Raw genomic sequence first — 72,089 nt, 5'->3', positions numbered from 1 at the left:
ATGTAAAATAAGTCAGAATATACACAGGCCTCAAAGAAAACAGGCATAAATTACAGTAGTATTAGGGAGGTAAGATTATGAAGGATTTTTTCAAAATGTCATTAATATTATCACATTATCTTTTAATTGATAATATAAAGTAACATAACATTGAAATAAAGTAAAACTATGAGATGAGTTTGATTAGGTTATCTGAGGGGTAAATGCACTATGACAGTTGAGAAGAAGACCAAGCAATAGCACTCCTAAGTCTCTGGTCTTGAATCAGATGCTCCTTCTGCCCAAACATACAAATTGCCATTTCTTTCCCCCCAGCAGTGTTAGGTGGCATCATTAACTTCACTGGGGGGTCAGGTAGCAGAGTGGTCAAGAGCTCAGGCTCTGGGGCTGTAGTGGACATTGTTATTGTTTCCCCAGAATTGATTTGTCCAAGCTAATCATCACAATTGGTTCAAGAATGGACAAGTGGCCAAATTCTGGTCAGTGAAACAGAAAGGAAAATCTTCTGGAGGTTTGTGAGAAAATTTTACTTTCTCCTCAAAGAGAAATGATTTCTACACTTTCTCTGAACACTGTTGTTCCAGATGTGACACCCAGAACAGCCAAGGATGACACAGTGGGGAAAAAAGAGAGCCTGGCTACTTGATGACACTGATCAGCCCTGAATCAACAAATCTTGAAGACTACCTGCCTCTGAACTTCCTGTTATGGGGGAAAATATATCTGCTTATTGGTTAAGTCAGTTTGAATAAGGTTTCTTTTACTACTGAAAGAATTCTTGCAGATAGAAGAGTCAAATAGACTTAAGTTCTAATTACTGCTCTAGAAGTTTTAGCCATGTGACTTAACCTCTCTGAACTTCAGTTTCCTCATCTGTAGCATGAAAATAATGAGTGCCTTGCATTCCTATTTTCTCTGTGACTAAAAGAAAATAATTGAAGGCAAAGGTTATGGTGAATCATAGGATAAGAATAAGGAAAAAAGTAAAGCTTATGAGAAATGAGCACTGGGTATCTCCTCCCTGAAAACCTATGGCTTCATCAATGGGGAAGAAGGGTTAATCAAAGTTATATATCTTAAAAACTAGGTTCATAGTAAATTTGGGTGCCAGTTGCAGTTATTCTAATTCTCTGATGTGAATCAGCTAATCTTTCTTCAACATCTCCCTTCTTTTACTGAAGGATCACTCATTTAATAAAGTTGCTGCACTAACTATTCTGAAGAACTAAAATTATGTCTAAGACAATGTCCCTTAATTTGAAGATATGAAGGTATGGAGTCAGGATTTCTGGTTCTATTTAGGTTATAGAAAGCTGCAAAGATCACCACTCTTTACAACAAGAAAAAGTTGAATCAACTACAAAATCATAACTTTCCTTGAGGCCACTGAAGAGGTGAGGTTGCAAGGCAACCAAGTAATCTGAATGACAAAATGTGAGAAGACTCTTCAAGGAGAAACAGGAAACACAAATTATTTCACCTGGGGCAGAGCATGGGAGAAACAGATTATCCCACAAATATTGAGTGCTGAAACAGCTGGTATTCAATTACAGAACACAGAAATACATCTATGTATTTTAATCAGAAAGGATTTAATAGAAAGAATTACATGTTAGAAGGGCTGGAGAATCTGATAATCAATTAAGCATCCAGAAATGTTGTTCAGAACACTACTGCAAACTGACCTGCCAAGGAATTCACCATCTCAATTATTAGAAATCTGGGGAATCAGGAACCCATTTATCCAACTGCTGGCTTAAGAAACACCCCACCACTGTCATGATCTGGGTGTCAGGAAGACACTACCACAACCATTGTCTCCAGGTCCACACACCTCAGTCACGATCCTGCCAGAGAAATGGAGGCCCTCTCACCCACAAAGATAAGGACAGTGGATTTCTGCTACTGCTGCTGCAGATCACACACACACACACACACACACACACAAATGTTTCTTGACCATACTTACCCACAACAGCAAATGCAGCAGAGGGATAGTCTCTACCTCAATTCTACCCTCCAAATATCAAATCAGTGTAACAGCACAACATATAAACAAGGTCATGTGGAGAGGCCAAGTCATAAGATAGTCTGGAAAGTGGTCTTTAGGTTTCCAGTCTCTAGCAGACAGTAAGGCATGAATTGAGGCATGTTACAAAGGCAGTGGCAGAGAGATAAATGAAAAATCTGCAATATCTGCCTCAGCCACCCCTTTGTCTTCCCAATATCCATACAAACACTTCTTCCCAAATGCAAACTATCAAACACCAGTGGCAACAACATCATGCTTTTGCCTAACAGAAATCCTCTTACCTCTCACAAAGTGCCCACCCTCTCCCAACGGGGTAAACTTAAAGTCTTATCAATTACCTCATCCATCTCTGGGTAATATTTATTTCTCTTCTAGTTGAGTCACAAACCATGAACATCATTATATAGCTACCGCTAACACACCCTACATAATACACATTAATAGAAATAAATATAAATATACCATTGCAAGGATGGAAGAAAATATGGCTAGCTACTACAATCATTGTTTCTGAAACTGGTCATGAGGTATGGTTGGTTTGTAGCTTCCTTCCTCAACTATGCATTTCATGTTTCTTTTGTTTCCAGCCAGCATCAGGATTGTTTTACCTGGTGGGGGTTACCCAAACGTTCATTGACAAGATGTTCAACTTCACTAGCTATTAGTGAAATGCAAATCAAAATCATAATGAGATTATCATCTCATACTTACTAGAATGACCATTACTTAAAAAAAAAAAACAACCACAGAAAACTACAAGTGTTGCAGGGGATGTAAAGAAACAGGTACACTTATTTACTGTTGGCAGAATGCAAAATGGTGTAACCACTCTGGAAGCAGTTTGGCATTTCCTCAAGAATCTAAGTATAGAATTGCCATAGGATCCAGCAATACCATTACTTGGTATATACTTGGAGGAACAGAAAGCTAGGACATGAATGGACATTTGTACACCAATGTGTATAGCATCATTATTTACAATTGCCAAGAGATGGAAACAGCTCAAATGTCCATCAATGGATGAATGGATAAACAAACTGTGGCATATACATATGATGAAATATTATGCAGCTGTAAGATAAAATAAATTCATGATGCATATAACAACATGGATGAACCTTGAGGACATTATGTTGTACAAAATTAGCCATAAACAAGAGGACAAATACTGTATGGTCTCACTAGTATGAACTAACTAAAATGAGCAAACTCTGAAAGTTCAAATTAAGAACACAGATTATCAGGAGGTAAAAAGAGGGTACAGATTGGGCATTTGGTGCTGAAGGAGTTGTGGCAAGCCCTGGCCTGAGCAAAACAGGCCTGTGGAACTTGTCATTGCACAGCAGTCTGCATGATCTGAGCAGCTAGTGTTTATCCTGTCATCTTTGTAAACCCATAGAGGAAAAAATGGTAAATTAACCTTAAAATGTAACTTTAAAATGGGAAGTAGGCAGGAGGTGAGAAACTCTTGGTCTCACAAAGGAGCAAGATGTAAATGGTCCTCAGACCCCCACCATCATGTGTTAATAGTTTACTTACTTTTTAACACTCTTGTGGTTATCTGATCACCACCACCCCCACACATCACAAGACCCTGTTCCAGGCTTGTGTCTTTAGGAATGTCTTTGTCTTAAACCCTTATAACTGGCTTGCCATCCTCTTCAATTGTGTGGTTTGCCTACCTGCCAAATGTTGCATCTGCCTGGCAAGAGAGAGCCATCATGATTGGCTTCATGACTTCTCACCCTGTAAGCAAGCCCTGAATAAAATTTCATGTATCAGAAAATGCCTGTTGTCTTCTTTAGCCTCTGGACTGGTAAAGCCCTCATGCGATGCAACAGGAGTACAGAATGTTCAACACAGTTGATTGTAAAGATCCAGAAATGGATAGCACAGTACTATGTGATAATACCTGTCACAGCCCAAGGAAGCTTTTGCAGCTGACAGGCCAAAGAAGATGCCAGGCATGGTCTGAGGCATGAGCTTTTGTTTGGGGCTTACTTACAGGGAAACAGATTAGGAAATCAGTCAAGCTGCTCTGAATAAAGTCAGGAGCTTCTCTGGCAGGCAGTTCAGAGTTCAGTGTGAAAATATATGGCACTTTGGGAAGTACTGGTCAAGCCAATTATAGGGGCTTGAGACAATGGTAGTCCAACGAGTATGAGAGCATAGTGTGAGAATGGGGGTCTTGTGACATAGGGGTGATCAATTATGTTGTGCGGGAAAGAGAGGAGAATTTATAGGAGCTCAGGTAGGAGGTAAGTATCGATCAACAACTGACGCAGGAGGTCTGGTTTCTATACACACATAGTGCAGCGGCACATCCCAGCTAGTTCACAAAGAGGGTAGATTAAACATTAGCTGACCTAGGTCACACAGGCTGCTTTGCACCAAGCTCCATTGGCCCTTTAGCCCAGGCCTGGGGCTCCTACAATAGCACAATACTGTTTGTATAATGAACAAAGCTGAGTGTGAGTGTGGTTGAAAGAGGAAGGCTAGGGGCACATATGACACCAGAAGGAAAGATATAAGATAAAAATGGGACTCCATAACTTAGCAAAACTAGAGTGTACAATGATGGTAATTAAATGTACAAATATAAGGATGTTTTTACATGAAGGAGAACAAATAAAAGTTAACAATGCAAGGAGTTGAAAATGGGATGGTATATGGAAAAAAAATACAATTAATGAAAATTAGAGCCTGGAGTTAACAATAACATTGTAATATTCTTCCACTAATTGTAGCAAAAGCAAAACAGCAAAGCTAATGTCAACTGACTGGGATATAAGGGAAAGGTATGGGATTCTTGCTGTTTTTCTTTTTATTTTATTTATTCTTTCTTCTTTTTCTTCCTCTTAATTTTGTGGAAGAAATGTAATTGTTCTCATATAGATTGTGGTGGTGAAAGCACAATTATGCGATTATGCTGGGAGCTATTGATTGATCACTCAGGATGGATTGCATCATGTATGAAAAAATCAATGAGTCTAAATTCTGTAGGCTGGAAATGCAGAAAAGAATGGAAAGCGTAAACATGAGGGAAAATTCCTTCTGACATTAGAACCCTCAATTTTGGGGATTAAGACCTCAAATGATGGATCGGCCCTACCTATATTATGAAGTATAATCTGCTTTATTTAAGGTCAAAACTGGTTGCAGATGCTAATCCCATCTATGAAATACATCCACAATAACAACTAGGCCATTGTTTGACTGAAAAACAGATACCATACTCTAGCCAAGTTGGCACATAAATTTAACCATCACAGTCCACTCCTTGTCAACTTATCACTCATATACTTCTCCTTAAACCATACTTAATCTCTAATTAATGACAAAAACAAAGTTATACTTCTGCCAATCTGATATATTTAACCTGCATACAACTTAAAACACACTAACCCTTTCCACAGAAAAGGATGTCAAGTTAACACAATTTATGTTATATAATGAGATGACAAAATGAAGAAAACAAAGATTGTGGAGATGTGTGTGTATATATCCAACAAAATAATGAAAGAAATCACATTACAATTGTAGTCTTCTTTTCTGCAAGTGGTTATAGCTTGTATTTATATCTACATTTCCCACTATCCATTCCATAATCCCTTTCTCCTCAGCAAGAACCTCAGCTTGAACCAAAGCACCTCATGGTTCTTTGACTGGTGAGGTGACCCAGTCCTGCCTGGATTGAGTTGTTGTCATTTTACATTTACTTTAATCACAGAGCATGGTAATACTAGGAAAAGTGTTATGGGGTCTCTTGTATTACAAACATTCTTCCTTATGTCCACTGTGTAGTAGCAGCCCAAGTTCCCTTAGGCAATCAGGATCAATCACCCAGACCAATACAGTAGCTCTCTGCTTTGCCTGTTGATTCAAAGGCATAAGGAAACCAAAATGACTGGGTAGCAGTCTTAACTTCCAAGTCAATGGAAATATTGTTCTGTTTCCTATTGGAAGCATCCCTCTCTTAGGATCTCTAGAATAGCATAGCAAAAGATCAGGGGACAGGAAACAAAAATTTTGCAACTGGATAACTTTGGGTAATAGTAAGTGGTTCCACTTCCCATTGTCACGTCTCAATTCCTGTAACTGTGAATTCTGGCTATTGGAGAAAAGGCACCATAAATTGGGTACAGATATAGTACATATACAGCTTCCTGGAAAACGTTGCACCAGTACTGCAGCATTGCCATCTAGCTGGCACCATAATTGAGTCTTCAAAATGTCATTTCACCATTCTATCAATCTGGGTGCTACAGAGTGATGGAGAACATGGTAAACCCAGGAAATCCCATGAAGATGGGCCCATTTGCTGTGAAGTGATTACCTTGATAAGAAGCAATGCTGTGTGGAATACCATGATGGTGAATAAGGCATCATGTAGTCCACAGATGAGAGTTTTGACAGAAGATCTGTGTGCAGGGGAAGCAAATTCATATCCAGAGTAAATGTCTATCCCAGTAAGAACAAACTACTGCCTCTTCCACCATGGGAGCTGTCCAATGTAATCAGCAGCAGGCTATTCAGCTAGGGAAATGGTGCCATACCAGGGACTGAGTATTAATCTTTGCTGCTGCCATATGAGACACTAAGCAATGGCTGTAGCCAGGCTTTAGTGGATGGATGGCCATGTTGCTGAATCAGGCATAACCTCCATCCCTGTCACCTTCACTAAGCTGTCCATGAGCTCATTGGACAATAGACAATGACATTGGACAATGACAGGTGTAGCTGTGGAAAGAGGCTGGCTGGTCTCCACAGAAAGGGTCCTCCTATTGACTTGATTTTAAAAAATCCTCAACTGCTGAGGTCACACTTTGGTGAGTGTTCACATGGGACATATAGATCTTTACTATTTTGTCCACTCAGAAAGGTCAGGTCTCTCCACATACCTCTCTCCTCGACCTCCTTGCCACCAATTTTCTAATCATAGTCCTTCAGCTCCCTGACCATCCGGCCAAACAGTTAGTACCCATGTATCACTAATCAATCACTTCTGATCATTATCCCTTAAAGAAAAATGAACAACTAAGTGTACTGCTTGAAGTTCCACAATCTAGGAGGTTGTCCTTTCACCACTGTCATTACTCTTTTGCATGCTGTACTTCTTTATTTGGTCATCTGTTCACAGTCCATAGTAACAAAAAATTTACTCATTTTAATAAAAAAGATAAAGAGAAAATGAAAAAATAATAATAGTAATAATAATAATAATAGTAGAAAAAACAGATATGAAAATAATCATTTTCCTGTCTGCATCAGTTGAATGCTTTCAATGCTTTTGTCTGTCTCTGAAGGCTGGGTACACACTGCTATTGTGTTAGGTATGATTTCTTTACCAAAAGCTCATTATACAAATTATTCATCAGTCATTTTCTAACCTGGGTCACCAAGGACCCTTTGGCTTATTACCTTGGTTGTGGATTTTTTTTTTTATTTTGAAATAAATTCAAAGTTATAGGAACAGTTGCAAAAACAATACTAACCCCATACAAAGAATTCCATCATACCCTGACCCCCCTCCCCCGATAGCTCAATCCACCAACTTTAACATACTGTCACATCGTTATTTCTTTCCCTCCCTATCATCCATCATCTATTGCTCCATCTTCTGAACATATGAGAGCTAGCTGCACACATCCTTGAACATACACTATAATTCACGTATACACTTCCCATGAACAAGAACATTCTTTTATGCAATCCCATTAAGCGCAGCTACAAAGTACAAGAGGTTCAACAATGATACAAAGCCTACATTCTATGTTTCCTTTACCTTATGTCTCAACTGTGTCCCTTTGAGCCACCTGTCCTCTATCCTCCAATCCCATCCAAGTTCATCCTTGGCATTCAATCGTCATCTATTTGGACTATTTTTTTTTTTTTTTCAGTTGTGGAAACATATATACAGCCTAAATCTTCCCATTCCACCCCCTCCCTAGCCTTCCATTAGTGGGATTAATCACATTTAGAATGTTGTAATGCTCTTTCCCACCATCCATTACTAGAAATTTCTCTTCACCTCAAACAGCAACTCCATACTCATTTCTTAACTCCCCATTGCCCCTTCCCCCATTTCTCTTAACCCAAACTCTACATTTCATCTCTATGGTTATATTCTCTGATAATCTCTTTGTGTTTGCTGTGGGGGTTAAAATTAACCACTTAAGTCCATATCAGTCTTGTTTTTTTTTTGATACCGCCTTCACTTCAATAGGACACATAAACTATGTTCCTATACTCCTCCATTCCCCCACCTTTATATAGCTATCTAAAATTATATATTTTACACTTGAGTTCAAAACCACTGATTTGTCATTAGAGTTTGTGTAATTTATATCATGTAGGAAGTAAATAGTGGAGTTACAGTTCAAAAATTATTGACTTCTATTTGTATTCCATTGTGGTTGGAGAATGTGCTTTGAGTATATTCAATTTTTTTTTTTTAATTTATTGAGGCTTGTTTTATGTCCCAGCTTATGGTCTCTTCTGGAGAAAGATCTGTGATCACTAGAGAAAAGTGAGTGTCCTGGTGCTTTGAGATGTAAGGTACTATATATGTCTGTTAAAATTCTCTCTATCTCTTTCTCCTTTCTTTGTTTCTCTGTTGGTAGGGCTCCCTTTAGAATTTGAAGTAGTGCAGGTATTTTATTAGCAAAGTTTCTCAGCATTTGTTTGTCTGTGAAAAATTTAAGCTCTCCCTCAAATTTGAAGGAGAGTTTTGCTGGATAAAGTATTCTTGGTTGGAAGTTTTTCTCTCTCAGAATATTAAATATGTCATGCCACTGCCTTCTCGCTTCCATGGTGGCCACTGAGTAGTCACAACTTAGACTTATGTTGTTTCCTTTGTATGTGGTGAATTGCTTTCCTCTTGCTGCTTTCAGAACTTGCTCCTTCTCCTCGGTATTTGACAGTCTGATCAGAATATGTCTCAGAGTGGGTTTATTTGGATTTATTCTATTTGGAGTTCACTGGGCATTTATGCTTTGTGTATTTATATTGTGTAGAAGGTTTGGGAAGTTTTCCCCAACAATTTCTTTGAATACTCTTTCTAGACCTTTACCCTTCTCTTCCCCTTCTGGGACACCAATGAGTCTTAAGTTTGGACATTTTATTTTATCTATCATATCCCTGAGATCCATTTTGATTTTTTCAATTTTTTTCTCCATTCTTTCTTTTGTCCTTTCATTTTCTGTTCTGTGGACTTCTAGGACACTGAGACATTGTTCAACTTCCTCTAATCTTGTATTGTGAATATCCAGAGTCTTTTTTAATTGGCCAACAGTTTCTTTTATTTCCATAAGATCTTCTATTTTTTTATTTACTCTTGCAATGTCTTCTTTATGCTCTTCTAGGGTCTTCTTTATGTCGCTTATATCCTGGGCCATGGTCTTCTTTATGTCCTTTAAATCCTTTGCCATGTTTTCATTCCTCGATCGTAGTTCTTTGATTAATTTTGCTAAGTACTGTGTTTCTTCTGATATTTTGATTTGGGAATTTGGAGTTGGATTCTCCATATCATCTGGTTTTATCATATGCATTAAGATTTTCTGTTGTTTTTGGCCTCTTGGCATTTGCTTTGCTTGATAGGGTTCTTTCAAGTTGTAAAAAAAAAAGATACCGATCTAATTTTTCAGAAACAGTTTGTTGGCATACACTTTCTCTAACCAGCAGATGGCATCTGCGAGTCACCTATATGCCTCCCGTCAGTTCTCCCCAACTCTGACTCTGTGGTGTGTAGGGAAATGATTCTTGTGGATTCAGTTGGAGAACTCAGTTTGGGTGTGTTGCTGGAGCCGTCCGCCCTGAATCTGGGGCATGTGTATGGGTGGCCAGGGAGGAAGGGCAGTTTTAATATTCAAATCCCCCAGGTTCCCGGAAATTCAAGGCTGCTGCAACAGTCTAAGCCTTCATTTCAGTTTTGCCCCAGATTTTCTGTCACTGACCCACATACCACTGGCATTGACATAGCGTCCCTGGGTTTTCCAAGTGGGCCTCCCTTCTCAGCTGTGATCTTCCAGGACCTCTGCTGAGGGAAGGCTGTGCATGTCATCCCTCAAGCTAAGCCCCAGGCTGCCGGCCATGCAGGGATGCTGTCTGCCTGATGCAAAGATTAGCCTATAATTGACTGGTGTAAGTTCTGAATGAAAGGCAGGCAGTAAAGCTGGGCCCCACCCCTTTCCTCTTTAGAGAAGATGGATGCCTTAGGGGGAGGTCATTAGCATTTCAATGGTCTCTCTCTGCCTGTGCCACACCCTTGTCTGGGTCACAGAACTGGGAATTCAAAATGGCCGAGGCTTTCTCCACTGAGCTGGAAAAGGAACAGAGCTAGTCTGAGGAGACCCTCTGGCTTTCCAAGGTTAGTCATCACCCAAAGCCTCTGTCTACTTGTTGGGGATTTGCACCCCATAGTGAGCAGTTCACACTCGTTAATTAAAACCCCAGTTGGAGCTCAGCTGAGCTATATTCACTTGCTGGGAGAAAGCTTCTCTCTGGCACCACGAGGCTTTGTAACTCGGGCTATGGGGGACGGGTCTCCTGATTTGGATCTGCAGTTCTTACTTACAGATTTTGTGCTGTGAGCTCGGGCATTCCTCCCAATTCAGGTTAGTGTATGATGATTGGACATTCATGTCTGTCCTCCTGCAGTTATTCTGGATTATTTACTAGTTGTTTCTGGTTTTCTTTTTAAGTTGTTCCAGGGGGGCTACTTAGCTTCCACTCCTCTCTATGCCGCCATCTTAGATGGCTGTGGATTTTACAAATAAAAAAAAAACCAAGCTTGAAACTGAAAAACCCTCTCTCTGAGCAAAGAGAGTTCAGAAAACCATGTCTTTAATGCCAGCAAGAGTTCCTTTTAAATTAATTTAGACAACTGATTGAAGATAGAAAATACAACTCATCCAAGGTTGCTGTAACTGTTAACATGGATTCAAACAGAGGGAACTAGAAATCTTCAAACAGAGAAACAAGTCTCTTTGCTTTGGTGAGAAGGTGAGTTTACTGAAGATGCATCAACAAGGAACAGGAAGTAAAAAAACTTTCAGAGACCAGTTCAGAGTGAGAAGCATCATTTGGGATTTTATAACCACAAACAGACAAAAGAATGTCTATGATTCAGAAGAAAGTAGAAGAAGAAAAAATAGAAAAGTAAAAGCTGTTTGATCAGTAAGTTCTCTCCTCATTCAGGTTTGTTTTTTCAAGATGGCACTGGTTACCAAACTATATGGTGCTATCCCTTGCATTCTTCTGTAGGCAATGCTGGGAAAGTTCTTAGGAACAGAGAGGAAGTATTTTTGTTGTTGAGATTAGAGCAACAGCAAGTTATTTTCACAAGGGCTTATGTTATAAATAACTTACAGCTGCTTGTGGAAGTGATCTTAATAAACAGTTTTGTTTTTTTGCTTTTTGTTTTCTTGCTACTGAAAACTATACTTAGAATTTTCCAGCTAAAGAATTATATTGAGTATTTTTTCTACTTATCCAGCTATCAATGTGATGAAGTTATGAATTATAAAATGAAGAGATAATCCTGGATTATGCAGGTAGACCCAATGTAATAAAAAAGAGTCTTACAAGAGGGAATCAAGAGGATCAAGTCAGCAGTAGAACATGTGATAAAGGAAGCAACAGTTTGAGATGATGCAAGGAAGGGACCATGAAAAAAGGAATGCAAGCAGTCTCTAGAAACTGAAAAAGGTAAGGACAGAGATTCTGTCCTGAAGCTTCCAAAAGGCACTCAGCCCAGCCTGCCAACCTCTTGATTTCAGACATCTGACTTCTAGAATTAAAGAGAAAAAAGTTGTACTGTTCAAGCTACTAAGTTTGTGGTAATTTTTGACTACAGTAATAGGAATTTAATACATTTGGAGAAAGAACCCTTTAACCAAAACAGATGTGCAAACATGGCCAGATTAAATTCAGCTATATTCCCCAATATAGATACCTAACTAACTATATTTCACAATGGAACCCCAACACACCACCTTCCATACAAGTGACTTTTTAAGAGACCATGCAATCATATCCCTGAGAAATTCTTTAAAGATTTAGAAAGGAACAATGTTATATGGTACACAAAAATGTCTTTGTCCTAGTAAAAGTCTGGCCACACAAAGGACTGAAATGGGCAAAGAGCTGTTCCTGCTGCAAAAGGATTCCCAGCAGAATGTTGACATATTCTAACAAGATTTGTGGGCATATTGTTCACACATTGACTATGGAAGAGTAGCTGACTTTGAAGTATGCCTTTAATTATTCCAGATTGATCCTGAACTAAATTTCCTTGAAAACCCTAATTAACTATCATGCTGATGGAAATCATTATTAACAGTTAATAATTGCAAATATTTAGCTTAGTGGTACAAGATATCATTTGTATGACATTGGTTGGTTCAAATTAGAATGCCCTCAACAATGCAATGATCTAATCTGTATTATTCATACATTCCTTCAAGTTTGATAATTAATCTGTTATCAATCCTCTATTTATTACAAACCTGAAAATTGTGATTACATTCTCCAGTCTATTGATCTCCATACTCACTGTTCCCTAAATAACAATTGAGAAAGTTAATATTAATTCTCCAAGAACAGATATTTAAATTTATTTTTGTATCCGAGATATGACCCAGACACCATCCAGTCTATTATCATGACTGCAGTGATAGATTTTAGAGGTTACACATACATCTTATCCATGTTGAAAGTCTGGGGAATTCCAGAAGTATACTTGGGCTGAATTTTTATCTGACTTTCTATGTTCAATTTTGGAATCTCCTTATTCATCATTAAGAAAAACATGATTGTCTCTTGAGGTTGGGAGGCATAAGATTTCAGATCAGATTTGAGGGAGAAGTCTGGACACCTTGGTTACTCAACTACAATTCCAGAAAATCCACATCTTAAAAGTAGGGCTAATACAACCCTAGAATATAATGATTATTCTAAACCCACCTAGAAAAGCTTAACAAGTCTCAGAAACATCTAGCAGATATACAAGTAAGTTATCTAACAGAAGAAAAAAAAATCAACCATCTCTACAGAAAAATGCACCCATAAATATCCAGCATATCATCAAAAACTACTCGGTATGCAAAGAAGCAAGACTTGCGACCCATATCCAGAGGATAAACAGTCAATAGTAAACAACACTGACATGATTCAGATAATGTTGTAATTAATATATGAGTAAAATAAAGCAGTTAGACAAATATGTTTTAAAATATAGTGTGAGCATCATCATAATGAATAAAGATTTGAGAAATAACAGCAAACTATGGAAACCATAAATAGAACCAAATGGAATTTCTAGTACAAAAAAATGAAATAACTGAAATAAAAATTCTGAGTAGACTTGAGATTGAAAGAAGAAAGTGTCAGTGTGCTTAAAAATAGAACATGAAAAGTTATCCTAATTTATAACAACATAAAAATATTGAAAAATATGCAGCATTCTGTGACCTGTGGGATTATATGAATTAGTCTAATAAATGTATATTTGCACTCTCAGAAGAAGAGGGGAATTGGAATAGAAAAGCATTTGAAGCAAAGATTGACAATATTCCAAATTTGGTAAAAAACTAAATTATAGCTAGAGTAAATATGAAGGAAAAAGTAAACAAATTAAGATTAGATATTGAACTTGGAGTATTTCTCCAGAGTTATTTTGGGTGAAAGAGAAATGGAAAAGTTTGTTTAATATTATCTTGCCTTTCACAAGTAAACCAGTGACCAAATAATAAATGTGTATAGGTATATCTGTGTGTGTGTGTGTGAAAAAATATATGCATATAAATGTCTGTGCATCTGTGTATGTACTTATGTAATAGAGAAACATTATTTATTTATTTTTATATAGTCAAAAAGCCTGCAGAATATTAAAGAAATCACATTTAATGCAGGATTACTAGGGCAGAAAATAAGCAATTCTAACAGAGATAAGAATGGGTAAAAAGAAGCAAGGGGAAAAAACAAAGACATAAACAAAAACAGCACCCCAATTCTATGATAGTCACACTGGGTTCAAGATTTGAAGACAATATAATAATGATATAAATTCTAAATTGGTCTATAGCTTACAGGCAATTTCTATTAAAAAAAAAAGGCTCAGCAAGGATTTTTGTATTCAAACACAAGCTTATTGTACAATTTATATGGCAAAGAAAAGGTGATGAAATAAGTTTGAAAAGAAGACTAAAGAGGGAAGAATCACTCTTCACTATGCTAAGGATATTATATACCTACAGAAATCAAGACTCTAGTAAGAAAATGAAAAGACTAGAGAGAAATATTGTAAACTGCATACCCAACAAAATATTTGTGTTAGAAGACATAAAGAACACTCAAAACTCATCATTAAAATAACAAAAAAACAAGAAATCCCAGTAGAAAATGGACTAATAACATGAACAGCCATTTCACCAAAGAGGATATGCAGATAGCAAATAAACTCATGAAAAGATATTCAACATGATTAGTCATTAGGGAAATGCAAATCTCACCATAATACATTCACTACACATCTATCAGAATGGGTAAAATAAAATATAGTGACAACACAAAAGGCTGGAGAGCAAGACTGCAGAGAACAGTATCATTCACACATACCTGCTAGTGATGGAAAAGGATACAGTTACCCAAGAAAATAGTTTAGCAGTTCCTTTTAGAACTAAAATGGATTTACCTCTCAACCCAGCAATTGCATTCTTGGGCATAGAACAGATTCTCCTTCAGAGCCTCCGAAAGCAAATAACCCTGAAGACATCTTGAATCAGGTTTCTGGCCTGCAGTACTGTGAGAGTTCTGTTGTTTAAGCAGCAAGCTTGTAGTAATTTGTTACAGCAAGTATAGGAAACTACTACATTGTGCATGGATAAAAAGGCTGAAGTTTCTTCCCTTTGGTGTAACTGGTTGGGATTGCTAAAGAAAAACCATGTAAATTCCAAGGGGCTGGATAAGCCAGGTTACTCAATGATTTACAAAAGTAATGTCTGTGAACACATGCACAATGGTATCTGGGATATGGTTATGTCCACAACCACATGGAATCCTAAATTATCGAATAATGCTCTGTAGCCACAATCTGAGTCACTGAGTATCTTAATCTGCTTCACTGAGTATCTGTGTACATACAAAAAAAAATCATTTTGTTTGGAGAGAAGAAATGGAGAATAATACTGTAATTTTAACTGATATACAATGTGATGAACATTACTTTGATCTGTCTACTATAGTTATGTGGTATATCAAAAACAAAGTTTGTAAATATATTGATTGAATTAAACATAAAGCTCTTTTTCAGACAATAAGGCACAGAATCAGAAAATATTTTGTAAGGTTAATTTGAAAACTCCAAATGATGTTTTCCAGAAAAGGAAATAATATCTACCTTCAAAAAGTAGAAATTCCATTAAATGATTATAAACAAAGGATGAAGGAAGAAGAAGAGTATTTTAACTTAAAGGGAATATGAAGAATCACATGGGGGAAATGTCAGGATTAACATCCCTTATGCAGGGAATTCCTATTCCACTGTGGGCAATTCAAGTCTGGGAATCTCAGTATGTCAGAAGGCTTCTTGACTTTATATAAAACATTGTAGAAGTTGATGGAAGACAAATAATGGAAGCTACCTATGAAATATGGCCTAAATACATCCTTCAGTATAAATGACACAAACACAGCCAGAACTTAAAGTCCCACATATTTTCTTGAACAATGAGCATGCTGATGTGTAAGAATAAAACTTGAAGAGCTCTGCTGTAGGTTTCAGAACTCTTTCTGGTTCTCCTCTGCTTCAGAAATACTTATATTCTTGAAATTATTAGTATACAAGGAAATGGCATGAAATTTCTGATTCATGCAATTGACATTTCAGTCCTTCTCTTATCTCACATATTAACAAGAGGAAATATTACTTGAGAATATAAATAGATGTAGAAAATGCCTCTGAACATTTCAAAGCCTTTATGATAAATCTCTTAGCAGACAAGGAATAGAAGGAAATTTTCTTAATCTGAAAAAGAAATTCTGCAAAACTACAACCAGCACTCCACTTAATGATGTAAAAGTGAATGTGGGGCCTGAGTTAAAAAAAGGATCGATGTTCTCGCCACTATTAAGAGTCAGGAAAAGAAATAAAATATATGTAAATACCGCTAAGGAAAAATTAAGATCATGATTGTTTAACATAAAGATAGCATCAATAAACATTTCAAAAACAATCAATGTAATTCACCATATTGTGAGATTACAGCGTGCCCTAATCCAATATGACTAACATCCTTGTAAGAAGAGAAAATTGGACACAGCAGAGAAACTGAGAGAGAGAAGATGGCCATGTGGCAGAGGAAGAAAATGGCATGGATTGCAGGTAAGCCATTGCCAGAACCCTACAGACCTCAGAGGGAGCATGGAAATGCCTACACCTTTATTTCAGATGACTAGATTCCAGAACTGTGAGACAATAAATTTCTGTTGTTTCAAGCTACCCAGATTGTGGAACTGCTTATGGTAGCCCTAGAAAGCTGACAGACATCTACAAAAACCTACAACTAACATCATATTTAATGTAGTGATATAGTGAATGCTTCACCCCTAAGATCAGGAATAAGGCAAGGATGTCTCACATGCCACTTGTATTCAACATTCTACTAAGGTTATGGCCAAGCAGTTAAGTCAAAAAAGGAATACAAGCTTAGATCTACTGGATGGATGGAGACAGTTGTTTCTATTTGCTTTCAGTAAGATCTTCCATGTAGAAAACCACGTATCTTCTACAAAAAAAAAATCACTAGAAGTAACAAGTGACTTTTTAAGTGTTGCAGGAAAAAGATTCACCTACAAAATTCAAATGTGTTGGTATATTAACAAGAAAACCTACAGTAATTGAAAATTCAAAACTGCACCTAAAATATGAAATATTTAAGCCTAAATCTGACAAAAGATGTGAAAGACCTGTACCCTGAAAACTACAAATTTTTCGGAGAAAAATTTAAAAAGAGGCATACAAATGGAGGTATATACCACTTTCATGGATGAAAAGACTAAATATTGTTCACTTCAATTCTATCCAAATCAATCTCTAGTTCAGTGCAATCCCAATCAAAATCCAAGCATAATTTATGTATTAATTGACAAGCTGATTATAACATAAATGGAAATGCAATAGACCTGGAATAACCAAATCAACTCTCAAAAAGAACAAAGTTGTAGCACCTACACTATCTTATTTTAACTGGTACTATAGAGGTACAGTAATTAAGAGAGTGTGATATTTGCATTAAGAGAGACCCAAGATCAAATGGAAAAGAACTGAGACTCCTGAAGTAATTCCTTATAGACTCAAACTGATTTTTGATAGAGGCAAAAATAATTCATTAGAGAACAAAAGTCTTTTCAACAAATGTTCCAGAAAAATTGGATATCCATATTAGATAATATGAACTATCTATACCTTGCACGATTTACAAAAACTAATACAAAATGAAGGTTGACATTGGGTTAGGCCACAATTTCATAGCAAAAACATGAAAAGCATGATCCATTAAAAACAATGAAAAGAAAGTCATCAAAATTGAGAATATTTTCTGTTAAAAAGACACTGTTAAGAGAACGAGATGACATAACCACAAAATGGGAAGATATTTGTGAATCGTATATCTGACAAAAGACGTGTATCAAGACAGTGTAAAGAACTATCAAAACTCATTAATATGAAAAAAAAATTAAAATAGGCAATAATTTAAACAGACACTTCACCAAGGAAGATATATGACAAGCACACCAAAAGGTCATCAATCTCATTAGCTGTTAGGTATATGCAAATTAAAATCCCTATGTGATACTGCTACACACCTACTAACACCCTAAGAGTACAAAGACTGATCATTCCAAGATGTGGACAAATTACACACTCCTACAGTGCTTGTGGGAATGTAAAATCCTATAACCACTTTGAAAAACCATTTGGCAGTTTTTTAAACGTTTGAACATATACCTTCCGAGACCTAGCCATTCCACACCTAAATACTTATTGAATAGAGATGAAAGCACATGCTATCTCAGACACTTTGGCATGAATGTTCATAGAAATTTTATTTATAATTTTATTAATAATTGCCTACAAAATTGAAATGACAAACATCACACATTGGAATTTTTCTCAGAAATGAAAAGGAATAAACTGTAAATACAGGCAATAGCATGGATGAATCTCAAAAAAGTATTCTGAGTGAAATAAGCCAGATGAAAATAACTACATTTGTATAAAAATCTAGAGAAAGAAAACTAATCTATACTGACAGAAAAGAGATTTGTGCTTAGCTGTGAATGGCAAAATTGGGTGATGGGAAGAGAGAAGAGATTAGAAAGAGCACAAAGAAACTTTTGCAAATGTTTGGTATGTTCATTATCTTGATTATGTGGTATCTGTAGGGATTAATACATATGTCAAATCTTATCAAAATGTGGACTTTAGCTTTATGCAGTTTACTGTATATCATTTTGTGCCGGTTTGAATGTATTGTGTCCCCCAAATGCCATTATCATTGTGGTCTTGTGGGACAGACGTTTTGGTGCTGGTTAGATTTCCTTGGAATGTGCCCCACCCAGCTGTGGGTGGTGACTTTGGTGGGATACTCCTATGGAGGTGTGACCCCACCCATTCAGGGTGGGCCTTGATCAGTGGAGACATATAAAACATGCTGACTCAAAGAGACGGAACGGAGTGCAGCTGTGAGTGACGTTTTGAGGAAGAGCAAGCTTGCTAGAGAGGAACGTCCTGGGAGAAAGCCATTTTGAAACCAGAACTTTGGAGCAGACGCCAGCCACGTGCCTTCCCAGCTAACAGAGGTTTTCCGGACGCCATTTGCCATCCTCCAGTGAAGGTACCTGATTACTGATGTGTTACCTTGGACACTTTATGGCCTTAAGACTGTAACTGTATAGCCAAATAAACCCCCTTTTTATAAAAGCCAGTCCATCTCTGGTGTTTTGCATTCTGCAGCATTAGCAAACTAGGACAGATTTTGGTACCAGAGAAGTGGGGTGCTTTTGCTGCTGAGTTTGCAGATACCAAACATGATGGAATGGCTTTTTAAATGGATAATGGGGAGTTTCTGGAAGAATTGGGAGGAGCTTGATAGAAAAGGCCAAAACTGCTTTAAAGCGACTGTTTGTGGAAATATGGATACTTCTGATGAGGTCTTGAACACAAATGATGAATGTGTTGTTGCAAACTGGAAGAAAGGCGAACCTTGTTTTAAAGTGGCAGAGAATTTGGCAAAATTGAGTCCTGGTGTCAGATGGAAGGAAGAATTTAAAAGTGACAAACTGGAATACTTAGCTGAGGAGATCTCCAGACTACCTGTGGAGGATATACCCTGGCTTCTCCTTGCAGCTTATAGTAAAATGCGAGCGGAGAGAGATAAACTTAGAACTGAACTCTTGGGTTCCAAGAAACCAGAAGCTGATGGCTTCGAAAATTACGAGCTTCCAGGGGGTGGAATCCCAGAAGCTACAGCCCAACATGAGGATGTAACCAAACATGGAACCCAGCCGCCATTTCAGTACGAGCCAAGATTGGAGATGGAATTATCCAGAAAGGATTTGTGGAAAGTCCTATTGTCTGATGGCTTTGACCCCTGCATGCTTCATGCAAAGCCAACAGAATTTTTGCAAGATCTTTACAGACAGAGCTGCTGCCAGTCGGGACTGGAGGAGAAAGACAAGGAACAAATTGAAGGAAAAATTTCTTCAAAGACAGAGCCATGGAGGTTGAGGTCTGGAGTCAAGAGGCCTTGGGCTGGGAGAGTGGAGCAGCCCACACACATGGAAAGGGTGAGTTTGCCCCGGAGGTTGAGGGTGGGCCTTCCACCTCGATGCTCTGGAAGAGTTTTGCCACCTCAGGTCCCAAAGAGGGTGGAGCACATTCCCAGGGAATTGGGGAGAGCCTGGCTGCCACCACACTGTTCTGAAGGGGTTGAGCATGTGCCCCGGAGATGGAAGGGAATCCGGGAGCAGCCCCAATGTTTGAGGAAGGTGGGGCCGAGAAAGTGGTCTCCCCAATGTGTGGGTATGTTGGAGCACTCACCTAAGCATTTGGAGAGGAAAGGGCTGCCACAAAGGCCCTTAGGAAGGGTTAGACTCCCGCTGTCTCAAGCCCCAAGGATGCAACGTCATTCTGTTAATGACTCTCAGACTTTGAAATCTAATGGAGTTTGTCCTGCAGGTTTTAGGAACTGTTTTGGTCCTGTTAACCCTGTTTTCCTTACTCTTTCTCCTTATGGCAATGGAAATGTTTATCCTATGAATGTCCTTCCTTTGTATATTGGAAGCATATAACTTGTTCTAAGTCCATAGATCCAAGCTAAAGGAAAAGTATGCCTTAGGACTGACCATGCCTATATTTGATTTTGATGGGATTTTGTACTTAACTTTTGTTACTGAAATGGTTTAAGTTTTTGTGATATTGTGATGAAATGAATGTATTTTGTATTTGGAAAGATAATGTCATTTTGGGGTCCAGGGGGTGGAATGTGCTGGTTTGAATGTATTGTGTCCCCCAAATGCCATTATCATTGTGGTCTTGTGGGACAGACGTTTTGGTGCTGGTTAGATTTCCTTGGAATGTGCCCCACCCAGCTGTGGGTAGTGACTTTGGTGGGATACTCCTATGGAGGTGTGACCCCACCCATTCAGGGTGGGCCTTGATCAGTGGAGCCATATAAAACATGCTGACTCAAAGAGACGGAACGGAGTGCAGCTGTGAGTGACGTTTTGAAGAAGAGCAAGCTTGCTAGAGAGGAACGTCCTGGGAGAAAGCCATTTTGAAACCAGAACTTTGGAGCAGACGCCAGCCACGTGCCTTCCCAGCTAACAGAGGTTTTCCGGACGCCATTTGCCATCCTCCAGTGAAGGTACCTGTGCCAGTTTGAATGTATTGTGTCCCCCAAATGCCATTATCTTTGTGGTCTTGTGTGGGGCAGACGTTTTTGGTGCTGGTTGGATTTGCTTGGAATGTGCCCCACCCAGCTGTGGGAGATGATTTTGATGAGATGTTCCCATGGAGGCATGGCCCCGCCCATTCAGGGTGGGCCTTGATAAGTGGGGCTATATAAATGAGCTGACTCAAAGAGAGGGAAGTGAGTGCAGCTGTGAGTGGCATTTTGAGGAGGAGCAAGCTTGCTAGAGAGGAGCGTCCTGGGAGAAAGCCGTTTTGAGGCCGGAGCTTTGGAGCAGACGCCGGTTGCCTTCCCAGCTAGTAGAGGTTTTCCGGATGCCATTGGCCATCCTCCGGTGAAGGTGCCTGGTTGCTGATGTGTTACCTTGGACGCTTTGTGGCCTTAAGACTGTAACTGTGTAGTGAAATAAATCCCCGTTTTATAAAAGCCAGTCCATCTCTGGTGTTTTGCATTCTGCAGCATTAGCAAACTAGGACACAATTATACCTCAATAACATTAAAAATGAAAAGCAGAAAAAATAATCGCTAGAACTGTATGTATTAAACCATAAACCACATGCCAAAAATAGGCACAGACACTTTTAAAGACATTGTAATCTTAAATCAAATGTTGAACATATAAGAACAAAGTATACATGGAATTAAAAGTAAAAATAATGTTCTATAATGACAATTACAGTAGCAAATTTTTGAAATAAACTAATCTTAAGTACATAATTACTAAATATAAATTAACATTTTAATCTACAAAATATACTTTTAATCTACAATTTTCACTTTTAGAAACTATTCTCAAGCATCTGGAAAAATAAAGCTATGAAGATGCTTTTGATAGAATTATTAATAACAGCAAAATGACAAACATTATACATTGAATTCTGGCACTGGTAAAATAAATGCCAATATCTTCACACAGCTAACTTTATGCATAGTGTTAAACTGGAAAGAAGAGAAATTTATAGTATGTGATAAATTAAGATGTGTTTAAAAATATAAAAGCATATTTTTCCCATCCAATTATAACATACTGTTGCAAATTTTTATTCATTTGTGAATAATACCTATAATATAGTGAGAGTATTTAGAGAAGAAAAATCTGGAATGATAAGGTCTTCAGTGTAAGCAAAAGCCTCATATAATCATATAAACCTTTTCTTCTGCTTATCTGAGTGAAAATGCTCAATGATAAAAATTTATATAATATGTTAATGGATTATATTCATATAATAAGGGATTTTGGTCTGACAAACACCTTATTAGACATGAAAGCTTTAGAAATATGAGCTACATAATTTAATTATATAGTTGTTCCCCTGACCTGTGTCTAATGCTGATACATCATCCCCTGTCTTCAAGGGCATAGTCCCCACTGCACCCTGTTACTTATTTTTTTTTTTGCCAAATTTCATCACTCAGAAAATTCATTAATGATTTTTGAATGTGTGTCACCAAGGAATATAGTCAGCAGTTTAAAGATAGTCATTCTCTAAACTGTAAAGCAGTTTGTTCTTTACTGGTTTTAAAATATCTCTTCTACCAGTGAGTAGATAAAGTTCCTGAGATTCCAGTAATTTCTTTTTAATCATGGATACAGTAGGACTATATTGCGGGCTCATAATAGCACTAATCCCATTAACAAGTAGTGTGTCAGATTTATTGAGGACTGAAATCTCAGGAAGCACTAGGCATTCCAAGACATGCCAGTAAAGGTGAAGATATAAATGTATTTCATTAAAATATTACTTTCAACATTACATTATTAATATTGCCATGTTTAAACAACCAAAAGAAACTAATAGAAGAGTTACTAAAAGAAGAGTAAGTGTGATTGTTTTTCTCTTTGATTGTAATTCCCTTTACAGGATTTGTTCATATTTTGCTCCTGAGGAGAAAATGGATTTCAGCAATAATTTTTATGTTTTGCAATGCATCCAACATATATTTATGAAATGTCATTTTTTAGAATTTCTCTTGTCTAGATAACCATCAGTATCTGAGAAGCTTTTATGCATAAGAGACATAAATAAATCAACAACTAACTTATCCTCACCCCCCAAAATGGATTATATACTGAATGAAGTGGCAGCATCTCATCAAAGAACTCTGTTCATTTATCATTTGATTGAAAGTGAGAATACACAAATATCTGTAAGTTTCACTTTCCTGTTTTGTTAGCTTGTATTGTAAAGTTAGGTGTTACATCTTGGGGAAAAGAGAAGAGACATATTTTGAGGACTGAATAATGCTCTAACTTTAAAGTTTGAGTAAGGTTTCACTGAGATGTGTGCATTAACTGAGATATTAGGGAGAAAGATGGAAGGAAGGTAGGTGGGCTGCACAAAAACAAAACAAAACTATTCTACATCTTGATTTGCTATAAATAGTTGATAGTTGTTGAATGAGAAACTGAATTCCCTAGGAGAGTTCTAACTTGCAGGTAAACCATGTGCCTCAGTCAGTGCTTCTTCCTCTTTTGGTAACTCAGTGAAATAGAAAAACTATCACAGCCAAATCAGCCCACACTCAATAAGAAGAAACCACAGTAAGTTAAACAAGAAAGTGAAATTATTCATAACTCAAATAAACTGGGTACACAGGAGAAAGTTTTCTATACATTGATGTCAGAAAATCTCATGCATTGAGATAATGATTGTGTATTGGAAACATTGGAATCCCTTCTGGTATAATTAATGGTTGACCTGAGAAATACCCATGGGGCAGTCTAAACACAAATCAAAAAGTTCTTGACTTCTGAAATAAATCTGTTATTAGGCAAAAAGTTAGGAATAAAAAGTAAATCATTTTACTGGAAATTCAAAGAAAAGAGAAGGCAGTAAACTATTTTGTCAGAAGTAAATATTGCAGGCATATTCAAAAAGGATATACATATTTAGAAAAAAACGATGGATTATGGTGGAGCACAGTGCTTATGGTGGATTATGGGAATTAAACACATATCTAAAAATCAATGAACAAGCAAAATTATTGTTTTGGATCAGAGACTTCAAATTCTGCTTAGAGTTTGTATAGTGAGCCCAATCTATCTGCTATTTTTTAGCATTATTTTTTAAAAATGCAAAGCATTGAAAAGACATGAAATCAAAGGCTAAATATTATAATTTAATTTTTGAATAGGAAATGATTCTTGAGAGCCAAAGTGCACTATTGCTATCCCAAATTGCACCTAACCACAGATGAATTTTAATCAAAAGGTAAAACCCTAAGCAGAAAATGAATGAAAATGTAAACTTTTAAAATGTAATGGAAAATAAAATACTGAATATGTTGAATTTTAGAAAAGTTAGAATAATCTATAAGGAAATCTTTCCAAATATCAGATGCAGATTGGACAGAAGTCAGCAGTCAGTGATGAGAAACAAAAAAATAACAACATTCATCCTTCCGGGACTGACTGATGACCCTCACCTCCAGGTTCTGATTTTTATATTTCTATTTCTCACCTACATATTGAGTGTAACTGGGAACCTGAGCATCATCACACTCACCTTTATGGATTCCCATCTTAAAACATCCATGTACTTTTTCTTACAAAATTTCTCCTTCTTAGAGGTCTCCTTCACATCTGCATGTATTCCTAGACACTTGTGTAACATAGCAACAGGGGACAAGGTCATTACCTATAATGCTTGTGTCATCCAAGTATTTTTTAGACCTCTTTGCAGTAACAGAATTTTTTCTCCTTGCTGCCATGTCCTATGACTACTATGTGGCCATCTGCAGACCCCTGCATTACATGACCATCATGAGCAAAAGAGTCTGCAGGAGTCTCATCATCTGTTGTTGGTCAGCTGGTTTGTGTATCATAATCCCACCACTTATCCTGCTTTTAAAACTAGAATTTTGTGACTCTAACATCATGGATCATTTTTTCTGTGATGCATTTCCCCTAGTGAAGATTGCAGGCTCAGACATGTGGTTTATGGAACAGACAGTTATAATCTGTGCTGTACTAACCCTGAATATGACCCTTAGCTGTGTAGTTCTCTCCTATGCCTACATCATCAGGACAATTTTTAGATTCCCATCTGTCCAGCAAAGGAAGAAGGCCATTTTGACCTGTTCTTCCCACATGATTGTGGTTTCCATCACTGATGGCACTTGCATTTTCATCTACATGAATCCCACAGCAAAGGAAGAATTGACAATTAACAAAGTGGTTTCTCTGCTCATTTCTGCTATTTCTCCTATGTTGAACCCCTTTATTTATACCCTTAGGAACAATCAAGAAAAGAAAGCCTTCAAGTATTCAATTGAAAGAATAGAATTGCTCTCAACCAAGTAAAGGAAATAGTATGTAAATAAAAATTTCAGATGAAAAGATTTATTTTTATCATTTATGGTTCTAGACATTTTCACTTGTTTAAAAACTTGTGTTTTTATGATCAAAACTAGAATATCATTAATTTTCTCAACACTTCTTTAAAACAGCTTTCTTTGAACAGTTCTCAAGCCAATCCTGCATATTCATTTTTCATATAAATAGCTGATAATACTTTGCATTTCATTTAGAAAAAAATTAAATATAATTCTTAAAAAATAACTTTTGGAATGAAATTAATTTCATAATGTTATATTTTAAAATGCAATAAAAGTCATTGTTATCAAGAAAATATAGGGTAAAACCCTTTGTAGCATGACTGATATATGTATCACAAAGATGTCTAAATACATGCAATAAGAGTGATTTTATGTAAAACTTCTATAAAGGATGAATTATGGCTAATGTAAAAACAAAAACAATGATTTAGAAAGAGAATAATAGCACTTAAAATATTGAGAAAATGGAGCATCAATGTAACTTTGAAATAATAATACTATAAACACATAGAAATGCTGGATAAATTTTAATAGTGATTCTTTTGAATATGAAAGCATTGCAAAGTTGTTAATAAGTAATCAGAAATAAAGATGCAACCTAAAGCAGAGCAAAGAACTATAAATGAGCAGAGCAATGAACTATATGAGCAATGAATTATAAAATGACTTGATGCTCAGGAGTATGGGAGCAGAGGGTTGCATTATGGATCCCAGGAATTAGGTGCAAAATCTCAGGATCAATGTGGTGACAGCACTTGGAATGACACAATAGATTAAAGTCAGAACTGTCCAATCATTGCACACAATGAAAGTTTGAATTAGAAAATCATGTGCATTTCCATAGATACACTTTTCTGGAAAATACTGTCTGCCATGCATTAGGTATCTTTGATACCTTGGGCCTACATTTAACACAAATTTAGCCTTTACAGTCCTAGTTCTGTCATAATAATCTAAATAATAATGCATAAAAAATTTAGAAACCAACACCAATATAATTCCTTGGAAATTAAGTTATTCACATATATTAAAATAATTACTGTCCTAAGAGTAATGAAAAAAGTCACTTCATTGTAAATTATTTGAAGCACTGAAAAAGCTACTTAAAAGGAATTCTTTTATTTGAAATGTAATTATAATTTACCAAATTGTCAACTATACCAAAAAGAGAACCTTTTGTTTATCTTAATAAATGTGAAAAAATTAATAACAATAAATTCAAAACATTAAATGTAGAAAACAAAATCAATTAAATAATTTAAAGAAATCAAAATCCAGGTTTTGGAAAAGTCAAATAGCATCTAAAAATCACACTCCAATAAATGTGAATGAGTAAAAAGGAAAGAAATATTCAATATTTCATTGGAAGATCTGGGAAATGCAATAAGAAGAAAACATTCAGAATAAATAATAGAAAGAACAGGAGAAACTATTGCATATTTGTGATCACAAATTTTTATTTTATTCACACCTTACTTTTCTGAGATTCTAGCATACCATGGATGACATTGAGCATTGCTGATAGTTTGACAGCATTTCTTTTAATGAGTGAAGGTTTTACAATTGACGGTGTCTTAAAATTGATGAAATGTGGCACATCCTTTTCCCCACCTAAGTATATTTTTACATAACCTCAAAACTCAAGAAATTCTTATGGGAAATAAGCAGAATTAATAAGAGAATCTGGTTCTCTCACTGAACAAATGGAAAATGTTTGAAAATCAATAAGCTATCTGTAATTGTATAATCACCAGAAATCAATGAGCATATATTATTTCAGTCAAAATAGTTACAAAACTTTAACTGTCAAGATAATAAATTTCAAATGAAATGCACAGGGTAACTATAAAGATATAAAACTGTAGAAACTTTCAAAGGAATATCAGATATCATTTGAGCGAAAGAAAGAAAATCAGTATTCCTGGATGAGAATTTTTAATTTCAGCATTTGTATATAGAGATGTATTTATGCATTGTGAAAATATTCATTACTTATTCATTTATTAATAGTGTGTTATTTGTATATAGTCAACAAGCATGTCAAATATTAAGGAAAAGCTGTTTTTAAAGCAGGCTATAAAGGACAGAAAATAAGTGATTCAATCAGAGATAAAACGGGTAGAAAGAGATTTTTTAAAAATAAGACCTTGATCAGATGATTATATTTTTATGTATGGATTTGTACAAATACATGTATTTAGTGGAAAATAAACACTTTTTTCAGGATTTCGATATATTGCATAAGAGGACAACCAAATATCTGTTGCCAGGTAAAAAAAGTTTAGTTTCAAGATATTCTATTAATTATGACATTATCACAATAAAAATAAACTAGAAATGCAAAAAGGGAAATATCTATTAATGTACAAATGTTTGTATAGCAGGGACACTGGTATGATAACATTCACACCAATCGGTTAAAATCAACTACATCACTGGAAGAATATTTGAAGAAAGATGACCACCTTTATATCGGTTTCACACATTGTAACCAGAATGAATTTGTATGTTTTTGAAAAGCATGAGGAATTTATTTTAGGAATTATTGTAATACCAAAAAAAGACACTACTTCAAAGTTTTAATCAATAGGAAAATTTATACACAATATACTCATTTAATGAGATACTTGTTGCATTTAAAAGAAACAAACAAGAATTTTAGTTTTCAAAAGCTCATTGTTTTTTGTAAATATAGCAAAATTATGTCTCATATATGCCATTCTACTTAATAACTCATGTTAAAATATGTAAAATCAATAAATGAATGAACTATCTTTCAAAATAAGTACAATATAAAAATCAACATTATAAGTCAGTTCCCTATATAACTCTAATAGTGAACAATGTTTCCTAAATTACCTTTATCAATTCATGCATACACACATATTTGATACATTTCATCCATGCATTATTATTTGTATTGGGGCTCAAATTGTCTTATTGGAACAGTGAGCCATTTAAAGTCCTTTTGACAAAATGTTAGTCTTTCATATCTCCCTGGCTATAGTGTGTAGACAGAATAAAGCCATCCAAAGATATCCAAGTCTCTATCTCCAGAATATGTAAATATGTGATTTTAAAACACAAAAGGAACTTTACAAATGTGCATAAATTAAGGATCTTGAGATGATTATCCTGGATTTTCTAGGTGGGCCAATGTAATTACAAAGATACTTTTAAGGGAAAGATGGAATAGGAGTATAAGAAAAGATGTAATGACATACTCCAAGGCCAGAGTAAAGCAGGACACCTAGCCAAGGAATGCCTGAGCCCCTTTAAGCTGCAAAAAAGCAGGGAAACATATTCTCCCTTCTGGGAAAGTCACAGATACATGCTCAGCAGCTGTTTCACAGCCCTCTCTTACACCCTGCTTTCTTTTCTATTGTGAGCAGGTGTCTCAGTCTATTCCATTTCACAGCCCTGGGGGATGTTAGTTCTAATGAAAAGGCTTGACCATACCTTGAACCAGAGTGAGAAACAGACAGCTACAGATGCTTATCAGGGTGAGAACTCTCAGTGGCAGGGCTGCCTCTCACTGGAGTGTATCAACAATCAACCCTCAAACAGTATGTGGGGTGTGCGGAGCTGCCATCCACTGACCCTCACCCAAGCATTTTGTCTCCCAAGAAGACTAGCTACAATGGAATCTCTTCCCTGACTTTTTTGGACCCTCAGTGCTGTGTACATAATAAAATGGGTCATTTTGCTGAAAGCTTCAGTTCTGCCTAAAAACCTGTTGTCCAACAAAACACTGTAGCAACTAACTCCACACTGCCTCTAGAGCCTCTAGAGAAATGCAGCACTGCCAATCCTTCCAGCCTTCTCCTGGAGCTTCTCCCTGAAAATAAATTTGTTTGTGGTAATTTGTTACAGCACTGGGAAACAAATATTTTCCCTAGCACAATCCTAGGAACATCCATTCCTTCATGTGACCTTGTTATTTTAGTTTGTACATATAATTTGGACAACAAAAAATGGAAGCCTAGATGTACCTCTTGCTTTGGGTGATCATTATTTCTAGGCCATTTCAGTGGGTTAAACTAAGAAATGTAACTTTTATTAAGTTAAAATAGGAATTCATGGTGTTGCTTCCAATTCAAACTCAAGACTTCAGGAATTTAGCTTAACTTGTTTTAGTTCAATATTTAATTAATAGCAAATTAATACTTAGTTTATCTATGTACTTCTGGGAATTAATGATCAAAGGCAACTTGCTAGTTATATGTACCACTAAATGGAAGAAATTATTTGAATTGAAAATTGATAACTAAGGCTCTCATGTGGCATTATTAACAACCTGCTGCAATGTATAAAGGCAGGGATTTGGCAAATTTACCTGGGAAGGGAACTCTCTCCCTTTCTCTGACCTACAAATGGATATTCTTTCCAAAGCATTAGGAATGTTAAGGGCTTCAGAGAAACAGGCTGACATTTTGGTGAACACTAAGACACATCTTGCTCTTGGGAGGCCAAGACATATGAATGGGCACTAAGGGAACTGTTGGCATTGTGTAGCATAATGGAGAAAATATTTCAACAGAGAGAGGGGAGGAGAAAAACAATAAATGGGTCAAGAGGGCAAAGTGTTTAGATGGCTTTTGGAAAATGACATGATAAAAGTAAATCGGTGAATATTTTTACTGTTAATACATAATCAACATTTCAGAAACAGGGCAGTTTTTGTAAAATATCCTGGCAAATCCACAATCCTTAAAAGGACGTAGCAATTTATTTTGGCCTGGAGGAACTCAACCCAGTTATTAACAGCATGAGGTGAAATGGAAAATACTTGTAAGAGTGGTGAAATCACCCCCTCATTTACGCTGTAACAGATATGCAATCTTGAAACAGAATTGTTTGGATAGTGAAGTCTCAATTTAGCCTACCCAGGAATATTTCTTCTGGCACAAGTCTGTTTTCACTGCCAGTGACATACACAGTGGGGCAAGAACACATAATATCAGATGGGCCAACCACATCACCCACATATAAGTGGTTTCATTGAAAATTTGAATGGACAGTCAAAAATCTCACTCAAAATATGACATGTAGAAAGTGTTAACAGAAAGCTTAGTTATTTAAATGACTGTATGTTCAAAATGAATATGAGTGGAGGTAGAGGGTGGGGGAAAACTCCACTGAAAATGATTCTAAATTCAAAAAATAGGAGTGGAGAAGTGGGGAAGAGTACAAGTACACATTCATATAACTTGTAACACCACAATTTTTTCCCAATCTTAGCATGGATTTAATGCACAGTGAGGCAAATCTTCAGTTATACAGCCAAGCTACAGATACTCATGAATGGGACCCCAATACCAGGTGGCAGAGTTGGTATTGTTGTTCCCAGCATGTCAAATCCTATTATATCTTCATGGAACTAGAGCCAAGGAAAAGCATAAACGAGGCTGTTGTAAATGTCAAAGCTGTGTATTTGTTTCCCTATAGCAAATACCACTCAGTGGGTTACCTACAACAAAAAGAATTTATTAGCTCACAATTTTATAGGAGAAGTCTCAAGTCAAGGCATAGACAAGATCTCAATTTCCTCACAAAGTTTGTGGCATTCTGGTGTTGGCTTGCCACAATACTCAGGGATCCTTGAATTGCATCTCTGCCTCCTGTCACATGCAGTGTCCTAGATCTCCTCCTTGCATTTGCTTCTCTGTATACCACTGACTTCTGGGCTCTGGCTCTTTCCTGTGGATTCTCTGATTTCTTTCTTTTTATAAGTTCTCCAGGAATACTTTTAAGACAGTTCTAATTCAGTTTTAGCCATATAAGATCCTATTCACAAATGACTTCACACAATAACTGATAATACATTTTTAAAGGGTCTGACTTACAAATGGGTTGACACCCATAAGAAGGCAAATTAAGATTAAGATGTCATCTGAGAGAGTACATATTTAAATCTGTCACATGTTAGACACAAAGCCAAACCAAGGTATGTCTAGTCAAGATACTCCAGATATCAGAACCAACAATCAATATGATATGTATTTATATATCTATCTAGAGATAGATAGATATAGAGAGAATAGATTAAATGGTACATAGATAGATTGATTGATTGATTGATTAGATAGACAGATATAGAGGTTATAATAAGGAACTGGTTAATGTGATTATGGGGATGGGGAAATTCAAATTTGTAGGGAAAGCAGGAAGCTTAAAATGCTGTTTTCTGATTTCCTTGGTGCGAAATGTAGGAAAGAATAGATGGAGCAACCTTGAGGAAAAATTCTTTCTGACATTGGTACCCTCAGTTCTGGAGATTAAGATTCCCAACTGATAGGTGAAGCATACCTATATTATGAAGTATAATCTGCTTTATTTAAGGTCAAAACTGGTTGCACAGCCTAATCCTATCTATGAAATACATGTACAATAACAACTAGGCCATTGTTTGACCAAAAAATAGACACCATACTCTAGCCAAGTTGACACATACACTTAACCATCACAGTTCACTCCTTGTCAACTTGTCACCCGTACACATCTCCTTAAACTATTTTTAATCTCCAAATATTGACAACATCAAAGACATACTTCTGCCAACATGATATAACTAACCTGCATACAACTTAAAACACACAAGGCTTTTCCCAGAAGTAGATGCAGTCCTTGGATAATGTCCACACCACTCCAGATATCCTGGATATAATGCAAGTTAAATTTTATGATGTGAAGTTAATGGAACTTATGTTATACAATAAGACAATGAGAGAAGGACTAAAACAAGATTTGGAGATGTGTGTGTGTATATACCCCCCCACACACACTAACATATAACAAAATACAAAAGAAATTGCATTACACTATGGTCCTCTTTTCTGCAAGTGGTTATAGCTTGTATTTATAAGTATATTTTCCACTTTCCATTCTTCATTCCATTTGTCCTCAGCAAGCACCTCAGCTGGTCTTGGTTCTTTAACTGAAAGGTCTGGCCCATTATTAGTCCTTCCTGAATTGCATTGTTGTTGTTTTTCATTTACTTCCATCATAGGGCATTGTATTCCGAAGAGATGTATTATGGGATCTTTTGTATTACAGACATATTCTTCCTTCTGTCCATTGTGTAGTAGCAGTCCAAGTTCCCCTAGGCAACCAAGATCAATAACCCCAGCCAGAACAGTGACTGTCTATTTTGCCTGTTCATTCAAGGGCATAAGGAACCCAGAGTGACTAGATGGGAGTCTTGACTTCCAAGTCAATGGAAATATTGTGTTTCCTTTGGAAGCATTCCTCCCTCAGGATGCATTCATCCCTTAGGACCTCTAGAAGCACAGCAAAAGTTTGGGAGACAGAAAGCAAAAATTTTGCTACTGAATAGCCTTGGATAACAGTGAGTGGTTCCACTCCCATTTCCACCTATCAATAGGAGAATGAGCACCATATGTTGGATGCTGATTTACAACATATACAGCTTCCTGGAAAATGTTACACCAGCCTGCAAGATATTTCCACCCAGCTGGCACTGTAATTAAGTCTTCAATAGGCCATTCTACTCTTCTATAAGCCCAGAAGCTACAGGGTGATGGAGACCATGATAAACCAGGGAATCCCATGAAGATGGGTCCATTGCTGTACTTCATTTGCTGTGAAGTGAGTACTTTGATCAGAAGCAATGCTGTGTGGAATGCCATGATGGTGGATAAGGCATCTTGAAGTCCACAGATGATAGTTTAGGCAGAAGGTTTGTGTAAAAAAAAAAAAAAAAAGTTTGTGTACAAAAGAAGCAAATTCATACACAGAGTTGTGGCAGTCCATGGCCCAGGGCCCAGAACACTCCTAAATGGCCCATAACAGGCCTGCTTTAGCTGAGGACAAAGTTCAAGAATTTAAAGAATCTCCCTGAAGGGGTAAGAATGTAATCATGGAGGTAAAAAATAGCATTCATTGTATCTTAGTCTTAAAGACTAATCATAGTAAAACATCAGGTCTTATCCCCCTTAATGATTATACTAGAGACCCAATGTCCTCATAGTATATGGAATGTCTTAGTTCTAAAAGCACATCTTCCTCCTTGCACCCCCTGTCCATTGAGGAGTGCTAAACCTCCAGATCGGCTGCCACCAGAGAATCTCTCCTGTTCATAAATCCCAATAAATCTATGTCTACTTCTGTACCTGGTGTGCTTTTTGGTCTTGCAGCAGCACCAGCCCATGCTTTGCATGAACTCAATCTCACCCCAAACAATTGGCAAGCAAGCCAGGGGACCAAGACATAACAGGCAGCAGTAAGTCCAGAGAAGGAAGTCTCGACAGGGGTGTTCCCGTTTGTTAGAACTGCCATTATGCAAAACACCAGAAATGCATTGGCTATTATAAAGGGAGGTTATTTAATTACAAATTTACAATTCTGAGGCCATAAAAGTGTCTAAACTAAGGCAACAATAAGGGCTATACCTTCACTGGAGAATGGCTGGTGGCATCCAGAAACCTCTGCTAGCTGGGAAGGCATGTGGCTGGCATCTGCTGTTCCTTTGCTCCTGGGTTGCACTGCTTTCAGCTTCTGATTCCAATGGCTTTCTAAGTGTCTGGGCATCGTCTCTTAGCTTCTATGGGGCAGACTTTGGACTTCATCTCTCAGCACAGCATCTCCAAATTCCTTCTCTCTGCATCTCCAAGCATCTCTAAGCATCTCTGTCAGCTCTCAAGTGTCTCTTAAAGTACTCCAGTGATCTAATTAAGATGCACCTTGAATGGGAAGGGCAGAATTCTCTGTAAATATCTAATTGAAATTTCTCACCTACAGTTGGGTGAGTCACATCTCCATGGAAACAACCTAATCAATGATTAATAAGTCTTCCCCCAAAAGATTGCACTAAAGATCATGTTTTTCCTGGGGGGCATAATAGATCCAAACTGGTACAAGGGGAAATTACTAGATTGACCTACATCATCCATGTGGGGAGGGGTGGCTACTCTCCTAGATGAATGGGGACCACTGCAAGGATATTGCGATGCCCTAAAAACTCTGGCAGGTTGCTGTTTTGCAACAGATAGTAGGACAACTAAATCTTAGTAAAGAGAAAAGAAAACAGCAAGTTGTGGTGGCCATAGCCTGGCCCCTTTTAGGAGCCTTAGCTATGGCTACAGAAGCAGAACAGGTGGCAAAAATAACAGTCCACCATCTAGAGGAAGAATTAAAATTAGAAAGTAATACACAGCTCACTCAAGTGGACATGAAAGACACTTTAACCCAGCATTTGCACTGTGTAGATGATCAATTAGAAAGATTAGCTTATAGGTATACTCATGCCCATGGTTGGAAATTACCCCAGGTCTGAATCTGGAGAATATTAACTAATCCAAGAGGGAACCAAAAGCTTGAGACACCATAGATATTTCATTTGATTATGAAGAGAAGGCAAGGGAAGAATTATGCAAAGTAGAGGAAGAAGAGAACCTGGCAAGTACACCCAGTGCTACAGCAAAAAAACACAGCACAGGAGTGATATGCCAGGGTGGATCATCAAAATTTACAACATCCTGAACAGAAACTCCATATTACTGAGGGAGATTATACTACTGCTGCTGAATTAGGTGACCTTGGGCAGCATTATAAGCAGAAAGCCAGGAAGTCATTACATGATTGGCTTTTATGATTATGGGACATAGGAGCTAAGGGCATAATATTAACTGGGATGCAAAAGATTAAGCTAGCATATACCACAACACACCCATATGCCAGTGCCTGTATACCACCCTAAGTCATGTAGAAATGGTATCTTTGTTAGCCTGGCTAATAGTTGCATGCAAGAATTCCTAACCCAATGAGGGAGATACTCCACACACTACTTCCCATTCGCAATCTGTGGAAGAACTGCAAGATGTGTTTCAGGGTCTTGGGATGAAACATACAATATATTCCAGAACTCTGCAGGCCCCAACAATGAAACTTTCACAGCAAAGATGAAAGACATCATCTAGCACACAGCTCCTAATCATTTTTATGGACCTCTCATGTACATTTTGAGTCCTCTAGTGGGATATCACATTTTGAGAGATGCTCAACCCATAGCAGATCTTAGGGAATCAGAGCAGCTCTGGAAAGAGGAGTGAGGACCATGGAAAAAACTCCCCAAGAACATGACAGTCCTAATCAGCTCTTATATAAGCAAATGTGGGCTGATCTAATTGCCACAGGGACAGAACTAGAAACCATAGATAAACAACCATATGCTGTTTTAGTTAAATTATGGAGCAAATTACTCAAAGACAAAATATTTACTAAAATAAATCCCTAGACAGCTGGAGGAGAAGATAAACCAACTACAAACCCCCTTTTAAAACACAAGAACCCTCCTCACTCCCATAGGAGACTGGGAAAGCTCCTGTTCCCCTACCATAGAGGAGGGGTCAAGACTCCTGGGTATGAGCAATAACCAGGGACTCTTGGGATCCGAGGTCATACATAGAATTAACTATTTAACAGTCCCCTACTAATAAACAGAGAGTGTTGGCACTAGTAGATACTGGCGCTGAAGGTACTTTAATTTTTGGAAATGTAGCCCAATTTAACAGACCTGTGCTGGCCACAGACAGCTATCAGGAAAAAAAATCAAAGTCAAATAGCATAATTTCTTCTTGCAATTTTGGAGATTGCTCCCCCCAGGAATACACTGTACACATTTCTCCTACACATGAATATATACTAGGAATTGATCTTCTCTTAAATTCCACATTACAAACTACCATAGGAGAATTCAACCTCTGGTGTAGAGCAGTGAAAGGAGTCTTAAAGTGTCAGTAAACTGATCCCCTATAAAAGTACCACAGCCTTGGAGGATTATAGCCACTGAAAAATATCAGCTTCCATGGAGATTTCAAGGGATTAAGGAACTGGAAAGAGTGGGAATATTAATACCAACCCATATCCCCTTCAATAACCCTGTGCAGCCTGTAAAGAATCCTGATGGAATCTAGCACATGACACTGGATTAGAGTGAATTAAATAAAGTAATACCCACTATGAATGCAGTGGTTCAAAATATTGCCTCTTTACTACAAGAAATTGCATTCATTTATGTCATTACCATTTTGTTTTAGATTTAGCTAATGTTTCTTCAGTATTTCCCTAAATAAAGCAAGTCAACCTGCTTTTGCCTTCAATAGGGAAAGATGATGAAGGACTTTCACCATGCTCTCACAAAGCTATTTTATGTAGTGGCAAAATACTTGGCCAATTGGAGAACCCCAAATTCATGACTTTCATTATATCGATGATGTTAAGTTAACTGGCAATTCTGTTCCAGAACTGATACAGTTGTCATAAATGTTCATATCCCATCTCAAGATCTGAAGATGGGCAGTCAATCATGACAAGCTACAAGGCCCTGGCTGCTCTGTCAAATTCTTGGGTGCTGTATGGTCAGGTAAGACAAAAAGTTTTCTTTCTGCAGTAATTGATAAGATACAATATTTTCCTGTGCTGCATATACCTAAGCAATTAATGGCCTTTCTAGGACTACTAGGGTGTTGGAGACCTTTCATTACCTATTTACCTCAACATTAAAACCACCATATATGCTAATTAGAAAAGTCATACTTGGGAATTGGATGGCCTCCAGCAGGCTGCTTTTGAAAAGGCAAAAAGGGTATTAGCACAGGCACAAGCACTGAGGGGGGGTAGATCCTGATTTCCCCTGTGAATTTGGATATGATAGTACCAACATTAGCTTTAAGTGGGGTTTGCGGCAAACGCCACATTCTAAATGAGTACCCTAGGATTCTGGTCACAGTTATAGAAAGGGTTAAAATTAAAATATATTCCCTTAGAAAAGCAACTCTGTGCTCCATATAATGCTCTATTACAATTGGAAGATATGAAGCAGAAATGTCCTGTCACCTTGAGGACCACCCTCCCTATGCAGAGCTGGATTATGGACACAGCCAATAAGCCACACTCTGGGAATGCACAATTAAGTACCTCAACAAAGTGGAAAGCTTACTTGTTGCAACACAGTGTTTTCAATACCAGCCCTCTTAGTGCTGAGATACACAAAATTTTAGGACCATTGTTATATGTAGAAGATTTAACAGCTAAAATTGCTGCACCTGAAACAGCTGTTAAAATACCCACTACAGAGGGCACAGGAACATTTCCCAAGTCTCCATAGTATACTGATGGATCCACTAGTGGGTGGTCTCCCATGTGAAGAGCTGTGGCAGTTTAGCCTAGTACTGACTCTATATGGTGGGAGATTGGTGCTATGCAAAGCAGTCAATGGGATGAATTACGAGCTGTCTGGATGGTTATAATGCATGAACAAAGAGACATGCTAACTGTCTGTACCACAGCTGGGATGTTCACAAGGTCTCATGACCTGAATGGTAACCTGGAAACAAGAAAAAAGAGCAGTCATAGGTCATCCCTATGGGGAAAAGAGCTGAGGAAAGACATCTGGGATGCCTGCCAGTGATGAATGGTAACAGCCAAACATGTCCCTGTGCACACTCTGAACAGGCTACCTGGGAATCTTGAGGCAGACACCCTCACCTGAGTCTGGAGCCACACTTCTGAAACCCAAGAAGCAATCAACTGCCTTCAATGAAAGAGTGGAAACCAAGGGTATCAAACCATACAGCATTTAGCCCAGCAGTTCCAGCTACCCATCATGTGCCAGAAACTTACAGACATCACAAGGGAGTGCCCATTGTGCTCCCTGTGATGACCATGCCAACTGCTCCACCAGATGCAATGCATTGGCCAGTCACAGGCTCCAGTGACCCAGTGGCATGTGGGCTAGATCAGCCTTTCTGCTCTTGGAAGGGGCAAGGTATGCATTCACCACAGTAGACACTACCAAGGGACTTCTATTAGCTTTTCAGGTGGGGAAATACAATCAGCAAACCACCATAAGCTGCCTAGAAAGGAGAAGCACCCTCTACAGGATACCTACATAAATAGACAGTGATCAGGGAACCTCTTTCACTTGACAAATGACACAAGCATGTCCCACAGGTGCAGACCTGATAGAAAGAATCAATGGTTTCTTAAAGGAACAGTTGAGAGATGATAAGAAATCCCTACAACAATGGGGTAAAAGGTTATATTAGGCCCTAACCCACCAAAACTCTACACCATGGGCTGCAGCCCCAGCTCCTATTGAAATGGTAATGTCAGGGCTAAAGCAAGCACTAAGGTTACAAATTAAAGGGCCTGCTGTTTTGCAACCTAACAGGGAATCATAATAATTTGTTGCCTATGCCTCAAACCATACACACAGGGGAAAAGGAGGTCCTCTGGCCTTGGTTCTGGCCTGTGCAGCTGTGCTGGTTAGAAATCTTAGCCCACGGGAAACAGGAGTCACCCAAAACATTGTAATGCAGCCAAAATTTTTGCAAAAAGTGCCTGTTAAAATATTTATCACCAATCCAGGGCCTCCCATTCCCAGGGGATCCTTATGTATAACTATGTGGATCCTCCTTATGCCTAATGATTGATATCACAATGAATAACTCTCAAGACATACAAGGAGAGAATATCTGGTATTTAAAACCTCCCCACAATGTCTTTCTGTCAGGTACCTTACTATCTACCAATGGAACTGTTCCATGTGTATTATTAAATTGACAAGATTTACCCTTTATTGTTCCCCATAAACATCTTTCTTTATGTCCATAGCACCGGAGCAAACACCTTTCTACAGTTGGCTTAAGCAGTAACTCATGTTCACAATCAAACCAAATGTTGGGTTTGCACAGACTTGCCATCTTCAGTTGCTACTGGCTTTCCCTGAACCATAGCTCCTGCTAACTGGACTATGTGGAACACCCTGTTGATGTGGCAGAATTCAACATTCCTAAAAATCTGGAGTGACACCTTCTCTTTTAAGACTGTAATCCAATTACCATCTTATAATGAAACCCAAGCTTATATTTTTCCCTTGTGAGGGAACAATTATATAAGCCCTGGCCTATATTAAGGTATGCTGTACATGACAGAATAGGGTGGGTGACAGTGGAAGCAGACATCTTAGATTTTATTGCCCCTGTCTGCATGGAACATCTTAATGGAGTGTGTAAATTTACCATTAAGCTACAAAATGATAGCCTTTCCAAATTGCAAAATACCTCCAACAGACATGGAGCATATGCTTCCCCAGTGCATGGTCATGCACCTGTGGACAACATGGATGGCCCTATTTACCTTATAATTGGAAAGGATGCTGTATACGAGAGCAGCCGTATGTCCCCGCCATATTATATTATTCTTTACCACACTCCGCTAGCAAATGGGAAATCGTTAACTCTAGACATAAAGTGAAGCATACACTATGGTGGTTTTATACTTTAGCTATTCTTGCCCAGGGGGAGCTCCGATGGCGACTGAAAAGCATTTAAAAGCCTTAGCCAGTGATACAGCTCATGTGCTTAATGAATCTAAATTAGCAATATCATTGCTAAATGATGAAGTCACCCAGTAATGGAAATTAGTTTACAAAATAGAATGGCTTTAGATATTTTACTATGACACAAGGGGGAACCTGTGCCCTTATAAACATACAATATTGTGTATATATTCCTTATCACTCACATAATATTTCACAAGTTTTAAATCATATGCAAGAGAACATACACAGTATTGATCAATTACCTGCTGACTCCTTTCTCCTTGCTTTAATGCTCTTAGCCTGGCTAGCATTTCTTCATAGAATTATCTGCTCTATGTGTATGATTATTACTATTCTGTTGTCTTTTATATTGTTGTGGTGTTATATGGATGTCTGTCCTTTGGTCAATGCAGCTTCTTTTGGGGGTGTGGACTCTGGTGGCCCAGGGCCCAGGCTCCCTCCTAAATGGCCTGCAACAGACCTCCATTAGTCAAGGACAAAGGTCAAGAACGTAAAAATCTCTCCAGATGAGGAAGAACGGAACCACCAATTTAAAAATGGTACTGACTTTATCTTAGTTTTAAACACAAATCTTAGTAAAACATCAGGTTTTGGGACCCTTTAATGATTATACTAGAGAACCATTGTCTTCATAGTATATGAAATGTCTTTGTTCTAGAATCACATCTTGCTCCTTGCACAATCCCACCCCCCATCCCTTACAGGCACTAACCCTCCAGACCAGCTGCCACAGGGGAATCTTTCCTGTTTGTATGTCTAAGAAAATCTGTGCCTACTTTTTTGCCTGGAATGTTTTTCAGTCTCATGGTAGCATGGCCTGTGCTCTGCACAAGCTCAGTCTGGGCCCAAATGAGAGTGAATATCTATTCCAGTAAGAACAAACTGCTGCCTCTTCCATCATCAGAGCAGTCTAATGTAATCACCCTGCCACAAAGTATTCACCTAGAGTTATGGTTCCATACCAGGGACTGATTATTAGTCTTTGCTGCTAGCATATGGGACACTAAGCAATGGCTGCAGCCAGGACTGCCTTCATGGATGGATGGCCATATTGCTTAACCCATGTATAACCTCATTGCCTACCTCTTTCACTAATTTGTCCATGAGCTCATTGGACAATAACAGGTGTGGCTGTGGAGGGCTGGCTGGTCTCCACAGAAAGGGTCATCTTATTCACTTGATTATAAAAATCCTCACCTGCTGAGGTCACGCTTTAATGAGCATTTACATGGGATGTATATATCTTTACTTTTTTGCACATTCAGAAAGGTCAGTCTATCCACATATCTCTCACACAGACCTCCTTGTCACCAATTTTCTAATCATGTTCCTTCCAAGTCCCTGACCATTCAAACAGTTGACTACAACCCACATATCACTATTCAATCACATCTGATCACTTCTCCTTCAAACCAAATTTAATAGCCAGGTGCACTACTTGAAGTTCTGCCATGTGGGAGGATTTTCTCTCACCACTGTTCTTCAGAGACATCCAAGAATGTTGTCAACTTTTCATTTCATGCATGCATATTGCACACAACCTCTTGTAAACCATGTTGAATTTTCTCTTCCTCAGCAAAATGATCATAGAGAATTACCCAAGACCATTGCAATGGGCTGTTTGATGGAAGATAATGTTGAAAAGAGTAGGGCCATTGCCATGTGGGACAGTTCTTTGTGTAACTGACATTTGACTTCAGTGCCTGCATAAATCCATTCTTTTATATATCACTTCCCTTTGATAATGGAAGGCTTCTGTGCATTCTTAGCTTTATGGTTTGCAGAGTCAGACAACACATAGTTCGTGATGGGAAGCTCAGTTCTCAGGGAAACTTGGTGGCCCATTATTAAGTGTTCAGTCTCAGTACGCTAAGACCTGGTAGCAAGACAAAACCTTTTTCTCAAAAGGAGAATAGATATCTACAGAGAATTCAGGGCTTTGCTGCTAAAAATCCTTATGCTCTGCACTGGGATTTACTTATGGGGGTCTGCAAATTTTCCAAGAAGCATATATCTCTGGCAATTAATCTGACAATATGTAAAAATGTTTGTACAAGGATTCTTCTTGAATTTTAAAAATAATTGTGAAAAATGAAAAAGGAACTACAATGATTTGTTGGGGATAAGTAAATTATTTGATAACCATACAGCTATATTTTAAAATGGTAAAACATTGAAAGAGAATAAATCTACAGTGAATTTTCATTTAAACACTGATGCTAATATAATACAGTGGACCAAGTTTAAATGGGATTAAATTGAAGTATATCAATAATTATTGAGAAAAAATAGATTTACAAATATCTAAGGTTAAAATATCACCTGACAAGCTATATATCTGAATATACAAGTATGTTTTTCTAGTTTAATATTCATGCATTTATAAATATTACACATGACAGATACGAGTATATTTTCAGGAAGAAAGTATGAAACCATATGCTTGAAAAAATAGTATTTATTGTCACTTTAAAACATTATTTTCCTTATTCTTTTACCTTGCATACCTTTACATTTGTTAATTTGATCAACTGTCATAGAAATATATGTATTTCATTTTATTAAAAATTGATAATGGAGAGAAGGGAGAAGTATGATATTTAATTACCTTACAAGGTAGAAATTATAAAATTAAGTGGTCTAGGGTTTTTTAAATTAGATTCACATTTTTTTCCTACTGGTAACTAATAAATGCTTTCATTTCTTTTTCATGTCTCTGAGGGCCTTGTCCCCACTGTTAGTGTGCTAGGTTTTTTTTTCCCTCAAAGTTCAATTCATTAGTAATTGTTGATCCTGGATCTCCAAGGACTCTTTTGTTTATTAACTTGGTTGCAGATTTGGCAAATAAAAGTCATACCAAGTTTGATATTAAAAAAGCCCTCTCTCAGAGCAAGGAGGGGTCAGAAACAACTCTTCCAAAGCTAGAAGTTCCTTCACAAACACTTTATGAAATTGATTGAATATAGAAAATACAATTCACCCAAGGCTGCTGTAGATGTTGACATGGATTCAAACAGAAGGGATCAGAAATGTTCATGAATGCTTTCAACATAAGTTTAAGGATTGTTCCCATTAAACAACTCCTAGAAGGAGGCTATGATTTACTGACACAAGTGTAAGTATGATAATTTCTTCTGTTTGGGTAATATTCCCTTATGAAAGATTAGAGGATATTTGTGTCTGATAAATGTATTTTTTCTGACTGTATAAAACTGAGATGTGAATGATAATATGGCTATTAATGAAATGTCAGTTTTTATTGTGCACTATTCTTAGATAGTCTGTATTGTTTGCTGTGATAATTTTTATCCAATAATAAGTAGGAGGTGTTGTGAAGGTGGTATTACTTGAGGGATATTAAGAAACAATGGGACCCTACAATAAAAACATTAAACAGACACTTTGGTTCATGTCACATCATCTCATTAGAAATCAAAATTTTAAAATCTTCATATTATACTATAAACAGTAATCAATAACTCACATCAATTCATTACTCAGTACTTGATTTTTAATGTCAGATTTCTCATATAGATACATTTTCAATGACTGCAAAAAATGTGAATTTTTAGAACTAAATACTAATAGAAGTCAACAAGTCTGTATTGGTTACATCAGAGAAGTTCTGGTGCCTGTATTTTAAGAAAAAGCAAATTCAGGGAGGAAGGTGGGCTTCAGAAATTGTCCTTTACGCATCTCCAGAAGGTCTATGTGGAAAATTTTATTTGATTTTCTGCCAGTAAATTTTTCTTTAGTATTGTATACATGTCTGTAACGGTATAAGCTATGGATGCTATTCCATTAACCATAAGAGAGGAATAAGAATTGCTTCCTATGACATTTTTCCACCCCATATACCAGAGGTTCATCAAGTTCCCAGAAGAATATATTAAAATAAAAAAGCAATGACTGAGTTTTTGCATCCCAAATGGAACTTGGCTTTGGGGAGCAAAGTTAAGTAATAAAACAGAGGGTATCAGAGGAAAGATTATTCTAGAGAGATAATCCACTGGCAATGATTAGTTCAATAAATGGACAAACCTATTAATTCAATTATTTTTTGAAAGCATGCAAAGGAAAAGAATGCAGCTGTAGAATTTTCATGTTTGAGGTATATTTGATTATATTCCCGATTTTCTGAAAAGCAACAATTTTTGAAGCTTAAGCAAATAGGATTTCAAGAAAATAGTCATGAAAGTATATTTATTGAATTAAAGGGATCTGCAAGAGAAGGATGTGAAAAGTAAACATAACAAAGACCAGCAAGAAAAAGAACTTGGGAATTAGAAATAAAAGAGATGAGAAGTAAAATGTGTGAGTGTTAACATGAAAGTTTTTTGACATAGTTTTTGGTCAAAAGTGCATATTCCCCAAAGATGTCTTCTAAAATTTTGGAGCAAAAATCTATAAACTTTATCAAAAACTGTTTCATTATAATGGTAGAAAAAATGTGTTTAAAGTTAGGTTAAGAATGAATGGTGACCAACAAAAGGAAAATCATAGTACATCAGATCAATAAAAGAGCTTAACTTACAATTACTAGTTATTATGAGAAGGTACTTTTTCCTAAGTTCTATGCAAACTAACTAGCTCAATCTTTACCATAGTATATGAAGGATACTATTATTATTTCCATATTAGAGATGGATGGTATAAGGAAATCATGGTGAAAGCAAGCAGAGCTTGGGGAATAGTTTAGTATTGTAAACCTGTTTTTCTGCACTTAGTGACATTAATACCAGTTTGTTGGAGTGTGTTTCAATGTTATTTAACAGACTGAAAATACAAAAAAAATTGTGATTATCCATACAGCCTGTATATACTTCATTCAATGTACCTTACATTCTATCAAATTTCTCATTAAAACTCTATGTTCTGCATAACATTGGTACTGGCATAACTTTCAACAGAATTAAAGGATGAAGAGATGGGAGGGAGTAGAAAGTTGCTAAAGGGAAAAAAGCAAATTTTAAAACCTGTAATAACGTTAAAACACAAAAGCAAAGGTATGAAGAAATTGTACAGTGAGGCCCAAACTATTTGTCATATATTTGTACTTTCTTACTAATCAAACTACAAGAAAAGACATTAAAGTGTTGAAGAAGTTCAAGATTTGGCTTTAAGATTCAGTTGCAGTTAGCAGTACAAGATAACTATATGCATAAATCCAATCTGATATGCAGATATACAAAATATAAACTGGGGATAAAAGTGGTAGATGGGAGAATTCCTAAAATGTTGGAGTATGATATGGATAAAGTAATCTGATTTGTTAAAAAATATTCCATGATATTTCCAAAACACACAACTATGGAAACTATGCTTCTGGTGTAAAGACACTGCTTATAACTAAAATTTTTAAAACTTGCATATGAGATGGTTGGCTTAGTTTGTTGAGCCATTAATTATTGCCAAGTGATGTTAACACCTCTGTCCTCATATCAAATACCTCTGAATTATAAATGCAGATTCAGTAGAAGTCAGGATTCCTTGATGACTAACCACACAATAACAACATTTATCCTGCTGGGACTGACTGATAACCCACAGCTGAAGGTTCTGATTTTCATCTTTCTATTTCTCACCTACACATTGAGTGTAACTGGGAACCTGACAATCATCTTCCTCACCTTCATGGACTCAAACCTTAAAACTGCCATGTACATTTTCCTACAAAATTTCTCCTTCTTAGAAATCTTATTTATATCTGCTTGTATGCCCAGATACTTGTACAACATATCAACAGGTGACAAGACAATTACATATGACAATTGTGTCATTCAAATTTTTTTTACAGACCTCTTTGGTGTTACAGAATTTTTTCTCCTTGCCACCATGTCCTATGATCGATATGTAGCCATCTGCAAACCCCTACATTATGTGACCATCGTGAACAACAGGGTCTGTAGAAGACTTGTCCTTTGTTCCTGGACAGCTGGCTTGTTGATTATACTCCCACCACTTGGCATGTTTCTAAATCTGGAATTCTGTGACTCTAATGTCATTGACCATTTTGCTTGTGATGTAAACCCTCTCCTAAAGATCTCATGCTCGGATACATGGCTCACAGAGCAGATGGTCATAATCTGTGCTGTATTGACCTTTATCATGACTCTTGTATGTGTACTTCTCTCCTACATGCACATTGTCAAGACCATTCTAGGATTCTCTTCTGCCCAGCAAAGGAAAAAGGCATTTTCTACCTGCTCTTCCCACATGATTGTGGTCTTCATCACCTATGGCAGCTGTATTTTCATCTATGTCAAACCTTCAGCAAAGGAGTCAGTGGCTGTTAACAAGGGTGTGACAGTGTTAACTACTTCCATTGCTCCCATGCTGAACCCTTTCATTTACACCCTGAGGAACAAGCAAGTAAGACAAGCCTTCAATGACTCAATAAAAAAAATCGTATTTTTCTCAAATAGTGGGATCTGTTGATTTTGAGGAATCAAATTTTCAGAAAAATCATTAGTCCCTAAGATATACCTTTAACTTTTATTCCTTTCCTTCCTAGCAAGGAAGCTTTATGAGGATTACCTTTCTCAGTAAGATAATATAATACATTTTCAGGGAACAAAAATGACTTCATGTCTAGTTAAGCATGAAAAAAACTCAAAATAAAACAATAAAAAAAATCAGTGAGTTCATGTTAATAAATTTTATGAATTGAGCAATTTTGTATATTGCCTAATCCAATTCCAGGTTTTGAGAACCATTTGGAATCCTAGCACTTTTTCATGTCTGCTTATTTTCTACTTTTACAAAACAACAAGGAAGAAGAATTTTCTTTGAACAATGGATTTAATATTTAAAATGAGATTTCAATCATGAAGCAATAATATTGTTAATGGGGCTCCTCTTGCCATTGTAATGTGATTATAGCAGCTGCCACTTAGAAAATCACTAGACACCTAGAATTTCTCATATGTGTTAAACAATTTTTTTAGTGTTTTATCTAATCTTTACAAATAACTAAATTGAAGTTCAGGGGAATTAAAAAATGCTAGCAAGAGATAAAATCAGGGTGCAATTCCACTTTTATCAGACTCCATAGCCCAAGTTTTTACAGCATCTGATGCTCCATGACACACATTTTAGCATCCATAAAATGTGTGATTATTTAATTGCCAGTTATAATTAAACGTTATAGTTTAATTCATGGAAACAGAAAAATTATGTCATTTCTAAGAGAAAAATTTAGTATAACATTTCAATATAAGCCTTCATATGTACAGAAACTAGAAATATGTTTCTTTTATTAGAAAATACTTGGTATTTAATACTATATTCACAGAAACAAAACTTGTACTTTAACATGGAGCAAAGAAGAGCATAAAAGTTTGTTCAAAAAAGCAATGTCAAAAGCATAGGTACCCACTCCTGAGAAGCTAGCTATAAGTACAAATATCTATGAAAATCAGTATACAGATTGAGCACATGAATATCAATCATAATTATACATTTTCCTGGAAAGGCCCAAAGAAGCCAGGACAACAGGACTTAAAAAGCCACTGTCTGTTCTCAATTTGTTTTAATACATGCAAGGATCCATAGAAATCACTGGGCTATCCATGGCCACTGACCTTCCTTTAGTCAGGTCTTAGATATATGTACTCTGCCCTAATGGATCCTCAAGGATGATTTTTTCAAAAGGCCCCTTTCATCTATATTGTCTAGGTTCTGAGATCAATGGCTCATCCTGGCTTTTGATTTTCACAAACTTGAGGGTTTTATTTTAATGATTTTTTCCAAGTTCTCACACATTATTCACTGACATCATTTTTGCCCATATTTCCAAACTGACAAAAATGCTTTGTTGATATTTGTAATGGTTACCCATACCAAAATAATAATCTCTCATTATTTCAGCAGTATTATTTAGAAATTAAATTAGTAAATGAATATATTTACATTGATCACTCTGGGCTAACTGAAACCTTCCTGAGTGAACGGTGGATAAAAAAAGAGGCCTAACTATTAACACACCATGAGCAAAGGAAATTCAGCCATCCCAAAAGAGAAGATAATAAAGGCCCCTTTCCAAGTGTAATCTTGATGTGAGGTCTCTGATGTGCCCTATCCCCATCCCTCCCATTAAATCTTGCTGTGGAGCCCAGCAGCCCATTAAATCTTGCTGTGGAGACACTGATCAAATCCTGTCTAGAGTTCTAAAAATTCATGTTTTTGGAAACATCTACCATAATTTATCATTACCTTGGAAAAACACACTTTTTTAAGTAATTGTAAGAAATATGTGGGTCAATGGAGGTGTGACATTAAGTCTCCCTATTGAAAAATTTAAAGTCATTAGACAAAATTACCAGAGTTAGAGCATTAATTGTTCCAAACTGTGAGTTGTTCAGACCAGCTCAACTAGGACTGAGCTAGAATATACTCTGTTAACAGTTTCTGTTTCTCTGTCATTATTTAAAACTCTTCCTCATTTTTGATGGCAACCTGCACAATGTTTTCCATATGTTTCTCTATCTGTTATTCTATTATTTTGATTGTCCTATCATCTAGTTTGCTGATTCTGTCTGTTCAAATACGCTGTTCTATGCCTCTAGTATATTTTTAATCTCTTCAATTGTACCTTTCATTCCTGTTGGTAATGTTGTTTCTTTTCATACATTCCATTCTTCTTTATGCTTTCTAGTGTCTTCTTAACATACCTTATCTTTTTAGCCATATTTTTCTTCATCTTCTTGAGTTGATTTAGGAGGATTTATTTTTAATCTCTTTGATTAGTTTTCCCAAATTCTGTCTCCTCCAAAATTTTAATTAGTTTGTGTGACTGGGCCATAACTTCCTGTTTCTTAATATGGCTTGTAATTTTTTGTTGATGTCTGATAATCTTGATGAGTTTACTCTGGAGTTTCTCAATCTTGCCTGGGGTTTTACTGTTGATTGGCTTTGTGTTAAAGCTCTTCTTTGACACTTAGTTCAATTTATTCCAGATGTTTAAAATTGCATGTGTTTAACTGAGGAGATGTTTTCAGCTATTTTTCATCTGAATCTTGCCTTGGGTATATGGTGAAATTTTTAAAGATGGTACTATTTGTGCACTTGTTTCAACCTCATGAAGAAGCTTGCTTTCCTCTGTTCCTTTTCTGGGATACTTCATCTGATCTTTTTCTTCTTGTTTTGCCTCTGCAGTTTCTTTTTCACTTTCCTTTCATTGCATCTACCTGCTTTTGCCTAGAGGGCAAATTCTGGGGGCAGGGTCACTCTGCGAGCACATTCCCAGGAAATATTTTCAGCCTGAACTGGCCAGGGACCCACAAAGGGGTTCCAGATCAGTTCCAAAGTGCTCATGGAAGAGCAGATTCAGGCTCTATTCCCCACAGTAACAAGCATCTTGCCTGTGGGGTCAATGGTTGAGCAGTAGAAAATTACCAATGAGGTGGCAATGGACAAAGAGAACCCATGACAGAAGTGCACTGCTGGACGGGCAGCTCATGAAACTGAAAGGCACAGCAACCATTTCCAGGACCTTCAGAGGATTACTTACTTGGATTTAACCTCTATTCCAACAGGTCTGATTTCATGGTTAGTTGGGTAAATCACAGAATTAAGCTTTTCTCAAAAATAAATAAGCAAAAAGGAAGACTTGTACTTCAGGAGAACATTCATGGTGAAAGTTACCATGGCAGAGAGCTAAAGAGGTGAAGACAAAGTTAAGGATGGTAATGACTAGACCAGTTTATAGTAAAAGTATTTTGCCTTGAGGTCTCTGCCTCAGCTTTGAGGACATCCCAGTAGACAGTTGGTAAACTACCCCTACTTCCTTGGCTGCATGTTAATTAGTTTCATCTCTTTCTCCAGGAACTTCCTAAACAGGGACTCAGAGCATTGTTGAGAGCAGAGCTGGATTGTGAGAATCCAGATAGATGGCAAAAACTCCCAGAACCACTTCTCTAGGTTAAAATGAGCCATTGGACATGGCTCAACTCAGAGGAATTTCTTACTAGACAATAGCACAGATAAAAACAGAATAGGTCTGGCCAGCCCTTCCACAGGACTGAAAACCCCCTTCCACTGCTGGGATTGGCTTGTTTGCTGGCCCACTATTTAGTCTTAGATGTTGGGGCCTCAGCTCATTTCAGTTGAAAAGACACACTTCAGACTGTGTGACAGTGGCAGAAGAAATAGTTGGTGCGGTGTTGGCTTCCTTCTGACAACCCACAGTTTGTCATCCTAAAGCAGTAGGTCTGTGCAGGGACCTGTTGAGGCCAGGTGAGATTCATTTGTTCAGTGAGAAAATCATTTGGACATTTAACAAAGGGTAAAATTATGTAGCCCTTTTCTTGGGCAAATATATCATAACTGAAGATGCATAATAAGAATTTGAATTTGCTGGATATTGAGAGGTTGCATCAGTCTTTGAAAGTAAAATATTAGGATAAATAACATGTGAAATCTTGTTAATATACATTCTTTGGAAGGTTAAATAGTTACAGACAGTTAGACATGAAAATACTGCTAAAATCTGATTTCTCATGTTCATTCTTTTCCTTATTTGGGGAATAAAATGCACATAGACATCAATATTCCAAAATAGTACTTATTTTGTTACAAAGTTACATATTTTGAATGCTACTGCTAATTTTATCCCCCCAAATCACACCAATTTCTCTGGCTATTTCAACTCTAGCCCCTTTTAACCAACTGTATTTACATCAGTCTTAACTTCATTATATGAGCATGGACTGAACTTTGCTTACAGGCAACATGGAAATTGATGGCAGGGGGTATTCTTTGACTTTTGAGTATTGGGAATTTGACTTACTGATTTATGTCAAGGCATGTGTAGAGCCTATGCTAATGTTGTCATATTTTAACATAAAGTGTGATAGATGCTTTTTTGAACGTTAGGACTTAATCTTGTTAATAACAGTTTCCAGCTTGGGAAGTTTTATAAATCTTTGAAGAGTTTAGTTTGACATGGATAGAGAGAAATAAAGTGAAATCTGATTGAAAACATCCAAAATAAAGGTATCTACAGGGTTTTTTCCCACTGGAGGCTCACAGAAAGAACTGGTTCTGTATCAAAAAATGCTAAACTACCTTTTAGATTAGCTGTATCATTTTACATCTCCAACTGGAATGTGTGAATGATACTGTTTCTCCCCATCTTTGCCAGACACAAGTGTCATTACTGTATTTTATTTTATCCAATATAATAGATATGCAGTTAATGTGTTGTGGTGAAATTTGTATTTCCATACTGACTAATCATGTTTGACATTTTTTCATGTGCTTTTTGTTAGCTGCTTATCATCCTGGTGAAATGTTTGTTCATATCATTGGTCCATTTTCTAATGCAATTGCTTGCTTTTTTTTTTTTTATGTTTTGTTGTTTTCAGGGTTCTTTACATATGTGTTCTTTACATTTTCTATGCACATATTTTGTTTTGCCTGTGATTTGCAATATTTTTCCTGAAGTCTGTATATTGTGTTTTTGTTCTCTTGGTGTTTAAGACTCTTGATTACTGTAGATAAATTTCTGAAGTCTTGAGTTTGAATTGGAAGCATCACTAAGAATTCGTACTTTAACTTCATAAAAATCAAATTTCTTAGTTTGACCCATGGAAGTGGCCTGCAAACAATGGCTCAAGCAAGAGCACCAAGTTCATATGAGCATCCATTTTGTTGTTTACAAATATTATTTCCAACTACAAGAAACCAGGTTACATGGAGAGATGCATCTTCTAGCCCCTTGTAACCAACTGCACTTACATCAGTCTTAACTTCATTATTTAAGCATGGACTGAACTTTGCTTATGGGCAATTGATGTGAATGAGTTTTTTGTTCAATATTTAATTGAGTGTGTAATAATTTGACAGTTCTGACTTTATTCTATTGTCATTACAAGTACTGTCACCACATCGATCTTGTGATTTTACCCTTAGTCCGTGGGATCTAAAATGCGACCCCTGCTTCTTATACACCAATCTATGCTCCCTTCAGCATCCACAAGTCATATTATATATTATTGAACAAATTTTGTTTGCATCTTTATTTCTGCATAAAATTTGCCTATATACTTTGCAATACTTAACTACAGATTGCAAAGAATATTTATAAATTTTTAACAATCATTTATATGTACTTGTAATATTATTTATAATATCTTAATCATACATTTCTCAATACTGAAAATGCTACCATTCACTTTCTAAACTATGGTTTGTAATTTTATTTTATGCCATTTTTCATCCTAATAGACATTTTATAAAAACTTACACTTATTACATGTATTTGAATAACATTGTTATGCACATTAGAGTATAGTTACAAAGGATTTTACCCTATATTTTCCTGATTAGAGGAATGAATTTATTAAACCTTAAAATTTAATACTATGAAGTTAATTTCATTGCAAAGAATGATTTTTTAAAAAACATTTGAATGTTCTATCAATGAGATCGAAATCTTATCAGCTATTCCTATGAAAAGTGAAGATACAAGAACGGCTTGAGCAATGTACAATAAAAGAAACTGTAAAGCTGCGTTGAATAATTAATGCAACTGAAATATAGGTAATTTTTAAAACAAACAAGGTTAAAAGGTCTGGAGTATATATCTTTATTTTAGATATGTTTCTTTATATGCCATTCATTTTATTTAGCTAAGAAAAATGTTATTCTTTTGATTGAGTCCATGAAGGCTTTCTTAACTTGATTATTTCTCAAGGTATAAATGAAAGGGTTCAATGTAGGCGAAACAGAAGAAATGAGCAGTGAAACCATTTTGTTAATGGTCACTTCTTCCTTTGCGGTAGGATTCATATAGATGAAAATGCACGTGCCATAGGTGATGGAAACCACAATCATGTGGGAAGAACAGGTCAAAATGGCCTTCTTCCTTTGCTGGACAGATGGGAAACTAAAAATTGTCCTGATGATGTAGGCATAGGACAGAACTACACAACTTAGAGTCATATTCAGGGTCAGTACAGTACAGATAATAATTGTCTGTTCTATGGACCATGTGTCAGAGCATGTGATTTTCACTACGGCAAAGGCATCACAGGCAAAATGATCAATGATGTTGGAGTCACAGAATTCCAGTTTTAGAAACAGACTAACTGGTGGGATTATGACACACAAACCAGCTGACCAACAACAGATGATGAGACTCCTGCAGACTCTTTTCCTTATGACAGTCACGTAATGCAGGGGTCTGCAGATGGCCGCATAGCGGTCATAGGACATGGCAGCAAGGAGAAAAAATTCTGTAACTGAAAAGGTCAGTAAAAAACAATTGGATGACACATTCATTGTAGGTAATGACCTTGTCACCTGTAGCTATGTTATATAAGTATCTAGGAACACATGCAGATGTGAAGGAGATCTCTAAGATGGAGAAATTTTGTAAGAAAAAGTACATAGTTGTTTTAAGATGGGAATGTAACAAGGTGAGTGTGATGATGGTCAGGTTCCCAGTCACACTCAACATGTAGGTGAGAAAAAGAAATATAAAGATTAGAACCTGGAGCTGAGGGTCATCTGTCAGTCCCAGAAGGATGAAAGTTGTTATTGTATTGTTTCTCATCACTGATTGCTGACTTTTGTCCAATCTGTATGATATATTCAGAGATATTTTCTTTAGATTATTATACCTATTCTAAGCCTAAACTACATTTCTGTACTACATTTTAAAAATTTATGTTTTACTTCTATTACCTGTTAGTTTTACCATTAGGCTAAATAGATTGCCGAGGAGGTATGTTTTTCTGGGTGGCAATGATGCCCTTTGGCTTTTAAGAATTCTTCTCTTTTCAAAAATTAAATCACAGTATATCATAATACATTTCATGTATTTTCCTGAAACATATCTTTTTAACAGTGGTAATAAATAACAGGTAAATTCTACTCAATATACATTACATATAGGAAAAATTGAGGTATTTGTTCCATAGCAAGATCTTTGTTTTCTCACTGAGTTTTAGGACAAGAGTGTTTAAAGCTCTTCCTCCCTAATCCCTGCTGCTGACCCTCACCTCCCCATGAATAATCCACATTTTCTCAGAAGATACACATTATTTTTTTATGAATATATGCATTATCTTGCTTCTGACAGAAGTGATGACTGCCTTCTTCTTCATCTTTGAATTTCACATAAAACAACTTTTTCTTCATCAGTATCATTTTTGACTAACACTAACATATTTAATGCAGAACCTTTTGCTTCTGAGTTGGTGGTAAGCTGCTCCTCCGATATCTCTCAGGCATCAAGCATTAGTTATTCAAGTAGGGACTCAAATATTTCAATATACAATCATTATCCATCTCAAGGCTTGAGATTTTCTATCAAAATATAGAAAAACTTTCCCCTTGTATCCAGTCTATTTATTTTATGAGCCATTTTGCTTTCTTGTTTACCTACTGCATTCCTTTCTTACTGAGTTGTGGGATGACTCAGCTGTATGTATTTCTGTATTTCATGGTGTTAAAATATAGGGATAAGCACTGACTGAGGTACAAGATTTAAGTGAAGTTAGAAACCTCCAATGGAATTTGATATCTCAGTCAACAACTACCAAATATTTATAACATATTATTTTGCTGCCACCTACTTCCTTCCATGTTTTTCCTAATATCTCAGGTAATGCATGCATCACTGTTAGACTTTACTTAGACCTTCAATCTCAAAGCACTATTCAATCCTCAAAATATATTTTCCCAAGATATTAAAACATTTTATAATGAAAGTTAATAGACAGACTGGCAATAAATTATAACATACTGATTTCTGTTTATTCTATCTTTCAAATGAATGCTTGAAATGAACACAGAGTTCTTCAAAGCGATGCCACTTTAGTCAATATGCTTTTCTTTTTGAGGGAGGTTGTGGGGTTGTGGAGTGCTAGGTGGGAAGGGGTGAGACGGTGTAGGGGCATGATTATAGGTTTCTATACATACAAACACACTATTATTTTTAATTTGGGGGGTGAATGTGTACAAAAGTTGCCAAGGCTATTTCTTAGATTAAGTTAGTTGTGGGTTTTTTAGTGCATCTTTCATATAAAATCATTCCAGACAATTATATCTCTCCACACAAGATAAATTAAAAAATGACATCTCAAAAACATATTTTGGATACACGACAAAACATATAACTTAACAGTTAAATCCATTTTCTTCTCAGGAAGAAAACATGACCACATTCTACAAAATGAATTATATAATCAAAGAGAAAATCATCATCATACTTACTCTTCTGTTGGTAAATCAGAGCATCTGTTGGTTGTTTAAACATAGCAATAGTAAGACTGTAATTTTGACAGTGACATTTTTGATGAATATGTTTATGTATTCACCATTACTGGCATGTGTGAGATTGCCTAGAGCTCCCTGCGATTGCGATTTTCACTGGGTTTACATACTACCTCTTAGCGGGCTTAGTGCTGTTATACATCCCCCAATATATTTGTACTCTCTCCATCACTTAAAAGTAAATAAATTACTTCAAGGGCTGCAATGTCAAGAACTCAATCCACTTGTAGAAGGGATGATATTCTAAGTAATCAGGAAAGAGAGATGCTTTTACAATAGTGAGCATGACTTTAAATTGCTGAATATGCAAGTAAGTGAAAAAATGTTATCCTTTGTGACCTACATTCAATTGTCATTAATGAATTTTATGAGTAATGAAATTTGGCAAAAAAAAAAAAAAAAAAAACCAACAACAAGTAAACAGGCTTCAGTGGGGCCATGTCCTTGGAGACAGAGAGGATACATCAGCATCAGACACAGGTCAGGAGGACATTATATTACTTAAATAACATGGATCTATTTTTAAATGTTTCATTCCTTCTAAGGCATTTGGTAGACAAAATCCTTGACTATATAAATACAATCATTTATTATATGATATAGATTTTTATTATATTTGGACAGTTTTAATCAGACAAGCAACAGGAAAATTTTATGTAATTACGTAAAAATACTACTTACATTGAAGGATTTATCCTCCCATATTTTTCATTCTCTAAGTATATCCACTATATTTGCTACCAATCTTAATATAGATACATAAAATATAATTTTATATCTTGAACAATATCTTAATTAACCCACAGTATAAAATTCCTTTCTAATTTATCACTATTACTCAAGTTAGCTGTTTGGAGATTTTGGCATTTATTTTAAAAATGCCTGAATTAAGTTTAGAAATTTCTTCATTGTGCAGAGTTATTCATTATTCTATCAAAAGCACCTTCATAATAATATTTGTCTATATGTGAGCAAATAAATGCTAAAAGGGAAATTTTCAGATCAAAATCTTATTTTTAGAATATACAATGTTATAAAATTGCTTTAAGTTTAGTCTATTTTAAAAATTGGTCATTACTGTATATTAGTCTTTTTTTTAGGTCTAGTCACACTTTCTTCTTATAAATATGTTAGTAGTGCATTCTAAGCTTATAATACAAGTGTCTGATGAGTTTCAGCTTGTGGTTTATAGTCTGATGCATTGAAATCTATTCCTTTTTTTTTGCTTTTTAGTTTCTAACAGCTTTATGAGATGTAATTGACCTACAACAATATGCTAAACATATATAAAGTGCACAACATGATAACTTTTGACATGGGAATATTCTCTAGAGTATATTACAACAATCAGATAATGAACACATACAACATACACAACCATTTCCCTGTGCCCTTTATAATCACTCCCTCTTGCCTATCCCCCAATTTGCTGGTTCAGGGTTAACCACTGATATGTTTTCTGAACTATATATTAGTTTGCATTTTGTAGAATTTTATACACATGGAGTCATATTGTATGATCTAATTTTTGTCTTGCTTAATTTGCTCAGACCACTGTTTTTGTAATACATCTATGTTATGTATATTTGTAGATCATTCCATTTCATTTCTGAGAAAAAATCCAATATGTAATATACCACAATCGATTTGCTTCTATACCTGGTGGTAGGTATTTTGTCATTTCAATTTTGTAGACAATTATAACACTCATGCCACAGTCTCTGAAATGGCATGTGCTTTCATTTCTACCAGATAAGTACCTAGGAGTGGAATGGCTGGGTTTTGAGGTATTTGTCCATATGCTTAAAAAACTGCCAACCTTTTTGCAATGTGGTTTTCTGATTTTACATTCCACTGGCAATGTAGGAGTGTTTTAGTTTGTCTACTGTCTTGGTATGATTAGTCTTTGTAATTTTAGACATACCAGTAGGTGTGCTGTGGTTAAATATTGTGAATTTAATTTGCTATTTACCTAATAGCTAAAAGAGGTTGAACATCTCTTGGTGTGCTTATTTGTTATATACCTTCCTTGGTGAAGTGTCTGTTTAAACCTTTTGTCTATTTTAAGTTTGGTTGTTTTTTTTCTTATTAATGAGTTTTAATAGTTCTTTATACAGTCTTGAGGCAATCTTTACTCAGGAATGTGGTTCACACAAATATTTTTACCAGTTTGTAACTTGTCTTCTCATTCTGTGAGCCCTGAGACTAATAGCAGATAGTCTCAATTTTGATGAATTGCATTTCATCACTTGTTTTTGCAAACAGCTTTATTGAGATTTATTCACATACCATGCAATCCATCCAAAGTGTACAATTAGTGTAATACAGTGTTTCGCATCTTCACCAAAATCAGTTTTAGGACATTTTCCTTACTTTTTCCCCATATTCCTTAGCAGTCACTTCTCAGTCCCTCTATCCTTTCCTAGCCCTATCTAACCAGCAATCTAATTCTGTCTCTATGAAATTATTTATATTTACATTTTATACAAATGGAATCATATCATATGTAGTACTTTGTGTCTGGTTCTTTCACTTATCATAATTTTTTTTTTTAATTAGAAAAGTTGTAGGATTGATTGCATAAATGTCATGTAAAAATACAATACTCCCATATACCCCTGTATTTTGGACACTTTGACTTGGTATGGTACCTTTGTTAAAATTGATGAAAGAATATTAAAATATCACTCCACTGACCTTTTGAGGAGCTAATCTTTATCACTATTATCATCAGGAATGACACCAAAAGTTCAACTAATTGAAACAGAATGATCAAATATAAGCTAACATCATATGGCAAAATAATTATTGCATTAAAATAGGGAATGTTTTATATAGAAGAGAAAATAGCTTTATTCAATCAAGGAAATTCTGTGGACAAAATAGAATACACTTTTGGCTTTGAAGTAAAACAAGAAAATAATCTCTTACATTACAATTTAATTCACTACTGTCATAACTGGATTTATCTGTTTCATAAATTCAAAATTTTAGAATTTTAATTAAAATATAATTCCAGTATGTGTCATACAAAATTATTCTTATTTATTCTTACTTATTCATCACATACACAAAGATCAAAATTTACTTTGCTCTTGCTGAATGACAAAGCATTCTACAGAATAATTACAAATTAAACCTTACTCTGATTTAATTGTAATTTGTATAATCTGTTCACACATAAATATGACACTTTTGAAACATATTTATTCCCAAGAGCATAAGGCTATATCTATTATTGTTGACATGTTTTCCTTGACTAAATAATTGACTTTAGGATTTCTTTTAAATATTCAGTTTCTTCTTAAAAACCTGATTCTACCTACAAACACTCCATTTATTGCCAAGTTCTGAAAAAGCATCCAAAATGCAAGCTCAGAGACAGCCTCACTGAAAACATTGGTTTCAACCAATATGATCTATGAAAAATATCTCATTAAAAACTCTGAATTTCCAAAGGGAATACAGGAACAGTTTTCATGCCAGAAATGATAGCATGAAGGGTGACTCAAGATGGGCTGAAATTCCCAATATAATCTGGAAATATGAACAGTTAGACAAAATAAACCAAGATAAAATAAACAGCAATATTTTCATTTACTTTTCCTTCATAGTTTTTTAAATTTTCTCATTTGTTTGAGGCAAATAAAACTTTCTGGGCCATATCCTTGAAGGCTTGTTTCACCTGCTGGTTCCTTAGAGTGTAAATGAAGGGGTTCAATAAGGGGGCAACTGAGGTATTGAGCACAGCTACACCTTTGCTTAAAGTCACTCTATCATTTGCTGATGGTTTTATGTGCATGAAGATGCAACTACCATAAGAGATGGAAACAACAATCATGTGTGATGAGCAGGTGGAAAAGGCTTTGGTCCTTTGCTGAGCAGAAGAGAATTTGAGAATTGTCTTGATGATGTAGCCATAGGAAAGAATCACTAACATCAATGTGACCATCAGTGTCACTACAGCCAAGAAAAAAGACATCAGTTCTAGGAAATGTGTATCCGAGCAAGAGATCTGTAGGATGGGAGAAGAATCACAAATAAAATGATCAATGACATTGGAAGCACAGAATTCCAACTTGAGTCCCATAATCACTGGGGGAAAAATAATCAGGAATCCGGTTATCCAAGAGCTGATAACAAGTTGGTAACAAACTCTATTGCTCATGATGGTGGTATAATGAAGGCGTTTACAGATGGCCACATAGCGGTCATAGGACATGGCAGCCAGAAGGTAAAACTCAGTCACCCCCAAGAAGATGAAGAAAAATAACTGAGTCATACAACCCATATAGGATATAGTTCTGTCCTTTGTCACAAGACTTACCAGGAATCTTGGAATACAGACAGTTGTGAATGAGATTTCTAAAAAGGAGAAATGCCGTAGGAAAAAATACATTGGTGTCTTAAGGTGGGAATCCAGCAGAGTAAGAAAGATGATGGTTAAGTTTCCTGTCACACTCAATATGTAGGTAAAAAATAGAAACAGGAAAATTACAACCTGTAACCCAGGATCATCTGTCAGACCCAAAAGAGTGAATTCAGTCTGCACTGAATGGTTCTTCATTTATCTCTTATAGGTTTTATCAAAGCTAAACAAAAAGGTTGAAAAATAAGATTGACAGGATTAGCTATTAGAGTCAATAAGAAAGGGCAAATAAAAGGGAAGAGAAGTTAACATTTATTGATCACCAATAATGTGCTAAATAGTATGCCTGAAGATTTATATTAATTATCTTATCAAAAGCTCCAACAACCCGCTTTGGGTAGAGTGTTACTATCCCCACTCTTTTAGAGAACAAAATGGAGGCTCAGATTAAATAGCTTGTCTGGGATACATTTCTAAATCCTAGCTTTCTAGCAAAAATCTAGTGAACCTTTAACAAAAGTAATTGCCCAAGACACAATCTAGACAATCCATCCAGAATACCTTGTGTGAGATACAGGCACTGCATACCTTTTTCAAAACTTTCCAGGTTCATAGCCACAATGAGAAGTACTTCACTAATAATTCAAGGTAGAAACTGAATCCAAAGCCTTTTAAATACAAGACCATGGCTTTTTTAACTCTATCACTCTGAATATCCATTACAAGTTCTTAGCCTTGAGTACATGAATAGATTTCAATATGTTCTTGAATTCACTTAAATTCTATGAAAACTGTGTGTGGGGAAGACATACAAAAAAAAATTTTTTTTCAGAAAAAGAATATCACAAGGAAAATATTTATAAATCACTATAGCATATATTGCTGCTTCAAGAATGGAAACAAGACCAACATTCAGACCTGTGCCAACAGCGTTCCATGTGAAAACTACAGATAGGACCTAAAAATAATAGAAGTACAGCATCAGAGAGCTAAAAGACATTTCCTAGATCATATTGCCCAATCTTGTACATAAGGATAAAGCTCCCTGTATAAAATTAAGAAAGGTGTCTATTTCCCCAGAATTTACTTTTAAGATTTCACTTATGATAACTGACAGCTCTTATGAGGAAAAAGAAAGTTCAGAACATAAATAAATATATAACAAAGGAATAAATATTACCGTGAGATCAAAAAACTTGCAATCTCTTACAACCACATTTTAAACAGTAGTTTTCACTTCCTAAACACATTTTAGAAATTAACTACATTGTCTGTAAGATCTATATCAAGGTGCTTGTTTTCCTTCTTGATAATGTTCTCTTAGCCAGATTCTGGACTAGTTGGATTATTTCCTTAAGGAGTTTCTCATGAGATGGTCCCTAAGAGACAAAAGAACCAAATAAGTAAGAAAAAAATGCATGTTTTTTTCTTTAGAATTTCCTTTATCTATGAAATCTTGCAATGCTGGTGGGAACCCTCTTTCCCAACATATTCCCCCTCTTCAACTGTCTTTTAAAATCTACTGTATACACAAAATTTTTACCTTTTCATTCATTTCTTTTTCTCAGTTCCCATTTCAAAAAGTTGTATCATCCCAGAACAATAATGTACAGGTTTCTTGTATAATTTCCTCCTATACCAAAAAAAAAAAAAAAAAAAAACCTGGCCTAGTCTAAGTATCTGAGTATCTGAGTCTGATATCTGAGCATCACCATGATTTCCAGAATCAAATGAGAAAGGATTTACAATAATTCATGCTATTGCCCATGTCTAAAAGTCTGTTGCCATTTATTGGCTGCTAAATGAAAATAATGTATTCTTGCTCACATCTGTTCTTTAGTGAGCAGCAGCTTCATAACCCATATGTTTTTCTTTATTAATGAATGGAAAGATATATCACTAGGAAGCTGGAATTAGGCAAAAAAAAAAAATTGCTAATTATAATATACAAAAATGACAGTCATGTAGACTATTTCTCTCTTTCAAGAGACCAGCTATTGATTCACTTTTGCTCAACTTATCCATTGTTATACTCAATCCATACAATGAATCAAAAAGAAAACAAAACCAATGTGCATATTTAGTTGCATTTTATCAATGTGTGTACCCTTACAATTTATATTTGTATACTGTGGAATATAAATCTAATGGAAAAAATCAAACCACTGGCAAATCTCTGCCTTTGATTTCTAAAAAATCACTTTAACTTACAATTAAAGACAAATTATCAAAACTCTAAAGCACATACCTTACTGTAGTTCCTATATTTTCTTCTATATGCAAAAAGGGAGGTTAAAAGAGCTAGTCTAAAGCATTATGAATGTGCTCACAGTCTATACAACATTGTTTTAGCAAGAAAAATGACATTTCAATTGTGACTCAATGCAGAAAGGTAGGAGCATGTAATCTGTGCTTCTGTAAATTTTCTACCAATGTTCTCTCATTCCTGTGTTTGATTTGAACTTGTAGCAATGTTCAGCACTCAGATAGTACAGAGTACAGTATATTTGGTTTGTATCCCAGATAAGATAAATTTCCTAGTGTTTCCTCCAGCTATATTGGAATGGTATCATATCTATTATTAATACAAGTGAAATACATTCTTATATTCTTCATAATTTGGAAAGGAAATGTAAAAAAATTCAGAATATCTGATATAAAGTGTCATCATATCCTCCAAGCAGGGAGATTTTTCATTACTAATTTTACAGTTTAAAAAAGCAAGTGTTGTTTTATCATTTTATTAATTACTTACTCAAGGGATTCCATTGAGAGACGAAAAGAAACAAAACAACACAAAAGAAAACTTTCCCCTGGGATGAATGATCAGAAGACATTATGATGCACAATAAATCCAACTTGTATAGCATATTGTAATAGAAGGTGAAAGGCTGGCATATCTAAGAAGAAATGAGATTATTAAAAATCTACAAGAGAGTGAACAAGAGCAAATAGTGAACTATGATCACATTGTTTTCGTTATCGAAGAACTAACTTTAATATTTCAGTTTAGTAGTATAAAATGCCATTATATGTACCACATTAAAAAAAAATCATTCATTCAGCAAATCCTTGAGGAGATGGCTGAAAAGTTATTTATTATGTTGCATGCTCCAAGCTAATCAATTTGCAGATAGCTTACAACCATATTTAAAGTCTAACAGAAGAAGGGCAGTACCTCAAGACTCAAAAAAAAAACATTACTGAATGGAATGAGATACGAGGCTAAATGGGGATTTGAGAGTTTTGTCCATGGAATATAAAACGTAGACCATTTGTAGAGGTGTAGAAAAATAAGAAAGGATGACAGTCTGTGTTAGTAATTTTAAAGTATTTCTTCCAAATACATTAAATAATAGTAAAAGAAAGATGTCCTGATCCTTGACTTACCACATATGAAGGAAAGAGAAAACCCTGGAAGTGGAAGACAAATGAAGCATGATCCCACTAACATCCCTTAATATAGAATGGCAAGGGCTAGCTATGTGCATGGGCCATGACATCATCAGGAGACATAAACGATAAAAGACCCATGGTGGTATTGACTCCTGGTTGGGTAGTTATGCCAGGACAATAGCACATCTCTGTTTCATAAGATTACATTCTTTCAGGCAAATTAAAGGCACTGTTTGTGATAATTCTTTACATAACAAACTATGAAATAAAACTCCATTGTATGGTTATTTGTGGCTCTGGATTATTCCTAATGCCTTCAGACTGTAGGGTCCTTGCAATTATAAAGAAAACATTTGGTAAATCTAAACTTTAAGCCTTCCCTTTTATGGGGTCTGAGAAATTTGAACACATACAAAAATGTGAACACATTTACAAAAATAAAAAAATCATTTTAACCCTCAATAATGAACAACCTAGCCCTTTGGTGGAAAACATGAGAAAAAAAACATTCATTGGGTTGTAGGGACAGCTAAGAAGACAGAGGAATTCTTATTTAATGAAATCGAGTTGCTGAAAGGAATAAAACAACTTTGTAAAACACTAAATTGAGATCAACAGAATAGAAGGGGGAATTGCATCTATGAAAGTAAAGCAGAGATTAGTAATGGGAAAAATATGAACTTGGAAAAATTTTTAAAAATGAAAACATAACATAATTTTCTAAAAACACAATGGAGCCTATGAGCAGTACAGTGTATGTTTCTGTTTGAGACTCTGATGATGATGAAAAACTTGAGGTAATGGATGTTGGTGATGGTAGCACAATGGTGTAAATGTAATTAATATCACTGAGTTGTATACTTGAAAATGAATCAATAATACAAAAACCTTTCACCAAAGAAAAGTCCAAGACCAGCTAGCTTCACTGGTGAATTCTACCAAACATTTAGAGAATTAATACCAATCCTTCTCAAATTCTTCAAAAGAATTCAGCAGGAGGGAACACTTAATAATTCATTCTATGAAGCAAAATTACTCTGATACCAAAGCCTGGTAAAGACATCACAAGACAAGAAAAGTATAGATCAATTTTCCTTATGAATACAGATGCAAAAGTCCTTAACAAGATACCAGCAAACAGAACCCAATGGCATAGTAAAAATATTTTACACCATGACCAAATTGGAATCATCCCAGAAATGCAAAGGTAGTTCAACATACAAAAATGAATCAATGTAATATACTACATAAATAGAATGAAGGGGATAAAACACATGACTATCTCAAAAGATGCAAAAAAACTTTTGACACTTAGCACAGATTCTTGATAAAAACACTCAGAAAAGTGGGAATAGAGCAAACTTGCTCAACATGATAAAGTCCATTTATGAAAAACCCACAGCCAATATCATTTCCAATGGTGAAAGGCTTAAGGCTTTCTCACTATGGTTAGGAACTAGCTAAGGATGCCTGATTTTACAACTGTTATTCAATACTGTTCTGGAAGTTCTTGCCAGAGCAATTAAGCAAGAAAAAGAAATAAAAAGCATCCAGATTAGAAAGGAAGAAACAACACTATCTCTATTTGCAGATGAAATGATATTATATAGAGAAAACTCAAAGGAGTACACAAGAAAACTAATAGAGCTAATAATGAATTCAGCAAAGCCACAGGGTACAAGATCCACATGCAAAATTAAAAACAAAAAACAAAACATTCTGTTCCTATACACTAGCAATGAGCAATCCAAAAAAGAAATTAAGAAAATAATTCCATTTACAATAGCAAGTAAAAGAATAAAATATCGAGGAATAAATTTAACTAAGGATACAGAAGACTTATGTACTGAAAACTGCAAAACACTGCTGTTGAAAGAAATTAAAGAAGACCTAAATAAATGGCAAGACATTCCATGTTCATGGATTGGAAGAGTTAATATTGTTAGTTTGTCAACATTACCCCAAAAATATACAAATTCAATGCAATCCCTACTAAAACTTCAGCTGACTTTACTGCAAAAATGGGAAAACTGATCCTCATATTTATATGGAGCTTGAAGAAAGCCCAAATAGTCAACCATCTTGTTAAAGAAGAACAGTATTAGAAGACTTAACATTTCCCAATTTCAAATTGTATTACAAAGCATCAGTCATCACAGGAGTATGGAACTGGAACTGGTAGAAAAACACAAATAAATCAGTGGAACAGAATCAAAAGTCCAGAAATAGACCTACACATCTATGGCTAATTGGCTTTTGACAAGGATCTAAGTACCTGCAGTGAGGAAAAAATAGTGTCTTCAACAAATGGTATTGGGAAAACTGTATATACACAAGCAGAAGAATGAAGTTAGACCCATACCTCACACCATATACAAAATTCAACTCAAAATGTACCAAGGACCTATATATAAGAGCTAAAACTTTGTTGCTCATACCAAAAGTATAAGTAACAATAGAAACAATGGATAAATATGGTTTCATCAGATTTCATCAGACAGGCACATGATTTTAAATTGTCATATTTCAATCAAATTTCTTAACAGTGACTAAATAAATATGAGGGTTAAGTTCTAGGGCTTCCAACCTTTTGGTTGATAGTCATCATGACACACAGTAGTATTAATAACTCTGTTCAAACATACAGCTATGACTTGTGTGTTGAATCTAAGCCCCCAGAAACATTCTGTTAGGTCTAGAGTTCAATGTTACACATTTTTGGATTCTGTATTTAAAGTATATACTTGTTATTTTTTTTTAATTTGAGAAAATTTATTGGTACCCCTAGGGCAGAAATTGGTAAATGGAATAAGTTTGTACAAACCATACATCTATGAAATGGATTGTTATACCAAATTCTTTTCAATACAGTCTTATTGCTGCAACATTACTCCTAGACTTTCAAAATCCAGCCAACACAGGTATTCGTACTACTCTGTTTTGTCCTTCATAGCTGCTTCCTCTTTCAGGCCAGCTTTCTTTTGTAAATTCAGACTCGTTCAAGACATTTGTTTCTTTTGGCAGCCTTCTTTCCCTCAGTAATCATTAAGATGCATCCTGCCACTGTCAGGGCAATCATTATATAGCTGATCTTCACCCGGACCTTGTTCTTTCCAGCATCAAGCATCTCAAATGAGATAAAATCTGGGATTTCATCTTCCTTTCTGAAGCGACCTGACCATATCAGGATCTTCCTCTCCCAGTAGGTAGGTTTGTGTAATGGCACTCTGTGGCTGTGAGGGTGGGATGGAGCTTTAGGACTTTCCTGTGATTTAGTGCAAATCCACTTAATTCTCTCCATGTTCGCCTTACTCCGCCGACCAGCACAGCGCCTAGGAGAGCAGCGAGGGAGCGGGAGAGAGCAAGCTGTACTTGTTATTTACTGTCAATAAGCAGTTTGACTAGGTGTAGGGTTTTCTTAAAAAATGATAAATTATCTATCATTTCAGTACCTGGAACATAGTCATGAGATGAATGAATGAATGAACGAATGAAAGCATAAGTGTCCAAGTTTATAATTATTCCATAAAATGTGTAAGTTCTTAAGCTGATCATTTGGTTATCATAATATGTCCTTGATAGAATCATAATATATCACCAGCTGTGAAACCAACCTCCTGAGTCATCGGATGAAATAACTGAGGCTCAGGAGGATGGCATGATTTTCCCAAGTTCAAACAGATGGTGTCATTTGGATCCAAACATTCCCTTAATGATGGTCTACAGAATTTTGGATAATTCTCAGTCTCTTCAGTGGAAAGAATCTTCTAAGGGTAGAAGCATATTTTGACATAAACTTCTAGATTTCTTCTCTGTCCTTCAAGGATGACAGAGTAGAATCTAATAACAAAAAATGGTTTTTATGCAACTCTCCTTGACTGATGATGGATAATGGATTAGACAGGGCTCTGTCAACTGCATGTTACTCGTTTTGCCTTCAACTTAAGGATGCTGGTGATTTTCTCAGTGAGAAGCAAAAACAATTAATAGAGTCTGATGTTTTCTTCAGTTCAATGGAGTTAGAGATGTGCTTACTTCTGGGATTTTCATCTATTTGTTTTGTAGCAAAGATTATATGTAACTTTCTCTCAGTGGCCATGCAGTCCCTGAAGCTATTAATTTCTTAGACAACTATGTTCATTTCTAAGTCCCTCAACAAAAGAAGGATGAGAAAAACGGGGAGGTGATTTTAAAAAGTCTTTCTTAGGAGACAGGATGCATTTCCACTTATAAAATGACAGTCTTTTTATCTAAAAAACCCTCCTGCTGCAAACACCTAGAAATGTTGGATAAGATACAACAATCATCCTTTTACAGTAATAGCTGAAGCCATAGGAAGTAAAAGAAATTCACAGAAGCCATACAATGAAGACAGAGAAATGAAAACAAGGGAAATAAGTTAACATTTAGCCTTGCATGTTATAGCACTGGTATTAGATATAGTTCATGGACATAAACAATAGATATAATAGCTACATAATAGTTGTTAAATTAGCCAAAATAGATAAAGGTATATCATGTGAAATTTAATGCAAGTGAGTCCATGGCAACTGCAACTAAAGTCAATTAGAATTCACAAGATGCAGAATTTACAGTTCTTCATATTATGATTAGGCTGTGGTCTTGGACTCAAGAGTATTATCAGGATGGTAGGTTCATTTCATATTTTAATGGCTGAGAACATACCAGTGGTATTCACTCAACAAATCAAGTTCAAAACTAAAATTAAAAAAAATAATAAAAATGGGAATTGAATGATTGATTTACATTTTTAAAAAACCTGCACTCTGTAGGAAGATAATAATATAAAGTACCTTTATAAGTAAGGATGCAAACAAAAGAACTCCCTAACAAGGAATTGATAATGCCTACTTGATCAAAAGGTGGAAAAAAAGAGAAAGGTAAAAAGCTGAAGTCACAGTGGCTGAGAGATCCCAAATAGAGTCAAGAGGTTTTCCTAGAGGTTTCTCTTATGCAAGCTCCAGCTAGACACCCCAAATGACACAGAGTGTCATGCCCTTACCAAAAGTAGTCCCCAAATACCTAGGTCCCTACCTGAGATTCTATAAAAATGTTCACTCACTAAGTTTTGTCTCTCAGAAACTTAAATCCACCAGAGTGTTCCTATGCCAGACAAGTCCTAAAACTCAGAGGCAACAGCCTCTTTAAGAACAACAATCAGATGCAGCCCCTTTCCCATACTGTTGACCCCCCTTTTCAATATGAACACGTTAGGCTGGTTACAGCCTAGACACCCCTGAAGATGGAGAAAGAGATTAAGTGAGAGGAAGGGGTGGCGACAAACAAGGTAAGATTTAACAAAGGTCTGTGAATACTGAAACTTTATATAAATATATACAATTTTTTTAGATGCTGGGGTGTTGGAATAGCTGGAAGGAGGTAAGTGACATGGTGGAACTTGATATGGTCCCAGTTACATGGGAGTATTCACTGTGTAAAATGCCATTAATTAAGCTAAACATTTATGATTTTGCACTCTTTACAATATATGGCATGCTTCAACAAAAAGTTAATTTAAAATGATAATAATGACCTTTCCTCAAATGAAACACAAGGAGAAGAGGGTTATACCAATGGATTTTACCAAACATTTAAGGCAGGAAAAACACTGATTATACATAGATGTTTCCATATAATAAAAAATAATTTGTACACTTCCCAGCTAATATAAAAGCAGCTTAAACTTGATAACAAAAGCTGTCAAGGACAATATGAGAAAGGAATACTTCAGGACAATATCACACATGATCACATATGAGCTGCAGAAGGGAGAATGTCCAAAAATGGCAGCAGAGGTAGTGAAAAAAAATTGTATTCAAGTTCACTGGACAATAATAAGACTTAGCAAAACTCTGAACATGTCCTTAGACCATAATTTTTTCCAGTGCCTGGGATGCCAAACTTTCTGCTGCCTTATACTAACAAAAGTAGTTCATAGCCTACTAAGTGGGAGGGGAATTGATGAATGCTTAGGCAAGGTTGCATAAGGAGTACATTAAGTCTGGAACTTAAATGCTGATAGTTCTCTTAAATATTAAAATAAAATAAATAGTGTAGTGTGGGAAAAAGAAGCAGGATACTTGTATTCACATAAATGTTTACCCAGAAACTGCACCACCACTGTGTGACATTCTGGCTGGTCAATGGTCTGCTCCACAGTGTCATCATCTATAAAGTGAGGATAATTATTTTTTACATTATTTGAGGTTTATGTTAATTATAGATAACATAAAGTGCCAAACATGGAATCTATTCTTAGGAGGCTATAACAATTCAACAAGGAAGACAAAATAGAATTCACATAGTATCAGACCACCCTCTAAATCTCTGAGGACAGTGTTGCCATTGCTACATGTATTTTTGCACTGTAATGACACTGCCAATGCGTTAGTAACTTTTGAAACTGGGTCACCAATTGCTGCTATTATAGAATCTGCAGGGAAAACTATCTCCCTGCTGCTGGGGTAGTCATGGACACACCTAGTAGCCATCACCCAGCCCTCACCTTGCTCTGTCCCACCCCTTTCCTTCTGTGTACATTTGTTTCAATATGTTCTCACTCCACAGCCTGAGGAGATGTTAGGCATAAGAATGGCCTGACCTTACCTTTAACCTGAAACTCAGAACAAGCTGTTTCTCAGGGCAGGAATTCTCAGTGGCAGGACCCCTTCCCCCTGGGTTGTATGAAAACTCAACACTCAGTCTCTCTTCCAGGGTAGCTTGTAATTACCAGGAACTGTAATTATCAGAATTTTGGGGGTCTCCAGTGACCAGTCATGCATCACACATAAGTTAGGAACAGGTAGAAAAGCTGAGATTGCAGTGAAATTTGTAAGTTCCCCTGATCAGGGGTATGGTGCCCCTCACCAGCCAGACCTCATGGGCTGTCTTGCAGGTGGCTCCCTGAAAGGAAAAAAAAAAAAAAAAAAAAAAAAAAAACCAGTGTGCTGGGAGCAAGAAGGGGGGCTCAACACAGCCTCAACTGCAGAATTAATTAACAGATTAATTAATTAATTTTTGGAGCAGGGGTGTTAGAGAAGGGCTGGGCTCCAGGAAAGGGGGCACATAAAAGCGGGAACCCATTCCGTGACTCCAAAAATTCTTTTTTGTTTTGTTTTGTTTTTCTCCTACATTCTGTTCCTTCTCCTTTCTCACTAATTCCTTACTTTTTTACACTTCAATAGCCCCCCACAAGGGTGGAATTAAAGCTGTTGGAGAGTAATTATCAAGATAATAGCTCAGGGGTGGGGCAAGACGGCAGAGTGATGAGGTGCAGAATTTTGTCTCTCCCCTAGAGCAGCTGGCAATTACTCAAGAACTACATGAAACAGTGTTTTCGGGGTCTCCAGTAACCAGTAACACATTGGACGCAAGTTTGGAATTGGAGGAAAAGCTGAGGAAGCAGCGAGCAATTTAAGTTCCCCAGACCAGGGGTCTGGCACCCCTCCCCACCCAGACCTCACAGGTTGTCTTGCTGTTGGCTCCCTGAAAGGGGGAAAAAAATCCAAAACACAGCAATCTGCTAAGGGCAAGAAGGGGGGCTCAAACCAGCCTCAACTGCAGAATTAATTAACAAATTAATTAACTACTTTTGGGAGCTGGGGATGCTAAAGAAGGGCTGGACTCCAAGAAGTGTGGGCACATAAAAATGGGCACCCATTCCCAGGCTCCAAAAACCCCATTTTTTTCCCCCTACATTTTGTCTCTTCTGGCTTCTCACTGATTCCTTACTTTTTGCATTTCAATAGCCCCTGGCAGGGGTGGAATTGAAGCTGTTCGAGAGTAATTATCAGACAATATTCCAAAGTACATCTTTAAATGCTCTGTTCTGACACTGACAAAATTTCCAGGCTGGGGAAAGACTTTTAAAAGGGACTCCATTTTTTTTTCTTTTTTCTTTTTCTTGTTTTTCTTTTCTATTTTTTTAATCTAAAAGTAACATATGTGGTTATTTTCTATCAGAAAGCCCAGGTTGAGGGTCTAGGCTGGGCGTAAGGGGAGACAGAGTACCCACAGCATCTTTGGGTTCCGGATTCACTTCTGAAGGTCTCCACCCATCTTTAATTGGCAACTCAGGCTGACCAAGGAATCTACCTGGAGATGCCCCAAAGAGGAGAGGGGAGAAGGGAATAGTGCCCCTGAGAGACAACTGGAGTTCTGAGGATTGGGAGAGTGGAGGGAGGTCCAGCTCAACTGGCAGTCCTCCTTCTGGGAACTCAGACCCCAGGGGCTGGAATTCAGATTCTGGCTTCACTCAGCCATGCCCCTGACAGGATAAGAGTCACCCGGAGTACTAAAGTCTACATACCTCCTTACACTGGTGGGGGAGCTGTGGGCTGGCAAGTGCAACCTGCTGGACAGGAGAGGTAAAAGCACCAATTCTAAAGGCTTCATAGGAGGGTCTCATTCTCAGGAAAACTCCATAACCTCCAATGAGACCTGGGGCTCACTAGACTGGGAAAATCTGACTGGGGTCAACCATATACAAGGAGACCCTCTCACAAAAAGGCTACATAGAAGCAGAGCAAGAAACAGAAAAAACAAGAGGTGAAAAATTCTGATCAACTAAATAGAACCTAACTTAGAGGTCTAGAATAAGTTGAACTGAATAACAGAGGCCACAGAACAAAGCCAACCAACAAGAAAACCCCTAGGTAAAAGATAGAAAATAAGCTCCAGAATAAAATAATCAAGAAAATCGGATGCCTAGACAACTTAAGATAAGCCATTCCAGGAAACATGAAAATATGGACCAGCCAAAGGAACAAACTAATAGTTCAACTGAGATACAGGAGTTGAAGCAACTAATGCTAAATAAATTCAATGAAATGAAGGAAGATATAGTGAAAGAGCTGAAGGATATAAAGAAGACACTGGCTGACCATAAAGAAGAATTCATAAACTTGAAAAAACAAATGGCAGAACTCGTGGGAATGAAGGCCACAATGGAGGAGATGAAAAACACAATCGAGGGACACAACAGTAGATTTGAACAGGCAGACAAGATTTCAAATGGAGTCGAGAGGTCACTCTAGTGGACTTTCTTATGCGCTATATAGATAACACCTCCTAGGTTTTAATGTACTGGAATAGCTAGAAGTAAATACCTGAAACTACCAAACTCCAACCCAGTTGTCTGGACTCCTGAAGACAATTATATAATAATGTAGATTACAAGGGGTGACAGTGTGATTGTGAAAACCTTGTGGATCACACTCCCTTGATCTATTGTATGGATGGATGAGTACAAAAATGGGGATAAAAACTAAATGACAAATAGGGTGGGATGGGGGGGATGGTTTGGGTGTTCTT

General features: G+C 36.4%; 4 protein-coding genes and 1 pseudogene across 4 annotated transcripts; 2 read left to right on the top strand and 3 right to left on the bottom strand.

The window, feature by feature from the left end:
• Positions 1-24,375: 24,375 nt before the first annotated feature.
• LOC119541802 (olfactory receptor 6C2-like) lies at positions 24,376-25,309 on the top strand. The gene is given in 2 exon segments (XM_037846070.1): positions 24,376-24,686; positions 24,688-25,309. Coding segments are annotated over 2 exon segments (933 nt in total).
• Positions 25,310-45,202: 19,893 nt separating this feature from the next.
• LOC119542708 (olfactory receptor 6C2-like) lies at positions 45,203-46,147 on the top strand. The gene has a single exon (XM_037847394.1). The coding sequence runs from the start codon at positions 45,203-45,205 to the stop codon at positions 46,145-46,147; it is 945 nt and encodes a 314-aa protein (XP_037703322.1).
• Positions 46,148-52,333: 6,186 nt separating this feature from the next.
• Positions 52,334-53,267, bottom strand: LOC119541801 (olfactory receptor 6C2-like). Its single transcript, XM_037846069.1, is given in 2 exon segments — positions 52,334-52,955; positions 52,957-53,267. Coding segments are annotated over 2 exon segments (933 nt in total).
• A 5,333-nt stretch (positions 53,268-58,600) lies between these two features.
• LOC119541807 (olfactory receptor 6C70-like) lies at positions 58,601-59,561 on the bottom strand. The gene has a single exon (XM_037846075.1). The coding sequence runs from the start codon at positions 59,556-59,558 to the stop codon at positions 58,620-58,622; it is 939 nt and encodes a 312-aa protein (XP_037702003.1). The 5' UTR covers positions 59,559-59,561; the 3' UTR covers positions 58,601-58,619.
• A 5,341-nt stretch (positions 59,562-64,902) lies between these two features.
• LOC119542707 lies at positions 64,903-66,855 on the bottom strand (annotated as a pseudogene).
• Between the last annotated feature and the right edge of the window lie 5,234 nt (positions 66,856-72,089).

This window comes from Choloepus didactylus, chromosome 8, assembly GCF_015220235.1.
Source record: "Choloepus didactylus isolate mChoDid1 chromosome 8, mChoDid1.pri, whole genome shotgun sequence".
Taxonomy (NCBI): domain Eukaryota; kingdom Metazoa; phylum Chordata; class Mammalia; order Pilosa; family Megalonychidae; genus Choloepus; species Choloepus didactylus.
This window is presented reverse-complemented; position numbering and strand designations above follow the sequence as displayed.

What these genes read in the sequence shown, in the direction of transcription:
- LOC119542708 (XM_037847394.1), top strand. Translation starts at nt 45,203, where the DNA reads ATGACTAACCACACAATAACAACATTTATCCTGCTGGGACTGACTGAT.
- LOC119541807 (XM_037846075.1), bottom strand. Translation starts at nt 59,558, where the DNA reads ATGAAGAACCATTCAGTGCAGACTGAATTCACTCTTTTGGGTCTGACA.